Source organism: Phodopus roborovskii, unplaced genomic scaffold, assembly GCF_943737965.1.
Source record: "Phodopus roborovskii unplaced genomic scaffold, PHOROB, whole genome shotgun sequence".
Lineage (NCBI taxonomy): Eukaryota > Metazoa > Chordata > Mammalia > Rodentia > Cricetidae > Phodopus > Phodopus roborovskii.
In genome coordinates, this window is record NW_026126618.1 from 446,383 (window position 1) to 518,471 (window position 72,089).

A 72,089-nucleotide genomic window follows, 5' to 3' on the forward strand; every position below is an offset into this window, starting at 1 on the left:
GTTGATGCTGAGCTTCTAGAGTCCATCTAAATGACTATATGAAGTTGTGATTCAAAATAACCTGACCGCTCTAAGAAGTCCAGGTGCTGAGTCATTTACTGAAAAAGCCAGCAGGGTTAATTAAAAACAGCTGCTAGCAGCTTCGGCCACTGCTTTTGTTAAAGTGGACTTTTCTTTACAGAAGAGGGAAATGCTATTGAAGGCGTGCAGAACTAAGCAAAGACTGGGGATCTCCAGAATCAGTTAAACTAGTTAATCCTATACTTTTTGCCCTGCCTTGCTTTCATGAGAAGTTCAGTAAAGGCTCTGGTGCTGCCTTGTCTCCTGGACAAGATCTGGCATTCCACTTTGTCTGCTTTCCATGGAGCTCTTGCCTCCTTTCCTTGGTTATGAACTGACTCTTCCAGAGCAGGGTTTAAGTATTGTTACAAAGTAGTTACAGGCTGCTAGAACGTTGCTAATGATGTCTCTATTGTAATCACCCTTTTAATACCTATTTCTCCTTCAAATCAGCTAAGGTATTGGAGGCCAGGGAAGTTTGACTCCCTACCTGACAGCTGTTTGATCCTTTCCTAGTGTTTTGGCTGCCTTGAGCAGAGCATCCTCAGCTCAGCAGCTAGCTGGATTAGCCTTACGCCAGCAATGGCCACTTTGAAAAATACACAGATGCTTTGAGGAAGTTAGCCAGGGACCACAGCTGCTTGCTATTAAATCACAACTACACTCCTAAAGGCCCTGTCCCAGTCACAATTGCTTTAAACATCTTGTACGAAGCTTTCTGCCATCAAAAAAAAACCACTCTTGAGCAAGGTTTTCTTTTTCTGCCCCAAGCAGAGGAAGAATACTGCCCTTAATGGCCCAGCAGAAGGCCTCTGATTGAGGGGAGCCCAGTCCATCATCTCTGTGATTGAGGCAGGCACCCCCTTTCAAGCTGTGGAAGCACTGTTGGGCTGACTTTCTGAGTTGGCCAGAAGTCTGCCTTTTGTACTGCCCTGTGGTGTGTGACCTGAGGCCCTTAGAAGGCTTCTCTAGAGAAGTCTTTTCATGCCTGCTTTTGATTTTCACCCATAGCAGACTGGGATGACCTGGTGAACGGAAGAAAGGACCGAAGCAGGAGCAGCTCGGGGGGGGGGGGGGGGGGTCATGAGAATAGACAAGGCGAATGTGTGCTGCGGGATGAGTGTGGCAAAAGCAAAGAAATCGGGGACCCTGAGGAACCACAGAATGAATGGGTCAGGCTTTGATTGCTAGGAGAGTTCCAGGGGAGAGCCAAGCCTAAGGACCAGGAATCCTGACACCCTGGAGCGAGAGCTGTAACACTTGTCCTTAGACCTGGACATTCATGGCCTATATCAGAGCAGCACTAGAAGAAGTCACACACTTCTGCTTGCTGCTGCCAAAGACGACAATCTCCAGGGCTGCTGGTTGCTAATCACCAGAGGTATTCAGCCTGGCATGGTACAGCCAGAAGCCTCTTAATTTCCAAGGTTCAGAGCTGTAAGCCAGTGGGCATTGGGCACTCACCTAGATTTTCCAGCACCAGTAGAATGAAAGGGCCCTAGCCGACTGATCAATAACTCTGTCAATGCCATTAACTACTTTCTATCATCTAGTCACCTCCTTAAATAAAAGTCGTGTGTGTGTGTGTGTGTGTGTGTGTGTGTGTGTGTGTGTGTGTATTTCAGGATAGCACTGGGCTTCCTATTGTTTTACTGGGGATTTTCTGCCTAAACGTTTTTTTTAGGCCCGTTCTCTTGAAGTGATTGACTTTCTAAAGAAGAATCTAGTCTCTTACTAGCGGGATATAAATGTATAGTCCAGTGTTCTGGGCAGCCTTGGGAAAGCCAGATCACATAGTAGGAGTAGTCTAAAACAGGCACAGTGGAGTGATCAGAGTGGAATTCCTTCCCTTCACCAAGTCTCAACAGAGGGTTACGTCACTGTTAAGGAATGGGACCTAGAGGAGAGGGTAAGAATAAGGGTATTCCATTCCTCCTGTGAACCAATCCAGGGCACCTCTTGCTCTCCCATCTAAAAGCAGGAAATAGAGTAAACATGGGAGGCCTGTGCCCCATCCTTCCTCCCACCTAAGAACTTACCCCCGATAAAATTAAATTTTAGTCACCTACAAAAACAAAAGGAGCTGCTGAAAATCCTTAAGGTTTTTTTGTCCTGAGTGACAGACACAGTCTCTACTCCTAAAGTCAGTGTTCATTATGATCTGCCCAGTTTACTGCCCGAATTCACTACAGCAAATGAAATCTGGCAATATGCTTTATGTTTTGCCAATGGGAAAAAGTCTGCACAAAATCATATATGTCAGAAGATTCCTGGTAGTTTGCCAAAACTTGTAGTTATGGAATGTTTTTTATTAGTTCTAGAAATTCTGGTATTGAAATGACAGTGGCATTGCCATCGGGAATGTGGGTGATTGATGAGCAGCACTCATCAAAGGTCCAAGAAGGCAGATGGAAACAGCCCTTCTCTCCGCTGACCAATGAGGCATTCCTAAGTTGACAATCCTATTCTGTGCACACAAACACTTTACTTATAGGTAGGCAGTGTCTAGAGGTGGTTTTTGTCTCGCCCCTTCACCCAGGAATTTTCCCTCTTCTGACTGGGAGTCCCTCTTGTCTCTGGAGAGGCAACATAGGCTCACAAATGAAGATATGTCTCAGAAAGGCTGACCGAACACACAGAGCTGTGAGTTCGACCTAAGTCACGAGTTCATGGGAGATAAGGATATGAAGGCACAAACAGAGGTCATTACGTCTAATCGTCATAATCAACAAACGAGTATTAAGGATTTTTGCACAGCAAACATTCAGCTGGAACAAAAGTAAAGGTCAAGTCTCTCCTAAATTGGTACCCAACAGGAACCTCTGCAAACAGGCAAGTATAGTATTTGCTAATAGAAAATTAAGCAGAGCTGGCTGGAAGCATAGATTCAGACCAATGGCATCCTTGGGCAGATCAGAGAAACTAAGGATGGAATGTAAGACTTCTGTTCATGGTTGGAATATGGGAAACTGTAAGAAAGCCTCTCAAAAAATCCATGATAATGAGAAACAACCAAATAAAGTAAAAAACAGTTTTCCCATGAGAGTACCAAAAAGCAATGAAAATATGACTTTAATGGAACAAGTTCCGGAGAGATAGATCTAGAGATGCGCAGATGAACACAGAGCTATAGGAGGAGAATGGAAGGTGGAGAGAGAAGACTTGAGTGGAGAAATCAGGTGAGACCTCGCTAACAAGGTAAGGTGAGGACAGACTTGGGTCTTGAAGGCTTCCATTCCCAAAACCAAATCCCGTGCAAGAATACTGACAGAAACTGCTGTGGATGTTTTGGGCAAGTGTTCACCAGATCCGGCACAAAGACAATCATCCCCACACATGTGGTATGCAAACCGCTGAAAATCAAAGATGTGAAGTGAAAATGGACAGAAGTTAGTCAGACAGTGGTTCGGAGCAAAGATAAGTGTTCCAGGCAGAGGAGACAACGTGCTTAAAGAGCCACGGTTCCAGAAATGGAAAGAAGCCGGGCACACGGAGAACAGTGAAGGGTAACATTGAAGAAGTGAGCCGGCAGCTGAGTGTTGGACAGAGCTTGATATGTGGAATGGGCCACAGCTGTCAATGGGAGCTGGCAGGTACTTAGATAATCTACACAGTAGAGCCTCATGGACCCCTACAGTTAGGCAACCTTTCCAAGACACACTTGTTATTCTGTTCCAAATGGAATGATAACCCTAAAATAAGATTCTCGTCAAGTGACTCCCTACTTTTACTCTTTGTGGGCCCGCCACCCAGCCCCGAATGAATACATGGAGACTTATTCTTACTTCTCAATGCCTGGCCTTAGCTTGGCTTGTTTCTTGCCAGCTTTTCTTAAATTATCCCATCTACCTTTTGCCTCTGGGCTTTTATCTTCTATATTCCGTTCTCTCCTTCTTACTCCTTGGCTGGTTGTGTAGCTGAGTGGCTGCCCCTAGAGTCCTCCTCTTCCCCTATCCACATCCTCCCTTTCTCTCTTCTCCTATTGATTCTCCCTACATGCCAGCCCTGCCTGTTTCTCTGTCCTGCCTAGCTATGGGCTGCTCAGCTCTTTATTAGACCAATCAGGTGTTTTAGACAGGCAAAGTAACACAGCTTTACAGAGTTACACATGGAGCATAAAAGAATGGAACACATCTTTGCGTCATTAAACAAATATCCCACAGCAGAAACAAATGTAATGCAACTTAAAACAATATTCCACACACCCTGCTTAAGGCTCCTGAGCAGCTTCAATAGTGTTTTTGTTCCATACCCTTCCATGATTTCTCATTTCACTCAGAGAGCAACTGAAAGTCCCTGCCACGATGTGCCCTTCAAAGCACCTCATGTTTTTGTTTTTCAAGACAAGGTTTCTCTGTGTAACAGTCCTGGCTGTCCTGGAACTCACTCTGTAGACCAGGCTGGCCTTGAGCTCACAGAGATCTGCCTGTCTCTGCCTATGCCTCCCGAGTGCTGGGTTTAAAGGCATCACCACCACCGTCTGACACACCTCACATTTTAAAAGTCTTTGATTATTTCGCCTTCAGTGTTCCATTGTGACACCTGGAAGTAGATTTATGAAGAAAGCAGGGATAATCTGGCAAGGACACTCAGAGTGACCAGAGTGCTGGAGAAGGCGTGGGAGAGAGAGGAGGAAGAGAAACCTGCTTTTGTGAAACATTGAGGTCCCTAAATAAGACCCAACAAGTACAGCACCAACGCACATGTTAACACGGAAGAGGGAGACCCCCACCCCTAAACAAAGAACTAGAGCTACTAAGATAGGCCATGAGTAGAGAAACAGTCTCCTGGAGATGAGCCTCTAATTCATTATCCAGTACCAACTGGCCAGCCCTGAAATCATATAAATACAAGTAGCACTAAATGAGCAGACCAAATTGCATTTATATATTAGGGAGAGGCTACTAAGGGAAGAGAAGGGAGATGAGGGAGATATGATGTACTTATTTTGCAATTTCAAAAATAAAAAAAAAAACAACAATAAAAACCTGACCTCTTATAGCACAAAAAAGCTATTAAAGTTAGGGTAACAAGAGAGTAGGCTGGAAAGACTGAATATGTGGACAGACAGAAATGTTTCAGTAGAAATGTGGAGGGGGTGAAGATACTGACAAGTTCCAGGGATTGAAGACTGAGCATCAAGCTCTATGGCTGAAGAGTAAAGATTAAGGCATTTGGAGGGCAATTGAAGGAACTGAGAAACCAGGGTACCAACATCATCTCTAGACATTCAAAAGAGGGTGAGTGAGAGAAACCGAACTACAGGCATGTCAGACCTTAGGGCATGAACTCAGAACTATGCGGGCATGTATACAGAGAAGGGAAAGACGATGGCTAGAAGCAGCTAGTACTGCTCTTCAGGGCACGCTCTAGCCAAGCCTTTACTATCAGTCTCTCATTTATTTCTCTCCCAGTCTAGACTTTGAACAACTCTGCATCTCTGTTATCTGTTTATATTCATGAGCACTCAAGCTTTATCTCTTCTTTTGTTCATTTCCGTATGCCTGTTTGTAACATGTTGAGTTCATTTGAATAGATGGCTGAAGGGATGGATAAAAGGATGGCTGTTTAATGCTAAGAGCCATGACTGCATCATAATAAGCACTTAAAATTGTATATTTCATCTACTAATTATTTCTCACTGAAAAGCAGTCTGGCTGGTATTAATTGGGGACTCATAAGAAAAGAATAGCCTTTGCTCCAAGGAATTTACAGCCTAATGGAAAAATTCCAGGTCGTATGGACTTTATCAAGGGGAGAAAACAAAACATAAGTACAGTTGCCTAGAACTGTCACAGTGTTTATGTTATTTATACTTGTGCTGCAAGTACAGTTTAGGCATACCTCATTTTATTGTGCTTAGGTTTACTTTCCAGATACTTGCTTTTGTTCTCTGGACAAACTAAAGCTCTGTGGCAACTGCAAGGGGCAAGTCTATTTGCTGGTCCTCTTTCCAACAGTGTGTGATAACATCTTAGTAATTCTCGCAGAACTTGCAACTTTCTCATTATGTCTATTACAGAATTTGGGATCACTAACAATTGGTTACTACTGCATTTGAGTGCCACAAGCCATGCCCATATAAAGGGCATAACCCTTTAGCATTATCTGTGTCCTGACTAGTTCCACTACCTGTGTCTTCCTGGAACCCCTGAAACACATTATAAACCCTATAGCTCACACATGGAGATCTCTTAAGTTTGGGCATGAAAGAAGAGTCTCCTCTCTCTCACGTTAAACCAAATACTAGAAAGGATAAGGTCAAAAAGCTAAGCCCATTCTGCCAGTAAGTCAGGTTGTAAAGACAGAGGAAACATTTAAATAAATTAGTTTTTAAAAATTTTTGTTAAAACTTGCAAATAAACACACACACACACACACACACACACACACACACACACTTTTCCCTTCAGCAAGGAAAGGAACTTGCTAAAGGGAATTAACATGAATGATAACAAAAAGAAAAGAAAAAGAAAAGAAAAAAGAATATATATTTCTCATTATTCTCCATCTCTAAAACACTCTTCATTCCAGATTGTCATCTTTTGTTGTGGTGGTGGTAGTAGCTATTGTTTTATTTTTAGAGACAGAGTTTCTCTGTAGTTTTGGGTCTTGTCCTAAAACTTGCTCTGTAGACCAGGCTTGCTTCGAACTCACAGAGCATCCCAAGTGCTGGGACTAAAGGCATGCACCACCACTGCCCGGATCCAGACTGTCTTTTTTTTAGGGGGGGGCAGGGTCAAGAGAGGGTCTCTGTAGCTTTGGAAGCTGCCCTGGAACTCACTCAGTAGAGCAGGCTAGCTCCGAACTCAGATCCATCTGCCTCTGCCTCTGCCTCCCGAGTGCTGGGACCAAAGGCATATGCCATCACTGCATGGTCAAATTGTCCTCCTAACTCTTCTTAATGTTAAGTAGCTACTAAAGTTGGTTTCCTCTTTTTTTGCTTGGACAACTGAGGAGTGCCTGTTTTCTACAGCACCATAGCACTTTGAGTCCGTGTGGGTGCATGTACCCCTAGATACACAGTGATTTCTGTGCTAATTTACAATGCCACACCTTTCACAGGATTTTGTTTGCACATCCACCGAAATTTTGCACATCAAGATCCTGCATGTCTTCATTATTCTTTGGAGACGGTGGTTTTCAACTCCGTCTCTTCAGTATTTCTCTCTGTGCGTGTTTTCTCGGATGTTTTTCAGATTTAACAGCTGAAACAGCAACTGCTCATCATCATCAGCAGCGATCCCCAGGCCTACTTTACAATCGGTGTCTTGAACTACCAATCCCAGAATGCTGAGCGCGAGCGAGGGGGCGGGCTCGCCGAGGCCACCGATTGATTGGTGGGTTCGGGTTCTTCCTTCCGGAAAGGCCGCGGAGTCGGGGTGCTCTGCCGGGCTGGGAGGGGCTTGTGCCTGAGCCCCGGGGTCCCCATCCGCTGAGGAGATGGATGAGGATGGGCTTCCTCTCATGGGGTCAGGCATAGACCTGACTAAGGTTTGTAAAAGATGGCGTGAGCTCCAGGCGATCGGGGAAGCCGCTTGGCCACGGGGCCCCGGTTCCCGGGGAGAAGCCGCCTCTCCGGCCCCTGTGCGGGGGGAAGGGGCCCGCAGCCCCCTTTGGAGGGTTCCTCCTGGCTGATGAAAGCCTTGGTGCAGCCTCACTCCCCACACCACGTGTGTCCGCGCCCAGGGTGACAGCCTGGAGATCGTGGAGATGGTGCCGCTTCTGACACGGCCCTTTAACCCTCCCCGTCTCTCCCTCCCTCCCTTTTGCTCGTGTGTGTGTGTGTGTGTGTGTGTGTCTAGCACGTTCTCAAACTTGCGCAGCCCCTGTCACTTTGACACACACAAGGTTCGGGGAAACAACTCAGTGACTGTTCTCAGCTCTCCGTGAAATCCATGCCACAGGGCAAAATCCTGCTCGTTGTGAACCCCAGCTCTCCAGAGGGTTGCACAGTGTAGTACATCATCTCTCCTGTAAGAATCACATTTGCTTGTTTTCACACGACGCAGGTGCCGGCTATTCAACAGAAAAGAACCGTGGCCTTTCTAAACCAGTTTGTGGTGCACACGGTGCAGTTTCTCAACCGGTTCTCCACCGTTTGTGAGGAGGTAGGTCCTGTGCTGATGCTACCTGGTGTGTGGTAGCTGAGAAGCCACCTCCCACCTTTCGGGTTAACAGAGAGAAGCAAGAATTACAGCCTTCTCCAACTGTGTAAGACACCTCTTCCATTCGGCTACCATCAGTCCTGTACCCTGCCTCGGCTCTGAATTCATATTCTAGAAGTTTCTGTGAGATAGCTCAATCAAGTTTGTTGTGATTGTGAGACACACACACACACACAATTTCACAGTGAAATGTTTTTTATCCTAAAAATGAACTTTTCATTTTCCTACTCCAGAGATTTATATTTTAAGTATATACTTGCATTTATATCAAATTACTTTGCATTCTTTGAGCCATAGTGGTTCAGGGAGGAAGCCTAGAAATACATTAAAAAAAAAAAAAAAAAAAAACCCCTTCTGCAAATGGCCAGATAACACGCACAGTTAAGAATTAGGGGTCAGGTCCAGGAACCCCTCCTGATCTATGAGACTGATTTTTATTTGGTTGTTTGGTTTGGGTTTTTTTTTTAAAGACAGGGAGGAAAATGGGGAATGAATGTATGTTGGAACTGACTTGAAGAAAGGAAGTGAAGACACGGTTAGACAATTCCCAGCTGAATTAATGCAACGTTCTCTTATCTTAGGTTGTCTTACACATGGCAAACCCTTAACAAAGTTAGATGTGTGACTGTTAATCAGAACTGCCTGCAGACACGAAGCTTCTCATTTGTGTAAAATGCGAGCTGTTTATAAGTTGTGGATTGTGAGTAAGGTCTTGAACGGGGTAGGCATGCACTCTGCCTCTGAGCAACATCCCTACCCCAGCTGTTGCTTTTATTTCTTCATCAAAATGTCTTCAGCTTTTCCTCGAAATTTAATGACTAATGACACAGTAAGGAGCTTAGTTCTGTGTACATAACATATTAACAGCCCCCAAGACGAGATGCTTACTCCCAGGCATCTCTCTCTCTCTCTCTCTCATTTTGTTTTAGTCTTTTAAGAAATTTAAGATTTGTTTTTATTTTATGTGTGTGAGTGTTTTGCTCACATGTTTATCTGTCCGCTACATCTGTGTCTGATGCCTACAGAGGTCACAAGAGGACATGAGATCTCCTAGTACTGTAGCTATGGACAGTTAAGAGCCACTGTGTGGATGCTGACGGTCAGTTCTGGGTTCTTCGCAAGTACAGGTGCCCTCAGCTGGGAAGCCACCTCTTCAGCCTGTTCTCTATTACACCATTGCGTCTCCAGATAGAGTAAGGAATGCACTGAGGGATGGGTGCTAAGATTTTCACCTTCCAGGTTTTATAACACACTTCCTTTTTACTCTAGGTCAGACTATATAGCAGAAAGAAGCAAGTGTTGGTTCTCTCCGTTGTGCAGTTGCCCTTACTGAGTTCAACAAAACTAGCACACAGGGCTAGGAAAGCAATCTGATACACGCACTCTGGGGCAGGGTTAGCTCCAAGTCTCACTGTCTGGAGAATGTTGTTTTTTTTTTTTTAATTAGGAGTGAACTGCAGGCAGAAAGGCACACTCTCCCTGCACCCTCATCTAAATCAGCCATAACGGTACACTCCAGCCAGCTAAACTCAAGCTGGGATTAAATTTGAAACAAATTTAGCTCTTTCTTCATCTGCTACTTTGCTTTTTGTTTTGTTCTAGAGTTTTCTGCTAAAAAGAACAGTATAGAACACTTATGTTGTTATAAAGAACTCAACTCAATATATTAAAAAAAAAACAAAACTCTTTTTTATGTTGTTAAGAACTCAGCTTTGTGCATACTAGGCGACTTTGTAGATAATTCTAATTCTTTGCCTGCTGAGACCAGACACAAAGGAACCAGAGAAAGGAACGCAGTTGAATCAGACCCAAGTTACAGCGTTGCGTAGGGTCATCTCCTCTTCCTTCACAAATCCCCGGCAGACGTTCCTGCTCCCATCATCGGAACATCGTGCATCCACCACTCAGCTCTTCCTGCTGTGAAATCTGGGCAGACGCTGTCTTACAGTGAATCACTGGCTCCACAGTCCTGTGTCAACAGGATAGGTGGATGTTTTATCTTGACACAGATTTGGCACACAATACTGGATTTTAAGTCATTGCTAATCTTTTTCTTCTTTAAATACAAGCAAAGGTGTTGAGAATTCTCATCTAACAAATTTATAGTGTTTATCTCTCATATCCAAATTTTAGGCCCACGTTAAACTTAACCTTCAAACAAATGATGTCTTTCTTCAACCCTTTCTGAGGTTTTGCTACATCTTTATAGTGGGGAGGCTTAAGAGTTTATGCAGCTTAATGAAGACATTGATTAATTCCCTTGCTGGCCTCTAGGACACACAACACAGCAGACTACATTGGGATCAACTTAAAAAACTGTTTTAGAGATGTGGCTATAGATGCTCAGCATTTTATACTCCTAAACGTATGTCATCTCATTATTCACAGGGATATTAACTAACCTTCCCTAGAGCTGGCTTAAAGATCTCAAGTGTTGAGTGTTTTTGGATTTTCTGTTGTTCTGTAGAATTGTGAGAATCATTTCTTAATGCAGCACTCTTTGTGAGTTTTTAAATTAATAACTGGACTATTTGGAGGAGTTTTTAGAATGTCAATGTAGTATAAAACTGCTAAGGTTTTTTTCTTGAAATTGTTTTTACATTGGTAAAATATATGTAGCTTCAGCATAGGTGGTAGTAGCCATCGTAAGGAAAAGACTACTGTTCAGAATACTTGTCCCTGCAATTATCAAAGGTGTCTAGATAAATATTTATAAGCTACCACGTGTTGATAGCAATGCCTTTCATGCTTGAAAGATAAATCATTCATGATTTCTGAGGCTTTGATAGTGCCAGGAGAGAGTAGGTAAAATGAGTGTCAAATAAAATAGTCTGTATCATACCGAGAGGGAGAAAACTATTACTCTGAAGTGATCATTTTTTCCCAAGCATCTTCAGTCTGTTCAGGTATGTAGATTTCTAAGCAGACATTTTTACTCCCTTAATCACTAAGATCTGTCTTTCCTCTCTTGGTCAACCCTATGTAGATCCTCATTCAATACTCAGTGACAAGTTAGTGTTATATTCCAGTCATGAGAATATTTGATACTGCTTTAAAACTAATAAGAATTGAAGGCAAATGGCATCTGCCTTAGTAAATGTTCCAAATCAGGAAATCTTGGTTTCCAGTCTGTATGTCCAGAGCTTACTGAAAACTCGTCAGTTGATTACTAACTCTAGGTGATGAATCTACCATTGTGTTATAGCAGACTCCTGTCAGGTCTGAAGTGCTTTGGTTCAGGTTACTTCACTTTGTATGAAATCTCGCTTTTTTGTTGTTCTCTTAATGAGCAACGTCATTCCTACTTCATAGATATGCTGTGAGGGTTGGAATGATATGTTGCAGACACAGTTTTTCACACACAAATGCTCAGACATTTACAATATTAAATCTGTCTAAAAGTATATATTTATGTGGGTATATTTAAGCATAAAACCTAATTTGGGGAACTGGAGCAATAACCCAGTCAATAAAATGCTTCTCACGAAAGCATGAGGACTTTGATGTGTCAGAGCCCATATGAAAGTCATGCGTGAAGGAGCACATCATCTGACCTCAGTGCTGGGCGGGAGCAGAGGGAGGGTCCCTGGGACACGCTCACCAGGCCACCAACCGAATTGAGAGCTCCAGGTACAGGGAAATACCCTGTCTCGGAACTTAAAAGAGCTCAGTTAGGAAGAGGCCAGTTTTGACCTCTGGCCTCCACATACACTCACATGTATGTGCATTCTCACATACCCATTAACATGGACATGCACATACATACATAAAATAGTACATTTTGAACTTTTTTTTTAAATGTTCATTTTACTTAAACTGATATGCTCATTTTTCACATATGGCATTTATCATTTTACAAATTAATTTGTTAACGAGATTTCTTCTCTAGTGAATTAAAAGACTTATTAAATTTGCCACAATTGAATTTCCATGATTTTTCAGGAATGTGCCCCTAATTTGGATAGCATGACATGTTTTATAACTTGTATTTATGTTTACATAACAGCTTATTGTGAACAAATCTTAAAGTTAAACTTAGCATTGATGCCATTAAAACAAGTTTTCTCCCAGGGACACGGCGGTAAGCTGAGCATTGGGAAGACTGGGGCACTGACAATTGAAGCCAGCCAACCCTATCTGAAACATGAAACCAAAACCAGAAATTAACTTATGTGTGTTTCATTTCCAGACGATTGCTTTAAAAGTAAATGTTCTGAGGGTGGACAGATAGCCCAGTGGTTAAAAGCATGCTCCCCTCTTACTGAGGCCCCAGGTTTGCCTTCAGCACCCAAATTAGGTGATTCACAACTGCCTGTAACTCCAGCTCCAGGAGACCTGACGCCCTCCTCTGGCCTCCATGGGTACCTACACTCATGTGCACATGCTCACAGACACATACCCATAATTTAAAATGCACTTTATCTTTAATAAAAAAAGAAAAACATGTATTCTGTAGTTGTACACTTTGCATCAGCTATGAGAAAAGAATGTGATAGTATAATAAAATGTAACGTGAGCTAAATAATATTAAAGTACTGTCTCACTCATATACCAGTCTTGTGGATCTAAGTTATCAGAACAATTGCTATATCCAAAAGCAGTTTCTTCTGTTATGTCCTCTGATATTGTTGCTCCAGTGTCCACTCAGGCTTTTATTGTCATTCCCAAGATTGAAGATGGGGTATTATACATCTTCATCTCTGCTTGCAAAAGTGAAGGAGACAAAATACAACAATAGGTAAAATAAAAAGAAAGCAGCTTTTATTTAAATTTCAGATGAGAGATTCCGGTGCAGTAATATACCCTGCCATTCCAGCTATTTGAGTGGCTCAGGCAGGGAGCTGCTGTGAACCTGTTTGAGACCTCTCTAGGTAGTACTGATAGATCCTGCTTAAAACAACCAGGCGTCCTATGCAGCACTAAGAGCTCAGTGTTTTATTCCTAATTGTGGACAGAATGGGCTTGGGGCATCAAGGCTCTGTTTTTAATAAGGATTTTTATGTTACTCCAGGTAGCAAACAAAATGCTGCCTCTGCCATAGAGTCAACTGACTAACTCTCTGAAATGTATAACAAAATATGGTAATGTTTAGAATCAAGGCATTCAGTAATAGTTTTTTATGGATTGTACATCATTACGCTAACTTTTATTGTGAAAGTGTGTGTGTGTGTGTGTGTGTGTGCGCGCGCACGTGCGTGCGTAGATGGATGAATTTATATGTGGTAAATTGCATGCATTGTGTGCACGTGTACAGGTTTGCATGCACATGGCATCCAGAGCTAACATCAGATATTATTGGAGCAGGGTCTCTTAATGAACCCACTGCTCACTGATTTGGCTGGTCCTGCCATCCACTTTGCGTTGGAAATCCAGTCTCTACAGCCCATGTGTTGGGATTGCAGGTGGGCCACCATGCTTGCCTGGCTTCTGTGTGGATGCTGGGGATGCAAACTCCAGTCCACACACTGGAGTGGCACATGCTTTATCCTCTGAACCATCTGCCTAGGGCCAGATGGAAAACTTAATTATATATATTACTTAGGGCATGCTGTGCTTTGTTCTGGCTTATGTTACATTTTGATAGTAGATGTTTCGTTTTGCTTCTTTAGAACTCTTTCTCTTTTAATTCTTTCTAAAATGAATTGTTCATTCTGGTTTCTCTTCAGATCATATAAATCTTTTGCCTTTTACTAAAATGAATTGTTTGTCTTCCCATTTCACCCATCCCCTTTACTTTTCAAATTGAGAAGTTTGAATTTGGACTAAATTATGTTTGTTTATTTGCCTAAAAAGTTTCTACAGGCAGGCCCTATATGAGACTATCTTAGAATAGTTTTCTATGGAAAATTCATTTGCAAGTAGCTATTAAGCTACTCTTGCGTTTTGGGTCCTGTTCTGGGTCCCGGAAATACAGCAGTGAATGAAGGACTGGCCTGGGTTGAGTTTGTATTGCGGTTTATTGCTCTGGTGACAAATTTAAGAAAGCTGAAGGTGAAATTTCTACAAGTGCATATATATAGAAACTATGACACATTCTGGTAACATACTGTTCTAATTCTACTCTTGTGAAAATAGTGGGGAATGAGAAATGATTAAATCATGCATTTTATAACATGCTTTTTCGCCATGTTAATCACACACTCTATTCTGCGTCTCTAACATTTTCTAGAAACTGGCAGACCTTTCTCTTCGTATTCAACAAATTGAAACAACTCTCAATATTTTAGATGCAAAGGTATGTATTTCTAAATACAGCATAAACTTTGTTGTATGTACGCCATCTTCCTCAGTCATATTTAGAATATATTTGTAATCAACCTAACCCTATATCTGTGAAGTGATACAATGTTGTACATTTAAAAATATATTGAAATTGCAAGGCAATGAGTGCTGTTTATTATAGACATTAACTTAGTCATTTCAAATGAACTAACTCATGGTTTGAGAGTTCTATTATGCCAATTAAAAGTACAGTATAAATGTCATGTTAGCAAATTAAGCTGTTACATGGTTCATATTATTTAATGGAAACTCAAAATTATTTTAATGGTTATAATGCAGAAATAGTGCCACAATAATATAATATTTGGAGTAAAACAAGAGTCTCCTGAGCAAAATTTATAAATATTCTCTGATATTTTCAATTGTAAACATCTTGAAAGTTAATGAATCAGAAATTGCCAAGAAGTTGGGTACAGGAGTCCATATTGATAATCCCAGTTCTCAAGAGGCTGATGCAGGAGGAAAATGAATTTGATGCCAACACTTACCCGATCTATACAGAAAAGAGACTGTCTCTTTAAAAAAGGAAATGACAGCTGGGGAACCAGCATAAGACTGAACCAGGTGCCTTGAACATGGCTGTTAGTTGGGAGGCCTGGATGCTCTGTAGGGCCTCTGGCAGTGGGACCTGTGTGCTAATGGACACTGGGAGCCCATTCCCTATGGAGGGACACTTTCTCAGCCTAGATACACAGAGAGGGCCTCGTCCTGCCCCAAACAATGTGACAGACTTTGGTGATCCCCCGTGGAAGGCCTCCCCCTCCCCGGGGTAGGTGTGGGATGGGAGTTGGTAGGGTGAGTGGGAGGACAGGAGGGAGAGGAGACTAGCATTGGTATGTAAAATAATCTTTTTAATTTAAATAAAAATTAATTTAAAAAAAAGAGGCCCCAGGTACAGCAGTAGATGACCAACACACACACACATACACACACACAACACACACACACACACACACACACACACACACACACAAGAAAATGAGAGAAGGCAGCAAACAAAAGGCCCCATGTTACCTGGGAAGAATAATTTTTATTTGAAGCCTAGAGATTTTTATAAATGACACACTTAATTATAACTTGTTTTAATTTGTAATGATGAACATTTTTTTCCTGTTTATGAGGTAAAGGAGAAACACTGTGTTGCTTTTTTTTTTTTTTTAATTCAACTGTATTTGTGATTTTTTTTTTTTTTTATTCTCCCTTCCATGATACTCCATGAAAGTGTTCGGTGTCTGTGTCTATGTGTTTGTTCAAAAGTGAATTTAATTTTTTTAATTTATCAAAAATTTACTAAACATTTAAGTGGAAAAGTCTGTGTTCGCATTAGAATAAGGAAATAAAGATGCGGTTGTACTTTCTCTGCCCTTTATGAACTTGAGAAAATATGTTGCCTGAGAATGTTTCTCTGGCATAGAAACGTAGAATATGTGTCCTTGAATATGCTGTGGGTATTCTAGCAGTCACAACAACACTCTTGTGACTTTGGGGCCCCGGCCTCTTTGCAAAGCACTATTGCAGTCAACACTACGCAGTGACTTCTTGCTTGAGACCCAGTGGCTCCTCGTGCCCTTTCTTAGAACTGTGCCTTATTTTAATGGTTGGGGAATTTTAAGGAGCTGCCATGCAAGAACACAAGTTACATTTCCATGTGGACGAGTTAACCTTAGCATTTCCCCGGCTGCAGTGTAACCCACAGCCAGCAGACATCTCCTAGACACACCACATATTACCAGGGTAAAATCAGGAAGGACTTTTGTAAAACCCCAAATGCTTATCTGTTTGTTTTCAAATGCTACTGTTCTAGTCTGCAAGGTTGACAATATGCCCATTTATTGTGAATAAAAAAGCACATTTTAGTAACATTCAATGATAGATGTTTACCTAGCTCTGTCATGTAGTAAAACGTGAAGACATATCTCGTATAATGGAGACGTCCATGTGCTCAAGGGCTGGGTAGGAGAACACTCAGTGAAGTGGTTGCCATACAAGCTTGAGGACCTGAGTTCAGGCAGGAGAAAGAAGGATCCAGTTAATCCAGCCAAACGGAGGCGCTCCAGAGTCAGTGACAGACCCTTTCTCAGAAGATGGTAAAGGCATAGTGAGGAGGGAGACTCTGGCACATCACAAGCATGCACATGTACACACACACACGGTTGCTAACCTCCACTGTCACACATTCACACACACGCGCGTGTGCGCACACACACATACACACACGCGTGCGCACACACATATACACACACGTGCGCGCACACACATATACACACACTCACACATAAGTGCACACACTCACATACACACACTCACACATAACCCACGCACGCGTACACACTCACATATACACACATACACATACACACATACATACACACACACACTCACACATACACACACACTCACACACACATACGCTTACATCACACATGCACATACACTATGTGCTCCAGAATACTCTTCTTTAGCAAGTCATTTTTAATAAAAATGTTTCAAAAACGATTCCATAAGGAAAATGTCCTCATCCTTGTTACAGACAATAAAATTGGAGGGATAAGGAAGGTGGAGCAGAAGCAGTCAGACTCCAAACCAACACCCTCAGTTCTTGCTCTAAGATACTCTGCAGCTTTAACGATTATTTATAGGAAAAGAAGGCTTGTCAACTAAATTATATAAAAGTATCGTGAATGTTTTTCACTTTGTGTTTATGACATGGAGGTTAAAGATGAAAATTCTGAACCTACATAATTGTATAGGTTAAAGGGCGCTAAGTAAGAACCCACAGGCACAAAGGGTTTTCTGTTCACTGAAATGATCTTCATGTCCCAACACTAATTTACATTTCTCAGCTGTCATCTATCCCAGGCCTAGATGACGTCACAGTTGAAGTGTCTCCTCTAAGTGTCACTACTGTCCCAAATGGATCACATTCTGGAAGCACTTCAGAGCAGCCACAGGTAGGAGCCTATTTACAGGGGACATCTTGGTTGGGCTGGATAGCCCTCGCTTAGACTATGGAAGATGCTGAGGATGAGGCTCTTAGTAGTCTAATTATAAAACCTGAAACTGCAGAACACATTCAGAGAAAAAGGAGCTAGCTATTTTGTTTTCTAATTTTATTAAAACTTTATTGTATTATATGTGTGTGTCATATATATATGTATGTATATGTATATATATATATATATACACATATATCTGTGTATATTATATATATTTGGCTTTTATGCCATAATGTTCCTCTATGCTCCTATACATTTAAAGCTTTTTACTATTTATTTAAAAATCTCCATTATATACATGTTTCAGTGAGGTATTAAAATATGAAATAAAACAATCACCAAAATACTAGTGACCCACTAAAGTAATATTAACAAAGTAAACATCATTTGTAAGTAAGTATTGCGGTTGTACCTAGAAGTATTCTCACACAGTATTTTTAGGTCATGGTGATGTTGCTAATTAAGTTAGTAGCTGACAAAGAAAGCTTGCTGTGTGTCAGTACAGGCATAATTCTAAGTGTTTTTATAACTGAATGCATTTAATCTTCAGAAAAGCCCTATCACGAAAACAGAGTTAGTTGTCTTCAATGCCTGATTCTGCATCTCAGGATTTACCTAGACATACATTAAGAGTATTCAGAAAAAGAATTTGTATGTAGGCAGGGCAGTGGTGGCACATGCCTTTAATCCCAGCACTCAAGAGGCAGAGACAGGTGGATATCTGTGAGTTCTGAGGCCAGTCTGGTCTATAGAGAGACGTCCAGGCCAGGCGCCAAAGCTACAGAGAAACCCTGTCTCGAAAAACCAAATAATAATAATAACAACAACAACAATTTGCATATTTTTTGTCATTATTCCTTAAACAACATGACTGTTTACTATAAGTAATCTAGAGATGGCCTAAAGCACACTATGGGGTAAGAGTAAGTTAAATTCAGATACTAAGTGCCACAGTATATAGGAGACTCCTAGCAGCTGCAGATTTCAATATTCTTGGGGTCCTAAAACCAGGTCCCTGCAGATCCCCAAATACCTATTGCTGTTAATCATACCTGAATTTCTTGATTTGCTTTGCAGATTCAGGAACACCTTTATATGTCTGACCATTTTTGAGTTGTAAATTCATTCATTTAGAGTATTTGGAAGTTCTGTAGCCTTCCTGCATTTACAAAATTGTGGTGGGTTTTGGTTGATCAACCTGATAAAATTACTCTTGAGCTTGTTAACATTGAGATCAACTTCTCACTTTTTCTTCATTGACATTAGCTAGTGTGCTTTTATATAAAACACTTTGAAAGGGACTGAAATATTGCTTTCTGCAGATTTTCATGGATATTATCATCAACTCAGCTATTACATGGGAGGTGGAGGCGGAAGGATCAGGAGGTCAGCGTCATCCTTGGCTATGTAGTGAACTGGAGGCCGGTCTAGGCTATACAAGACCCTGCCTCAGCACAAAATCTCAACAAAGTCATCCCTTTATTACTGTCTCTAAACCATGAGTCCAAGTCCTGAGGTTTCTCTACTGACATTTGTGCAACTTTAACTTAAGGGCCAGGTCTTATCATTGTTCACAGTAGAGTAGCCAGTTACTCAGATTAAGATCAATTTGCAAATGAAATGACAGGCAGTTGAAAGAAGGATTATGAGACTTACTGGGCCATTCGTGTAGTAGAGGTATGATAGTGCATAATTAAACCCGTGAGACCTTGAAGGGCGGGCACAAGGTCGCAGCTGGAAGTTGAAACTTAGACTGGGTTACAGTTCTTCTCATTTGCTCCGCTGGGCTTTGAGTGAATCTTCTTTCTTTTTATGCTTAGCAGTGTTTTCGACTTCCGTGTATAAGTGTTTTGCAGATGAATACGTATATTGTCAATCACTTTTTAAACATTTAATAATATCACATACTGGAAGAAACCACTTTGTATTTCTTTTATTGCTTCAGAGTTCCATTTTTAAAGATGTACCTTACATATAGATTATATTAGAAAAACTTTACAATGTAAACATGATTTATGTTCATTTTCTAAAGACTAGAGATTTTTGTTTTGTTTCTTTTTTTTTAAGACAGGGTTTCCCCGGGTAGCCCTGTTTGTCCTGGAACTCGCTGTATAGACCAGGCTGGCCTCGAACTCAGAGATTCACCTGCCTCTGCCTCCTGAGTGCTGGGATTAAAGATATCTGCCACCACCTGGCTAAGTCTGAAGATTCTAACAATAGTAATTTTTCCACATTTTAGCCTAGATACATTGACATAAGACTAATGACATCTGCAGAAGAAATTCCTTGTAGCAGTTACACCAATGCTGACTGAAAGTCACAAAAATACGTTTATTCTAAGTGTTCAGATTGGTAGGGAAGTCCAGTCCTGTGTGCCAGTGAGTCTCTGCAGGGCTTCCGCGTGCCCGAGCTGTAAAACAGCGATGTGCAGCATCACACGGGTGCTGTTGTTTAAAAACCCCATTCCCCGGTACTTGTCACCGAAGCTAGTTTTTAGTATTTTTGCCACTCTGTTAACTCTGGGACCATTAGTAACGGCTCTTCAACACGTGAAATGTACACAGCCAGAGAATCCGGTTATCTCCGAGAAGTCTCTGAGCATTGCTTTCTAAAAACGTGAATCACCATGCCCATTTAGAATATGCTTTTTAATAAGTGAGGAGACATTAGGGTAGATGGTGGGTGCCTAGAAAAGTAACTCACTGCCCATTGGTTGAGAAAAGTAACTAGAAAAGTAACTCACTGCCCATTGGTTGAGAAAAGTAACTAGAAAAGTAACTCACTGCCCATTGGTTGAGAAAAGTAACTAGAAAAGTAACTCACTGCCCATTGGTTGAGAAAAGTAACTAGAAAAGTAACTCACTGCCCATTGGTTGAGAAAAGTAACTAGAAAAGTAACTCACTGCCCATTGGTTGAGCATTTGAGAAATGAAAGCGTTTTACTAGTGTCCTGATATAGACACCCATCGTGTTTCATGGGATAAAGAAAGGAAAACTAAAAAATGCATTGCACTTTAAGGAACAACATATATTGATGATATAAATTTAGCTTATAAATATTTATAGGTACTTAGAAACATATTAGCCATAATTAAATTATTGACGTTTAAATATAAGAATGCAATTTTAACAATATTTATTGCCTTATAATTATAAAAATAAACATCCTGTTTAAGTCACATGATAGACACTTTCTTGAATGTTCAAAGATTTTCATAGACTCTCTACAGCAGGACAATACACAAGACTCTGGACCACAGGAAAGTGAAGTTTCATCAGAAAATATCTTAACCGTCGCCAGGGATCCAAGATATGCCAGATATCTCAAGATGGTTCAAGTGGTAAGCTGATTTGGTCTGTCTGCTCTGTCTAACCCTGGGGAGGTCCCTGTTGTTTTCTATCTGAGAAAGCTGCTAACCTGCAAGTTTTCTAGTCTCTTGCTTCTCTCCTGCTTAATAATGTATTATAAGAAGAAACCATAAGTCCAATCTTTCCCACTAAAATCAATTACACAGGGGAGATGGTTCAGTGGTTAAGAGCATTGACTGCTCTTCCAGAGGACCCAGATTCCATTCCCAGCACTCACCTGGCAGCTCTCAACTGACTGTAGCTCCAGTTCCAGACATACATGCTGGCAAAGCACTGATGCCTGTTGTTCCAGACAGCGTCAGGGTGGGCTCACTCTTGTGGCCTGGGTCTCAGGCTGGACCCGCCATTGGCTGGCCACTCCCTTAATCTCGACACCACCCTTACTCCAGCACATCCCATAGGCAGGACAGACTGTGGGATGAAGGATATGTGGCTAGGTGGAAGTCTTGCCTGGTCGCAGGAGATGGCCAGTTCAAGCTACATATCTGCTATTGCTAGGAGTCTTAGCTGGGATCATCCTTATAGGTTCCTAGGAATTTCCCTTGTGCCAGGTTTCTCCGTGGCCCCGAAATAGCCCCCTGTACTATACTCATGGATTGGTACCCAACCCAATTATCATCAGAGAGTTTGAATCAGCAACTGGTGGGGACAGATGCAGAGACCCCTAGCCAAATTTTGAGCAGAGCTAGGAAATCTTGCAAAAGAAAGGGAGGATTATAGCCTGGAGTGTCAAGAACAGCACATAGAAACTGCTAACCTGGGCTCATAGGAGCTCACAGAGTGAACCAACAACCAAGGAACCTGCATAGGACTGACTGACTGACTTAGGCACTCTGCATATATGGGACAGTTGTATAGTTTGACCTTCCTATGTGACTCCTAATAATCAGGTCAGGAGCTGTCTCTACTCTTTTGCTGGCCTTGAGGACCTTACTCCTCATACTGGATTGCCTTGCTAAGCCTTAATATGTGGGGAGATACTTAGTTTTATTGTACCATGTTATGCCATTTTTATTGATATAAAAGGCCTGCCCTTTCCTGAACAGAAACAGAGGAGATTGGGGGTCAAAGGGGAGGTTATGGAGGGGGGACAACTGGCAAAAGGCAGAGGGAAAACTGAGGTAGGGATATAAAATAAGTTAATTTAAAAACCACTGTAGCAATTATGACAAATAACAGATATGAGAACACTTTGTAGTATTAACTTTTCTGAATTAAAAAAAAAAAGACTGTATAATGTTTTAATAAGAATAAGGAAGGGTTCATCTCGAATATGAATAATAATGAACCCAGGAAAGATTATACTTGAAAGATAAATCTTAAAAACTGTGTGACTCTTCAGATAAGAAAGAAAAGCCTTCAGAATGACACATAAGAGCTTCTATGGCAGTGTCTTAAGGCATGAGAAAATGGACTTGGGTTTTCTGAGCCCTTCCATTTAGGGTTAGATAGCAGTCCTGTGTCCATGGTGCCACTTCCCACAATTGCAGTTCATCGGTCATCTGCTATCTGGAAACACTAAATGGGCGTTTCGTAACGGAACAGTTCATGCACTTTAAATTATTTGCTGTTCTGATGCTTTCTCCCTAGAGAATGAGTCTTCCCCTGTCCATTGCATCCAGACTATGTGCACGAGCCACATACCCTGTTAGTCATCGCAGTTCCCAGACAGACTGCGGCACTACCGCAGACATGTAGGCAGGGCCAATGCTCTCAGCACCTGCGTGGCAAGTGCCAGAGCTCCTGTAGCGAGGTGGGACACTGCTCACTTATGTCACAGATGCTTACGAAACACTTCAGAAATACATTAGTCAGCTAACATTCCCAAACGCTGCTTACAGTTTTGATTTTTGATATTAATTACTTAAAATAAGTTCTTTTGGGGTGTGTGTGTGTGTGTGTGTGTGTGTGTGTGCGTGTGGTGTCTGCCCTAGCTCATCTGGCCCTGGGATGTTTCTTGGCTAAGTGTGTGCTGAGTCTCCCGCTTGGGGCCTTTCATATCCATCACTCTCTGCCTGGATGCTTCAACCCAGTAGCCGCATGGCTTGCTCACTATTTCCTTCAAATCTCCACTTAAACAGCACCTTCTAAGTGCAGGCTTTGTTGGTCACCCTCTATAAACGACAGTCTCCTCTGACCTCGTTTTCACAATGAGGAATCTGTGAAGTACAGGTTCATGGCTCAGCCCAGAGAATTGGAATCTCTGGATGTAGAATTCAGAGACAGACCATATGTTTTAAAAATGGTCACTAATAAAAAAAAAATCTTTTTTTAATGCCATTAGAAAGTTTTATTTAAAATATTTTTAAAAGCAAATGTTTTGTTAAGGAAGAAAGAATAGGCATAACTCTCTAGAAGTGTTTGACTTTGACTCTAGACCATCTTTTTTGCTTCTATGCCTGAACATAGCAGTGTCCTGGTTTGATCTATCTCGGACTTTCTCTGATGAGAACAGGTTTCCCTGCGTTGAGCTCCTGCCTTCCCTCAGTCTTTGGTACAGGTATTTCTGTGTTCTAAGCATCCCAGGCTCCTTCCTGGTGTCCCCTTCTTGGGACACATGTCCCCATCTGTCACGCTAGCTCATCAATCATCCTTCCCTCTGCTTTTAATTTCCAAGCATTGTGGTTCTTACATGCCTCTTAGTCACTGAAGTTAGAGGTTGTTTTCTAATTGTTTGGGGGTGGTTTTCAAGAAGAAAGGGAGAAACAATATCTGTACCCTGCCATCCCAAAACTGGAAGTTCATCCAAGTTAAATTTAATTTTATTGTTTTCAGCTCATTGTGCCAACCTGTATCCCAGACTCTTATTACCCAACTTTTATTTCCTACTGTTCCTTGTCCTGAATTCCATTCTTCATTCAAAGCAAACCACAAGTCCTTCCTCACATAAGTGCAGTGTGCTTTTCCAGTCTGAGCCTAGACTCTGCTCCTCCTAATTACTACTTTTTCAAATTCTGCTCATCTCACATCCCAGATTCTGAATGTACCAGTTCATAACGCTAAAACAATATTTCCCTTTGTTACCTGTGCAGCAAGTTTTTCTATACTCATTATGGAATTTGTTATTTTATACCATTTTCTGTGAATGTGAGTGTGTGTGTGTGTGAGTGTGTGTGTGTGTGGTTGTGTGTGTGTGAGTGTGGTTGTGTGTGTGTGTGTGTGTGTGTGTGTGTGTGGTTGTGTGTGTGTGTATGTGTGTGTGTGTGTGAGTGTGTGTGTGTGTGTGTGTGTGTGATCACCAATCAAAAGAGGAACTGTGTGAGTGGGGGGGGGGGGGGGGGGGGGGGGGGGGGGCCAATCAAAAGAGGAACTGTAGCCTTGAGTGATCTTTGTGTTCATTTTACCACTTGTACTTGTGCTGGCTGATTTTCTTGTCAACATGACACAAACTAGAGTCATTTAGGAAAAGGACTCTCAGTAGAGAACATCCATCCATCAGATTGGTCCACAGGCAAGTCTGGCAGCCATTTTCTTGATTAGTGAGTGATGTGGAGGGGCCCAGTCCACTGTGGGTGGGGCCCCCCTGGGCAAGCGGGCCTAAGTTCTATAAGAAGGCAGGCTGACGAGCCATGGGGAGCAAGCTGGTAAGTAGCCTTTGCCCGTGGCTTCTGTCTCAGCCCCTGCCCTGGCTTCCCTAAGTGATGGAGTGTGAGCTGAGAGTTGTTAGCTAAAATAGACCTTTCCTCTGCAGTGGGTCATGCTGTCATGGTGATAGTCCCAGCTGTGAAAGCATCGTAAGGGTGTTGGGCCAGTCTTTCCAGGCACAGTGTGAAGGGACTGTCCTTCTTTGCTCCAACTTGAGTCATGTGGAAATGCGTGATTAATTCCTATTTCTTCAAGTTGTGGGTTTTAGATGTTTTCTAGGACAAGGCAAGATGTGTCTCTCAATGTTAACACTAATCTTTGGAATCCAATTATTAATCTGTATGTAGACACTTTCTGGTGTGTCTTAAACATGCTGTGAGTGGCTGTCAAAACTGGGATTGGTGGAACATGATGACATTACACCTGCTGTAGGAAATGCCAGGCAGTAGAGTCATTTGTTTATTAGTGACAGGAGAAGAGTATTTAGATTAGTAGATTAGTAACCCAGGGTAGTACAGTGCCTTCCTGTTCTCTCTTAGCCTTCTGTCAACTGTATACACTTCTAAGTTGCTTCAATCCCTTGAGTGTGAAAATTAGCAGAGTACAGAGGGATATAGATAAGATGGTAAACATAGTTCACTGCCATCCCCCAAAAGCAGCCTACTTTAGCTGATTCTAGTACATTCCTTCATTGTAAATTTCTTCATCAGTGGTGAAAAGTATTTACTTTGCCCAAAAGTTCAGAGATTTTATTAAAATGTCCTGTTTTTCTCAGCTTCAGACAGTCACTAATGTTTCCCTTGCTTTCCTAAGACTGTTAATGCAGAGAAACTGATCCAAAGGATTTTACTTGTGTATAGACACAGTCTTGAGTATGCATTACTGTAAGCCAGGAAGCTGTGTGTAGACATGATCTTCAATAATGTGCCATCCACTTTGCATTACTATAAGCCATGAAGCTGTGTCATGGAAGCCCACATTCTAGCTATTAGGGAGGTATTTGTATTTGTATTTGTATTGACAAAAACAAAGCCTGGCCTAAAACAAACAAAGCAAATGTGCCTCTGACAAAAGAAAACCCAGTGTGTATATCAAGAGCATAAATCATGCTCTCAAAAGGGAGCCCGTGGCGTCACAAAGACTCACCTCCTCTGCACAGTACTGGCATTCCTTTCTTCTTCAGGGACATTAAGCTGTTACTCCTAGGTAAACTCCACTGTGCCGAGCTCATCTTTATCCACAGTGTGATAGTGTCACTCGGTGGCATCCCTTTCCTGGACATGCCCTTGGGGATCGTGTTGCCTTTCCTTCTGCTTCCTTCCTGCATTGTTTAGAACCATTTCACCCTCTCAATTAGACAGTCCTTTTCAAGATGCCTCTGTGTTTTCTCTAGTCTAAAAAGCTCAACTTCACAGACTCCCCATGCAGTGACCATTCACTTCACTCTGTTGTCTTTATTTCCCAGCTCCCTCTGGGATACACTGTAATCCTTTGGCTTCCTCCATAAGTCCCAGCTGTCTTCAGGAGTGTCACTTTTAGAGTTGCCCTGTCTCACTTGTCAGATTCCTTAAAATCCACTTTACAGCCTAATAATGTAAATTAATTAATTAAATGTCTTTGAACAGAAACTAGCATGGCCTTTTGTTTGTTTGGTTGTTTTTTTTTTGTTTGTTTTGTTTTTTTGTTTGTTTGTTTCACAAGTCCCTGTCGCAGACCTTTCATTTTGGCTTCTACAGCCTTTTGGTTACACAGGATGCTTTCCCTTGCAGAGAGCAGTGGTTTTGAGGGGCAGTACGGGTGCCTGGAAGCATGTGTAACCCTGAAATGCAAAGCTCCCTAGCTCTGTCTTAGGCTGTGCGTGACCACATTCAAGCTTTGTCACCTCAAGGCCTTTTTCCTCTTGTAAACTGAGAACTGAACTTCCTTCTAGATTTATGATCTATTCATTAATCCTCAGACTTGGAGCATGCCATTAATAAAGGTTCCTGGAACACCTGCAGGCATTTTCTGGTTTTTTTTTCCTTTTAAAGTAAGTTTTATACAAGATTTTTCAGTGAGTAATACTATTTTGTTCCAAATGTGGCAGATAATTGATTCTGATTTAGTGCTTGTTACCATAATAGTGTGGCACCAGCCTTTGCTAAGTTACATATTGCTTTTATAACTTAACTGGAATCATGTACATAGATCACTTTTCCAACAAATCTCCCCCTTTTACTGGCAGAGCTTCCTAAATCTTGTGCCAGTAATAAATTGTGCATTGGGAAAGCCCTACCTCCACATTAAGGAAGCTAATGACTTGTACTTTTTGAAACCATATTTGCCAAAACAGTCTCTTCAGACACTTAGACTGTTCAAAGCTCTATTTTCTTTGGCTTGCTGAAAATGTGAATTGAATAATTTCTGGTTCTGGTGGTTCTGATGTATCCATTGCCAGCAGTGAAATGGGACTTGCATTACCTAAGGGCAGAGTCTGCAAATGAGTATTAAAGATGTTTTTCAAGAGGCGCTTCACCTTGGACCAGGGAAGCAATCAAGCATGATGCAGAGTTTTCTTCAGATATCAAGCAAGGTGGCATCATCTTAAGAGTGGTTGACACCAGACCCTTTTTATATGAGTACAACATGGCTTCCCATGGTCTAGAAGGCTCCAGGATAGGTTGCTTATCACTGGTCAACAGGGTGGCCAAAAGACAGTTATGGTTCGTGGTGATGCCAGCTGTCAAACACTGGTCCTGGATTTAGTTCAACAAGTTATATGCTACTTCTAAGCGTGCATATGTGCTTCTTTTTTGTAATGCCTGAGGTTTTGCAATACACACATATATATTAGAATATAAATATGTGTAAATATATGTAATAGTAAATGCCAAGGCTGTTTTTTCTAGCACAGGAAGATTTGTAGGATGAAGGGGCAGTCTCATTCTGCTTATTGAAGGGAAGCCAAGCATCCGGTGATTTGGCAAGCTTCCTATTTTCTGCCAACTATGTGATCACTGTGTTAATTTGATGGTAAACAAGATACAGGTCTCTGTGGAGCAGTAGAGCCCTGAGGAGGAACTATGAGCTGGGGTCAATAGGACTTGGGTGACCTCTGATAGCGCCTCTCTTCTACATCCAACCTTATAGAAGTTCAAGAACTTTCCCTTAAACAGAGAACTTAACAGTCAAAATGTTGCCTATAACTTGATATCAGAGAACCTAGAAAGATAATTTTCTGTCATATTTTTGATAAATATAAACATTACTAATTTTCTCCTAATGTCAGTGAACTGAACTCTAAGATATACTGTTTGTGATATATTTTCACGCTAATTGTGAAATCTGTAAATACTGAGTTTTCAATCATCTTGCTTTCCTTTTAAACCTCTACATGTTGCCTTGGAAGTTGGGGAGCTCAGAGCAAGTCGTAGTGTACATAAAATTAAGATGCATTCCTTCCTGACATGGTGGCACATGCTGTACTCTCTGGACTTGAGAGGCTGGGGCAGGCAGACCACAGATTAAAGGACAGCCTGGGGTACATATGAGATTCAGGGCAGCCTGTGTTATATAGTGAGTCCCTGTCTCCAAAAAAAAAGGGGGGGGGGGGAGAAAGGAAGGAAGGAAGGAAGGAAGGAAGGAAGGAAGGAAGGAAGGAAGGAAGGAAAGAAAGAAGGAAGGAAGAGAAATGTGCCTTTAAATTCTGTGTGCCTTTATGAGTTGGGGGTTTTCTCATTGGCTGCTTTTTCTGTGGTGCTGGAGACCAAACACAGGACCTCCCACAAGCTGTGCAAGAGTTCTACCAGTACGATATATCTATATGCTTCTTTTTTACTTTGGATTTGGTTTGGTTTTTCAAAACAGGTGTCACTGTGTAGCCCTGGGAACTTGCTCTGTAGACCAGGCCACCTGCCTCTGCCTCCCGAGTGCCACCGCCTTCTGGCTCTTGTTTTGATTTTTTTTTTATGACAAGATCTCACTGAGTTTCCAGAGTGGCCTTGAACTCACTCAGTGGTCCAGACAGTTCTTGAGCATGTTGGCTTGCCTCAGCCTCTAGAATTGCAGGCCTGTGACACCTGGCCCAGCTTTGTTCATTCTTTATAAAAAGTTTTCATATGGGTGTTAGCAGTAAAAGTAACTCTAACTCCGATTTTAACATTCATGTTTTCCCTGAGGCGTGGTAAAGATAGCAGGAAATAGTTGCCATGCAGCAGACTGGTCCCACTGAGTCACAAGGCTGTCAGTGTCTGTTTGGTACTGCTACTTATGTCTCCCTACATTCAAGTGTTCTGCGTCCCTAATATCACGGTTGCCATACCCTGTAGTTCAGTGCATCTTCATGCTAATGTCCTGTGGTTTTCATTGCAGCACCCTAATCCAAGTGTCCATTTGTCTGCCATGCTGCTTTTACGTGTGGTGCTTAATGTGCTTGGAAAGTACGTTTTGGATTGTGAACCTCTGAAAGGGCAGAACTTCTCGGGCACATGTGAAGAACAGCCACATGTCTACAAACTGATTACTTACATGGAGGCTGGGCCCCCACACTTGCTGATGGACACTTGGCTACTGTACTCTTTTCAAGACAGGGTTTCTCTGTGTGGCTTTGGAGCCTGTCCTGGAACTCGATCTGTAGACCAGGCCGGCCTCGAACTCACAGAGATCTGCCTGCCTCTGCCTCCCCAGTGCTGGGATTAAATGCGTGCGCCACCAACACCCAGCCCACTTGGCTACTGAGTTCTTTGTTTTTAATGATGTATAACTACTTTAATTAAAATTGGTTTTAATTAAAAACAAGCTTTAGGGGTAGAGGCACAGGTCAACAGTTAAGAAAGTCTTAAGATTCCCAGCACCCAAAGTAGAGGACTCACACTTGCCTGTTCCTCTAGCTTCAGAGGGTCGGACACTGTCGTTTACTACTGCAGGCATCAGCAAGTGCATACCACACACCACACACACATATACACACACAAACACACACATACCACACACACACATACACACACACACCACATACACATACACACTACACACACACATATACACCACACACACACCACACATACACACACGCATACACCACACACCACACATACCACACACACATACACCACACACACACCACACACACACAAACACACATACACACACACATACACCATACACACACATATATACCACACACACCACACACACCACATACACACACACAAACACACATACATCTCACACACACACACCACATACACACACCACACACACACACCACACACACACACACATACACCATACACACACATATATACCACACACACCACACACATACCACATACACAGACACATACACACATACATCTCACACACACACCACACACACACACATACACCACATACACACACCACACACACACACACACATACACCACACACACACACACAAATAAAATTAAATTTTTAAGTAATTTAAAAGGAGTAAGTGGAAAATAAAATAAAAAATGTAAAATAATATTCAAAATGTAGTTGAGAACCAACAGGATAGTTCAGCAGGTTAAGACACTTACCTCCAAACCTAACTACTTGAGTTCAATCCCTATGACCCACATAAAAGTAAGTATGGTAAGAATGTATTTATTCATGAAGCCATCAGATATTTGTATTAATGGCATTATAATTTAAATAATTAGATACTACATAAGATGCATTACGTGAAATACCTCTGCAAGTCAGACATCCGTTTCATCCATTGCTTAGTGCCATTAAAGTTGGCTTCAGTGTAGTAAACTGCTCCTGCCCACACCGGCCTCTCCCATCATGGAAAGACGGAGAAGCAAGCACCGTTGGCATCATGGCATTCCCGGGGTTGTAGGGAAGGCGCAGCATCTTCCCTGGCGCTCCTGCGGTGGCTCAGACGTAGGCACTAACTGGGAGGACGGTTGTGTTTGCTGTAAGCAGGGTCCTCCCTTCACTCCAACCCACCTGTATGTTTAGTCCCCGGCTGTCACTCATCCATGCCATTCTCTCTTCCTTACTTCCCACCTCTGCCAGAAATAAGGGACTGGAGTATATGCAGTTACTGCCTTGTGTTTATTCCTTTCTGAAAATACATCGTTAGCGCCTTTCCTGTTAGTTTGTTTACCTAGCATTTTGGCTAATTTGTGAGACAAACAATAAAGGCCAGATGACCATGTGAGCTGTGATAGGAAGCAGGGACCCTCAGGATGGGAGGGTGCCTGTCACCAGGTCCAGACCTAACACCATTCCTAAAAAGTCTCCAGGGTCTTCCATTTCCTGGCCTAGGTTCACAGAGGACTTTTAATTAGTGGCTTAGATTAAGGCTGATGTCCTGTCCTTACCAAATTCAAGGTTCTTTACTGTAGCCTAAGTGGGTGCCTAACCCTGACCACCTTCTTTGTGTGTGTATGGATTGCTAAGGCCAAAAATTGAGAGAATCATAATGTGGCTGCCGAAATGCCTTACCCTTACTGGAATATCAGCTCAGAAGTAAATGTTCTGTGTATTAAATCACGAGAATCTTCTCTTTTATTGCTGTGTTTAGAGAATTGGCTTTACATTTAATTGAATAATATGTGCATGTTTTTAACATCTGAATTCATAGACTTGTAATTTGATTAGCAAATTCTAATGATTCTATAATAAAGACACAGTGATTTCCTTACCAGCTTTCTGGGCCCTGAGAACGGCTGGTGTGCATTTACCTGCTTTCTCCTGTGAGCTGTCCTGCATCTTTAAAGATGGCTGATAAATAGTCAGTGAGAAGGCACTTCTGACCAAGACACTCAGCTTGTAGAATAACCCTTCTCCTTTTCAAAGAAATGACAGTTTGGTATTGGGCAAGATTTGTGACCTGTAAACACATTTAGGTTCAAGACAGAAACAACAGGAACAGTCTCCATGTTAATATGAAAAGATAGCATTTTCTAGATCTGTGCAAGTCCTTGTAACTTGTCTTATAAAGTCTTATAAAGCTTCCTTCCTTAGATTTATGTTAAAGTCTTAAAGATATTTATTTAAATTAATTTCATATTCCATTACTAGAAGCTTCCAGGAGAAAAAATAAATCATTGAGCACGTGTTTTGTTTTATGATTTGGTCAGCAAACAAATTTGTATATGTATTTTTCTCTGAATATATATATTTTTTCTCTGAATATGTATATATATACATATATATATATATACATATATAATATTTTATCTAAAAACTTTATCCTTATCATAAGACCATAGCACTTTATAAAATACAGTGTGTTTTTTAAATGGCATTCTTGGGCTGGGGAGATGGCTCAGTGATTAAGAGCACCAACTGCTCTTCCAGAGGACCCAGGTTCAATTCCCAGCACCTATATGGCAGCTCACAACTGTCTGTAACTCTAGTTCCAGGGGACCCAACACCTATGGCAAATACCAATGCATATAAAATAAAAATAAATAACTTTTTAAAAGTGACATTCTTGACCATGGAGATGCATGTCTGTAATACCATAATTTTGGAGGCAAAGGCAGAAGAATCAGGAATTCAAGACTAGCCCCAAGCTACATAATGTATTTGAAGGCAAGCCTAGGCTACATGAAATATTGTCTCAAAATAAACAACTGTACAAACACAAATGCATGAATAAAATAGCACTTTTGAAACCTCAGAAGGCAAAGATATGGTTGAGTCCATCTCCAAGCGTCACAGAAACTTATCAAAGTGTAGTGGCTCCTTTTCCAGCCCATAGCATCCTACAGTTTCTACACACCTGTCCCTTTGCAAATGAAGAACGGTTTTGAGATGGGCTCTTGCTGTGTAACTCAGACTAGCCCCGGTCTTGGGACTTTCTGCCTGAGACTGGAGTACTCCAGCTCCAGATGTTACCAGCAAAACAAATTCTGCTTCCTGTCAGCTCAGTGGACTTGCCTTATGTTTGCTCTATGTAAGGAAGGAACTTCGTATTTTCTACTTCTTACATCTAAATTATTGGATTCAAATTTATAGAATGATAGGGGAAAACCTAAAATATACGGATTTGGTTTTGTTACTTTTTTCAAGAAGCAGAGTACTTTTCTCTTTTCCCCTTCAAATCTAAAACTTTAGGAGAATTTCAGCATGGTTTGTAGAGAGATTTAATAGCGCGGTTCTCGTTAACACAACAGATTATTGTGTAAATATTGGCAGGCCTGGAGAACTCCAAGCAGTTTTTGTGATATAAGAAACTAGCATTTAGCCATCAGTACTGCCATCCTAATTTCATTAGCGTGGCTTCTTTACACACTTTCTCCAGTGACGCAAATGCAGACCCATGGCTGCCTCCTCTCCTCATTACTTCTGTTGGACAGGCTGCCCTTACCACTTGCCAAAGAAAACCCCACAGTTCCATAGACTTCATTTCGAGGTCTCCTGCGTCCTCCTTGGACCACCAGTAGCTTTGTCTCTTCATGATTAGAAATTGGACACTTCTTTTTGATGGTTAACAAACCAGACTCTTGTTACTTGACGTCCTACCAACGATGTAGCAAACAGCAGATTGCCGAGCAACGTCACTGCACACACAACGGCAGGTCCTTTCGATGGCATGCTGCACACTGGGAACACGGGCCCAGTTTGTGGTTTCATTTTTTTTAATCAAGCTTTATGAGATTTACATCAAGGTGTGGCTAGAAGCCTCTGCGGGGTAAATGGCTGAAAAATAGGTGTATTTTCCTTTATCTATATCCATATACGGAAGTGACAAAAGGCACTGAACTTTGGGTATTTCTGTGTTCTCCTATAACTGGTTCCAGAAAAGTCAGGTTAAGATACAGAGAGCTTCGGGCTCCGATGTCTATTATTCTTTCGGTCTAATCAGTTCCGTGAATCTGTTAAAATGAGGACTTTGTCTGAGTCCACCAGCATCCCTGGTCCTCACTTGTGCATCCCGCCCTTTGCCCCATATACACGTTTTGTGCTATATTTTAGGAGATGCTGGTGGTTTTTGCTTTTTGTCCTGTTTTGTTTGGCTTTTTTTTTTTTTTTTTTTAAACCCTCATTTTTCTTCCCTTCTGTTCTCTGGGTTTTGTAATTTATTTTTGTAACCTTTCCAGTGATGTCCTGTGGCTTATGCTAACATATGATAAATAAATCACGGTTGTGCTTGCAGAAAGACCTTCTGACATCAGATCATACTTAAGAGGAGCTAAGTACTGTTTGGATCTTTCTGTTGTTGCCTTTAGGAGCAATGGCGTGAGCTCTGCCCCTTCCTTCTTATCCCTCGAGCATCAGTGCTTTTGGAAAATGAGATGTTCTAGATTTCTTCATTGTTACTAGGAATAGTTAAATAGATCCGTCACCACCCCCACACTCCCAGCTCCCACTCATGGCCTTTGTGGTGTTTTTTTTTAAACACAGGATGCCATTAGTGCTACCAGTAAGGTGCATGGGTGTAGGGCCAGCCGTTGGAGCATGGTGGAGCATGGCATTCTACTAGGGCCACTTCCCTGAAGGAAACTGACTCTCCCTCGAAGCCAACAACTGTCAAGAGCTGTCCTGTTAGCTGTGGTGCTTGCTGTGTTTCAGATAGCATGCCTAATGCCATGTAGCTTAATGGTATACACAGGGCATCCATGCTGTATGTCAGGAGCCAAGGCCACATGCAGCAGCACGGGAGAGCACTGACAGAGCCCCTCAGATTCCTCATGCGTTTTAGTTTAAACTAATTTACTACTTTGAGAACCCCTTTACTGCTAAGTTTTGAGACATCCACATTCAGTGACATGAAGTTATGGAGTTTGTTTACTCATTAAATGAGTTCTTTTTTTCAGATACGTTTCTATTCACTTCTGATGTATCCTTTTCTTACTACTTTAATATTCTTAACCCGAATGCAGATGTTCATATATCCTCGTGTTTCTCGATTTACCACCTCTATTGTCTTAGCGTCGTGTTTGTAGTGGTGTTGAGAAGATAAATCTTATGTTGCTTGAATTCCACATTCCTAAGATGTCTAAGTGAAATCAGGATGTTTGCTTATTGCATGAACATTTACATTGGTATATGGTATGTTTTGAGAAGCTCTCGAACCTTTGTTTTTATTTGAAAAGCATAGTTAACAATTCATTCTTTCAGTTTAGCCATCTGAGCTGTCGATGCTTTCTTTCCGTGGCTGAGAATACAATCTCCCCACCCTGCACAGCAGAAGTGGCAATAAGCAAATGACTTGGTTTGGGCTTATGTGGATTAGATGGTGCTGATTCCATCAGGTTGGTGTGGACTATGCCCTGAGGTCATTCAGATGCTTTGCACATACACAGTAGAAGCAAGGGGAGACCTACTTTAGGAAATGAGTTACCCCAGTGTATTCTTTTAGGTTACTCAAGTAAATAATGAAGGAAGAAGGCTTCCTTATAACCGAATTATTGTCTCTTGACTTTTGCTTAGGGTGTTCCAGTGATGGCGATCAGAAACAAAATGATATCAGAAGGGCTGGATCCAGACCTCCTTGAGTAAGTAATATTTCTAATAAAATCATAGTGACAGGGTACTAAGTCTTTCAATTGTAACAACAACAACAAAAAAAAGTTCAGGCTCTCTCTACTGTTTCCTAAACAGTGTTTTATAGTTGAGAATGCCATTATCATAAATTGTGCCTCTGCTATCTTAAAAAGAAGAAGAAGAAGAAAGGAAAGGAAAGGTCCTAGGCTACTAATAACCAGCCCCTGCACACTTCAGCAGATGAAATTAAGTAATGGAACTCATCAGAATTTGGTGGATGGGCATCTAGGGTTTGGGGTTTTTCCCCATGCTGACTTTTTCTTTAGGGGTGGTGTGACAACATTTTATACACCTCTTTTTTACTTAAGGTCATAATACATAAAAAATGTATTTCACGATGACATAGATTAAGCAAGGTTGAGAAATAACTTGAAATAAATAGTACCCTAGGTGCACATTAATGGTTATTATGAAACAGATGCCAGTTTGAATGTATATTATAAAATTTTTTTAGAATGCTAAAAACTCATAGCTCAAACCTTTGATAAGAATTCATTCCATCCAAGCCAGCCTGACCATGTGGTTTATCTTAACAAATTATATATATTAATGGGTTCCTCACAAGCCTTCTGCTTTACAAGTCTCCAGATACTTGTAAAGAGCCTGTCTAGTTAGAGCTTTTGTTCACCCCTGTGTTACCCAGGCTTTCAAACTGTGCTAGCGGTATGCTTTGGAATTTTTCTTGGCTCCAGCACTTCAGGAAAAGGTGTGCATTTTGGAAATGAAATACTGTAAAAGTCATCTTCTCATATTTTATCTTCAAAACTGTGTAATTCAAGAATGCCTTAAAAGCTGCCAGCAATGGATTTTTCCAACATGTATGTTCGTTTGGTATGTTTCCAAGTGGCAAAAGGATTGGCTACAATAGCACGGCTTGGTGAATTGAACAAAGCATATCTGGAATGTTCAATATGTGTTCTGGAAATTGTTTCTGACATTTTAAAAGTAGATGGATTGTGTCATGTATTTTAATAAGAATTGAACATTTGGATCTCATCTTTTTTAGTACTTGATTTGTATTATCATAAGTAACATTTTCCATCAATTGGTATTCTTTCTGCTTCTAGAAATATACAATAGGCCATAAATAATAACAAAGATCAAAAATGACCTTTAAAATGATGATATTTCACTCTGGAAAGAGAGAGGAAAGCCAGTGTCCTGTAAGCATCCCACAAGTTGTATATCTAGCCTTCGGACACTGATATTTCATTCATCTCTTTCCTAAATGAAGCTTAATTTGTGGTTTCTTTCATTCACACTATTCACACTAGCAACCTGAAGACCATTCACACTATTCACACTAGCAACCTGAAGACCATTCACACTATTCACACGCAACCGAAACCACACATCCCACACACTAGCACCTAAGCACACCCCCATTCACACTATTCACACTAGCAACCAGAAGACCATTCACACTATCACACTAGCAACCTGAAGACCACACACTATCACACTAGCAACCTGAAGACCATTCACACTATTCACACTAGCAACCTGAAGACCATTCACACTATTCACACTAGCAACCAGAAGACCATTCACACTATTCACACTAGCAACCAGAAGACCATTCACACTATTCACACTAGCAACCTGAAGACCATTCACACTATTCACACTAGCAACCTGAAGGTCATCTTGGCCTCTTCCCTCTTCCCTCCTTCACTATGCCAGTCGCCATGACTTTTCTCATTTTTAACATCACTTACATTTTACCACGTGCCTACATACCTATTGCTGTTCATCTGGCTCTCTTCATCTCTCACCTGAATTGTTACAGTAGCGCCTGATTTGTTTCTGTGTTCTTCCAGTCATCCCAATAAAGTTTGTTCATAACTTCACTCTTGCCTTCAACATACAGTGTCTAACCATTGCATGTACACTGCATGCTTTCATTTTTCAGGCTCTTGCTGGTTCATTTTGTGTGGCCATTGCAAACGACCTGCATTTCTCTGGATAGATCATCTTTCTATTCCCTTTTGGCATATTTATATGCTGTCTTAACTCTCTTAGAATCCCTCCCCCCATCTTATTGGCCTAGCTAACTCCTTATTCTATAGGGGTATTAGGTATTATCACCTTAAGCGATCTGTAAGTAGTGGGGAAGACACACACACACACACACACACACGGTGTGCTCTTATATCACCCTTAGCAAATGTGTGTGTATGTCATTGTCTGTAAATGTTGAGAAACGTTCAGTTGTGAGGTAGATGCCAAGTTGTAGGTTAGAATTCCAGTAGCACCATGGCCTTACAGAAAAGCTGCTCCTTGACCACAGCCTACAGGCTGACTTCTGACCCATTCCCTCATAAGTTTATGCCACTAGCCACCAGGGGCACTGCTTAGAGTAGATTGGCAAACTTAAGCAATCACCACTCCAACCATTTAGCTCACGGTAAGTGTATCGGCCACCTTGTTCACAGGGGATTCTTGTGCTGTGGAATTGGGGTTACACAAGTCAGAGACCTTCACTTGGGGAGAGAAGTTTGACATGACGTTCACGAAGGAAATGTACCATCCAAGGGAATTTAGTTTTATTAAGAATCTTAGGTACAAAATAAACCTCGTCCAAGGACTTTGAGTAAAGAGTGTTCTGAGTCTCTTTTCTTTAAAAGTATAAACAGACACTTTCTGTTTTTATTAGCTCCAGGTAGTAAGACAAACTCATATAACTGTTGGAAGAGCTAGTCTAGATCTGTCTGGTCTGGACAGAGAACAGAACTGAAGTCAAGGGAAAAATAAACACCGGTCACTAAGCATGTTGTCAGACTGGCTGTTGAAATCAAAAGCTGAACATCAAAAGCACACTGTTTTAAAAGTAAAAGTTTACATGATAAAGCCTGGCAGTTTTACTGGAAAACTATGCCAGTTCTTGAATTTGTGGTGTCTATAAAACTGATGAAAATGTATGATAATTACTGAATAAGTAATCACACTTGTTTGAAACTTCTAATTGTTTTAATTATTTTTTTTTTAATCACCAGCTTCTCAAAATTAGTTTTAGTGCTATTACCATAAAAAGACATGGGGATGTCACTGTTTTACTTAGTTTATGGAGCAATTTGAACCTTTGTTCATTAACCTTTGTTTAGAGATTAATCTGCTCTAATGTTGTATCCAAAAGTACAGAATGAGTAGATCATGCTTTTAAGATTCCCTCAATCGATACCTAGATTTTTTTTTTTTTTAACCAGGAAAAAGACGTTTCACCCCACCATGTCTCAAGTAATATCACTATTACCTAGTAATGACTACATATGTACCTCTAGGATAACAGATAGTCCTGTGGTCCAGGGCATCTCAGGAGCAAGTTCCTGGTGATTAAGGGAGGCTCAGGCAACATTACACTAGAGACTGGAAGTCTGTCCTGCCACGTTCTATCCCTGGAACCATGGATAATCTATAAATGGAAAATAGAATTGTTCAGCTCCTCAGTAATAATATAGGTGCTCAGTAGAGCTCTGGACAAGCAATGAGTGTTTGATGACTGTTCACTACGATTTGTGAATATTCTGAACCATGGATTTACCAAGCTTTGGGGTCACAGCTTATTTATAATCCTGAGTTGCATGTATACCATCATGACATATTTCATACTCATAGAATATGACCTTTTAAAATTATACAATTTTTTTCAAACTTCAAATCTCTATTTTCAGTTTTGTAGCAAAGAACAGACGTTACTTTTACCCTGTGTTGGGAATTGTATCTGGAGCTGAATAAACTAATTGGGAGGCTGGTCTCCTAATCCTCTCTGCCCTGGCTGGTTTGATGCCAACTTTACACAATTGAGAAAATACCTCCGCTCCGTAAGACCTGGTGATAGGGCATTTTCTCAATTAGTGATCAATAGGAGAGGGCCCCACCCATTGTGGGTGGGGCCCATTCCTGAGCTGATGGTCCTGGTTCTATAAGAAAGCAGGCTGAGCAAGCCATGGGGAGCTTTTAGTTTTTGCCAGAGAATTAAAAAAAAAAAAAAAAAAAAAAAAAAAAGCTTCTTCTGCTCTGTAACCCAAAGCTGATTTCTAAAATAACATTCTGACCATTCTGACTGCACATGCTTGAGTCCCCAGGAAAACACCTTGCTATAATTGACCAGGCTGTATCATGTGACTGACGTACAAAGTGGACATGATTGGGAAAATTACTGTTTTGAAAATGGTTATGGTTGACCCTACCACTGCAATCTGCAGGTTCAATGTGATTCTCCCAGTCAAAGTTCCAATATCATTCCTCAAAGAAGTAGAAACCGTCTTGAAATTCATTTGGAATACAAAAGATCCTGGGTAGGGAAAACAGCCTGCAGTGAAGAGTGAAGCTGGAGGCATCACCATACCTGATGCAGTTTGTACTGAGAGCCGTGATAGTGACGGGGACCAATGGAACCCACCTAGCGACAGCCGCCTGCTTTGTAACAAAGATGACAAAATATACATTAGAGAAAAAAAGCATCCTCTTTAGTACATGCTGATGGGAAAGTGGCCTCCACGTGTGGAAGAACAAAAGTAGATCTGTCTGTCTGTCTGTCTGTCTATTATCTATCTGTCTCCCTCCCTCTGAAGTAGATACCTGGTGAACTGAACGGTACAAGATTCACAGGACTGGCTCAGCGCCACAGGTGCGGCTGGGTGGGTCATCTCACTACAACTCCCCTTGTAGTCTAAAGAAAAGATCTAGGCTTGATACAAAACTATACACAAAGACAGCAAATGTCAAGTGGTCTCTAGGAAAAGGAAACGTAAGAACACACACTTAACGCCTTTTGCCAGTGAGGTAACAAGAGCAACATGGGGAGAGCTCCTGTCCAGTCCTAGGGTAAAGGCACGGCAGAGATCACTATCGAGCTGTCCTAAGCTGGAAGGGTTAAGTCTTGTACCTAATATTTCTATCTAGGAAGAGAGAACAATACTTGTGACAGTCTGATCGTCAACCTCATCAAAGGCCTGAGAAGATAACAATACCAGGGCAGGCAGGAGGTGCAGGCGGGCAGCTTCCTAAAGGTGCAGCGAGGACAGAAACAGCAGGCTACCTGGGCAGTCACCAAAAAGACCCGAGCCAGAAATAAATCTGATCATTTTAATTAAGAACACACAGTATCGCATTATTCTTCCTTTTCTCTCTTGGTTTCTCCAGCCATCTACTTTCCTTGTTGAATTTGCTTTCTGGTAAAAGTGAGTAGACGCTAAGAAATAGCCTATCAGCCTTGAGTAGGATTTCCTAGCACAAATGCTACTGAAGCCCATTGAGAACAACTCTCTGTCTTGGGGGAATATGGGTGTGTGGGGTGGTGCTTCTGGGTGTGGCTCACCTATGGGTGTGTGGGGTGGTGCCTCTGGGTGTGGCTCACCTATGGGTGTAGGTGCACACCCGCACCTGTGTGCTCATCCACTGGAGGTCAGAGGGCAGCCCAGCCCGTGTGTCCTTTTGTTTGAGAGTAACTCAACTTCACCAACTACGTTAGACTAACTGGCCAGAAAGCTGCAAGAATTCCCTCGTCCCCGCCCCCTTCACCGCCTCTGCCATCACAAGCATGTGTCACCACTTCTGGCTTTCTGCATGGTTTTGGGGGGATCCAAACTCAGGTCCTCACGCTTGTAAGACACGAGCCATCTGTCCAACCCCTGAAAATGACTTTTTATAACCTATCAGTTTTCATTTTTGTTTAGTATAGCACACTCATACAAAGATGGGGTTTAAACAATCGGTATTTCCTGTTGTGCTGTCTTTGAGATGGTATGTTTTTAGACCGTCTCATACTTTGCATTTTCATTCTCCGGATGGAGGGGGAAAGCCTGTGAGTGAAAACATCGCATAGACACTAAGAATCCTCTTCAGAGACCATGCTCTCCTCCCCAGAGTTCCCACATCGCCGTGCTCCTTAGCCATTCGTGAACCGCTTTGTGCTTCTGAGTTTCCACAGCTTTCATTTTTCTTTCCATTGCTACCTTCCCCATCCGCGCCCCGGTGTGCACTGCAGGCAGCAGGGACTCAGCCCCGGCCATGCTAACCTGTGCACATCACACCTCCGTCTGTGGCAGTCTCCATGGTACTGAGATGCAGAGAACGCTGAGGCCCCAGGGAGGACGTAGTACTGCATCCCCAGTCAGGGGCATCCCCAGTCAGGGGCAGAGTGAGAGGCAGCACACTGGGTTGCAGCGCTGCAGGGTCCTGCAAGGGACACAAACCTAGCAGACGCGTTAGCCACGGTCCTCCAAGATGATCCTGGTTTACAGTTTGTAAATGCTTGTCTTCAGCTGGAACAGCCTTTAAATTCTCCACCTCCCCCCGCCCCCTTTTTTTTTTTTTTCAGGAACCCAGATGCTCCAGTGCCTAATGGTGCAGCTGAAAAAGCCATAGGACACAGCTCAGACAGTGAGTCTTCCTTCAGTGACTGAACTGGATTGGGATGAACACTGCATAGATGTGTGGATTTTACATTCTGTGGCAGAGCGAGACTCTGGCTCGTAGGGACAAAATCATGAGCTGGATGGCCACACACCTGCCCCAACCATCCTGTTCAAAAAATAAAATGAAATAAAGCTTTTATAACCCCCCCAATATGCTTTGTTAACAAAATAAAATGCTGTGAAATTAAAGATAGGACGACCTACATTGCTGTGAGTGCTACAGACACTAAGATGGATTCAGTGAACATTGAGTTTACTGATCAAAGGTAGACTTTATGAAAAAATAAGAGAAGGTGGCTAGCCATTCAGTTCAGGGAATATGTTAGTTTGAAGACTAGTGTACGCATTTGTTTCATAAGCTTTCTGAAGAAAGTTCTGGCAGACAGTGACACTAGACTAAGATTCTCTGTCATTGTTTAAAAGTTACACATGCCTGTTATGGAGTTCATTGATGGTATTTAATAGCACATGTATCTTTTTATATGTGGCTATGTAGCCCATATAGCTATGGGTTTTATAAGATCACAGTGTTGTTGTATTTATTATGGAATGGAGGTATTGGAGGCCATTACTGTGGTTCAGGGTGAGCACTCACCATTGTCACTGACTCCTTTACTGCCTTGACAAAACATTACGTCTCTAAAGTCAGAATGTTCTCGCATCACCTTGCAAGTAAGTCTTCATAGGTAACTACTTAACCACAGCCTAGAAAAGCTTCTAAAAGTGGAAAGATACACACAAAAACATTTGATTAAAAATGTTCTTAGTTTAGGTCCCCTGAAAGTAGAGTCTGAGGAAATGTCTATGTAGGCCATTTGTGAAATTATCCAAGGAGGTATAGTTGGGAGATGAGGAAGGGCGCCGAGAGGGAGAAAACCAGTGTGAAGAAGTATCGTGCAGGCTGCCGGCTTAGGTTTGAATGCCCTAAGAGCTGCAGGCTGCTGATAGAGCCCCTCCCACAGCCATCCACTGGGTAGAACTGAGGTCTTTAGGCAGTTTCTGTAACCCACCAGAAGAGAATAGCTTGCAGGGACAGTAGCTGCACCTAGGCTTCTGGGATGTGCTTTGGTATGAGAAAACAAGCTTCCCAGGTCTTGAAGATGATCCTGAAACTGTAACTGGAATAAAATGCCTGGATGAGTGTTGCCGTGGGTAAACATAAGCTCAGAACTATTTATTCCAGATGTGAGTGGAGCCAGGAGTAGAAATGAGCAATGCAATGGACAGGACAGAAAAGACATGTCAGACACTGTGTGCCCTATGGGAAATCTACTCTTGTGTCCAAGACTTGGAAGAGGATTCAAGACTACCCAAGAAGGTCAGTGAGACAAGCCATAGTCCCTGTTACTGCAGCTGAACCTAAGGCCCAAACTGACAGTCATCATCTCCTTCCTCTACCAGCCATTGTAGAATGAATAGGCAACTACAGGGGATTCTGAAGAAGCTAGAGCTACAATGTAAGAAACCGTAATGCTGAAGCTATTGCATATTTGTCAAAATCCAGGGAACTGGCCAGCAGGGTGGATCTCAGTGTAATCTGTAGATTAGCTAAAGATGATACATTAATATTTGTTTATTAATTTAACAAATGTATCACTAAAGCAAGATCTTAACAATAGGGGAAGTGGGGATGTGGGGTGGGATGAATTTATAGGTCTGTGTATACTATCTACTTAAAAGTCTATAAATTTTAAATTATACTAAAATAAAATCTATTGGTTAATAATACATTGAAGTAGCATTTATCCCACAATTACAAGGACAGATTACACTTGAAAATCAGCCAATACTTTATCATTTTAATGAAATGAGCTGGGAGTTTTGTTCTCTGTCAGAGGGCTTTCCTAGCATCCTAGTACTGTGCACAAAAGAGCCAAACAATGAAATGCAAGTCTCAGTAGGCCCAGAAATTCATTTATCCAGCTTTGTATTGCAGATTCTGGCTACCACAGTACAGCAGGAGAAGAAATAAAAGATGTGCAGATTGGAGATTTAAGACTGCCTTTCCATATAGATGGCATTATTATTCTTTGAGGAAGTCAGTTGTAATCAAACAAAGAAAGAACCCTAATGAAACCGACAGACAAGTTTAGCAGATTATAGAATACAAAGATCAATACAGTGAGTCAGCTGGGAGCATCCAGCACCTCTCCTGAATCTTTGGAAAGCATGGATAGTTTAAGGCACTTGTGTGCATGCATGAGTGCATGCGTGTGTGCATGTGTGTGTGCGTGTGTGTGTGTGTGTGTGTGTGTGTGTGCATAGTGAGATAAAAGAATATTCAATATTTGAGAAGGCAAGGGAGCTATTAATATTAGACACAAGCCAGATAGGAGTAAAAAAAAGACAACCAACTTGAATAGGTTTTCAAGGAAAATTGGAAGATCAATAAAAACAAGTTGAAACACTATAAATACATGTCCTTGATTATCTCATCCAAGTCATGGTTTAACCTGCTATGAGATGATTCTTCTAAATCTCTATCTCAAGTCTAGAACCCCTCCCCCAAGCTCCAGATAAGGGGATCTCCTTTGATTCTGAATAACTTTACCTGGATATCCAAAGTAAAATTCTCAGTTGCAATTATTTCTCCTAAACTTGCACTCTTTTGCTCTATTGAATTCAGTAATTTGTGCCTAATTAGCACAGCCTCAAATTCTTTTTCCTTCCATACCACAACCCCTCTCCCTCCCCCACAAATTCAGGAGAAACCCTGTTAGCAAGTATTATTATCAGTTAATTTTTCTGTTGCTGTGATACAATACCATGACCAAAAGTAACTTATAAATGAAAGCATTTATTTTTTTTTTCTTTGAGACAGGGTTTCTCTATATAGCTTTGGGTTCTGTCCTAGAACTTTCTCTGTAGACCAGGCTGGTCTCAAACTCATAGAGATCCCCCAGCCTCTGCCTCCTGAGTGCTGGGATTAAAGGCATTGGCCTCTGCCCAGAGAAAGCAATTATTGCAGGTTACATTCCTCACAATAGGCAGGCACAGAAGCAGAAACAGGAAACTGAGATCTCAACTGCAAGAGCAGACAGGGGAAATGAACTACAAGTGGGAGGAGACACTTAAAGCCAGCTACCAATGATGTGCGTCCTCCAGCATAACCTCCCCAAACAGTGCTACCAACCAGGGACCAGGGGTTCAAATACAGGAGCCCTAGGGGACAGTTTTTATTGAAGCTACACAGCAAAGATGTGGCAAAAGATGAATCCCACTCTGTTCATAGGAGTGAACCTGTGCAGACACTATGGAAATCATTATGGGGGTTCCACAAAAAAAGCAAGCAACGGGAGAATAATATGATTCAGCGGTACCACTCCTAAGTGTGTGCCTGGGTTCCCTAGTCTGAATCTCTATTGCTTTGATGCAACACTGACCAAACCAATTTGGGGAGGAAGAGGTTTAATTTAGCTTATACTTTGAAGTACCAGTCCATGGATGAGGGAAGCCAGGACAGAAACTCAAGCAGGAACCCTGAGACAGGAACTGAAGCATCAGCACAGAACTCAGTTTTCTGGCTTCCTTCCCCTTCCTTGATCAGCTATATTTCTTACATAGCCCAGGCTCACCCACCCAGGGCCAGCATTCTCCCCACAGTAGGCTGGGACCTCTCATGTCAATTAGCAATTAAGAAAACTCCCCACAAACACAGCATTAGGTTTGGGGACGTTGCATATGTTCATAGATTTTTTTTTTTTTTAATTTGCTTGGTCTTTGTACTGGAATGACTGTTGAGTTACTTGGACCTAATTATTTGGTTTTGAAACTTGCTCAAAGTTTTGTGGTTGAAACCATCTTTTAGGTTAGCAACTATTTGGCATGACTAGTTCCCTCTCTTGAGGGCCCTGTTCATGTGTGATGGAAGTTTTTTTCTTCTCTGGCCCAGGGGAACCCTGGGATGCTCCAATGGCGCCTTTCATGGCTTTGTTTCTAGCCTTGATAGTTTGCACACAACCGCATGCTAACTGCAATTTAGCTGAAGACCAAAGGGTACTGTGTGTTGGTCTCTGGTTGCAGTTTGCCTCGCTGGTGTTCTGTGCCCTGACTTCCACCACTTTGCTGTCTTTATACTCTGAACTCTGCTCAATTCAGGGAGACTGCCAAGCTGTCCCGACTTCCTCTCCCCTGTGCTGTGCCCTGGAAACCTCGCCACTCCTCGGCGTTTTTGTCAGGGGATCTCTGCCTTGTGCTACCTGCTTGACATTGTCAAATCTCGCTGTCTGAGAGGATTTTTAGCTTTTAAAGAAAAGAGGAATTTTGTTCCGGTTGTCCCATCGTGGCGGTAAGCATTTGATCCCATGGAACTGGCGTTACAGACAGTTGTGAGTTGTCACATTGTTGCTGGGGATGGAAAGGAAAGCCTGTCCTCTGGAAGAGCAGCAAGCACACTTAACCACTGAGCAACCCCTCCAGCTCTAAATGCTTCCGTTTTAATTAGACATTTAATTTAATTGCAACCTTGGCTTTTTCAATTAAGCTAACGCTTAGAATAGAGCTTTGTATGTTGTACATCTCCAACAGTTACTGAATTAATGAGGCCCCATTTCCTCCCACTCACCAGTGAACATTTCATACACCATGAATATTATCTATTCTCATTCTCTCTTCCAAAACATGAACACTATGCCATGGTCAATATTACTTCCATATCATTTCTAATATGTTTAGGGAAACCACCAAGAATGAACCCACATGAGCATACTGGCGCCTTCTTGAGTAGCCTCTCCAGGCAATCATATGCCCATATCTAAAACAATGGTCTGAACTGCCCTTAAAGGACATGCTTCTTATGATCCAATCTGCCAAAATCGTCACACCTGGCCCTGATCTAGTTCTGTAATTAATGTCCCAAAGACTAGAAAGTTCTAGGGATAGCTAGCAATGGCACATTGGCTCTGTGTTTTCCAGGCCATATTCTAAAACTGCCCTAAGAACCAGTCTCTTTATTCTGACCTTGTTGGAGGGTGACTGAGTTTAGTCTAAAGTTGATGCCTGTGCTGGATAGGACACATGGCATTGGGCTTTCTCCATCACACAGCAGGTCTTCATCCCTTATTAGCCCATTTGCTCCTCAGGAAGACAGAGTCAAATGACCAGAGTAGAGTGACATTTAATCCCAGCACTAAGAGAAAAAGAAAAACCAAAGCAAAGAATTCACTGCTTGTTGTGGTGTTAAATGGGGGAAATTTTTAAAGTGAAAATAGTTGTACTTAGCTATACTCTGTTAATATTAGTCCCAAATTAAAGCACAATATAAGAAGTCATATAACAAGCCACAGCACAAATGGCCTATGGTTTTGTTTGGTGTTGGTTCTTTGCTTTGATTTTGTCCATTTGTTTTTATTTTTATTCATTTTATTTTCTTAGTGACCTAGACCACTTTTGATTTAGAAAACTGTAGAAAGTTAATTACTGCCACAAGTAGACGTTAGGTGGTGGTGGCACATTTTCCGCAGGGTCCTGCTTTGCAGGGTGTCTGACTGCAATGCACTGCTTGGGGCATCTTCTCAAACTTGCTGGAAACACTCATGGTAGATTCTAGTCCACGAGTAGCTTTTCCCCATATTTGTAAACTCTTCAGCATTCTTACAGAGTTTTTTAAGGTCATTAGCATATTCTTCAGCTAGGTCAGCCAGGAGCGTGTCCTCAGGCAGGGTGGAAAAGGACAACTTGGTCAGTCTTGGTGGCTAGCTTCTAGTTTTCAGTACTAATTCTGATAGACAGACTTGCCCCTTCTCATTAATGCTAGGGTGTAGATCTTTGTTCCAATGGGATCTTGAGGGCTTTGAATGAACACTTTGCTGGGAAGTTGATTCATCATATGAAGGGTTGTTCTTCAGAAACTGGCTGCCATCTTGGATCTGGTACCAGGACATTTTTTGATTTAAGTGAGAGATTTCTGTTTTTCATGTGATGAACATTGTATATATCAAATCCAGAGCTCCTACAACTAGGCATGAGAAACAACTATACATGCAGAGAACCCCTTGTTCATAATTCAGCAGGTGTCCTTATGATAGGATGAAGCATCCTTTGGGTACATGCCTAAGAATGGTATAACTGGGACTTGAGGCAGATTCATTCTCACCTTCCTGAGGAATAGCCACACTGATTTCCATAGAGACTATACAAGTATGCAGTCCCACCAGCAATGGAGGAGCATTCCCCTTGTGCCATCCTCACCATCACAGCTGTCGTTTGCTTTCTTGATTTAGCTATTCTGACAGGTGTAAGATGGAATCTCAAAGTAGTTTTGATTTGCATTTATCTGATGATTAAGGATGAACATTTCTTTAAGTATTCCTCAGAATTTTGAGATTCCTTTTTTAAGAACTCTCTTTTTAGATCTCTACCCCATTTTTAATTGGATTATTTGTTCTCTTAATATCTAGCTTTTTTTTTTAGTTCTTTATGTATTTTAGATATTAAATGAGATATGTAGTTGGTAAAATCTTTTCCCATTCTGTAGGCTGCCACTTCGTCCAAATCATGGTGTCTTTTACATTACAGCTTTTCACTTGCATGTGGTAACATTTATTAGTTGTTGATCTTAATGCCTATGTTAACAGTGTTCTCTTCAGAAAGTCCTCTCTTGTGCCAATGCATTCAAGGCTACTCTGCACTTTCTCTTCAATCAGTGTATCTAGTTTTATGTTGAAGTCCTTGACCCACTTGAACTTGAGTTTTGTGCAGGGTGATAGATAAGGATTTATTTGCATTCTTCTACATGCCAGCATTCAGTTAGACCAGCACCATTTGTTGAAGATGCTGTCTTTTTTCCCGGATGTATTATGGGTTCTTTCACAAAAATCATTGTGCCTGTAGGTGGTAGATTTACATCTGGGTCATCATTTAGATTCCATAGATCAACACATCTACTTTTATGCCATGCTGTTTTTAGTACTATAATTCTGAAGTATAATTTAAGGCGATACCTCCAGCAAATCTTTTATTGTTAGGATTGTTTTAGATATCCTGTTTTGTGTGTGTGTTCCTATAAGAAGCTGAAAATTGTCCTTGCAAGATAGGTGAAGAATTGTGTTGGAATTTTCATGGGGATTGCATTGAATCTGTAGCTTGCTTTTGGTAGGATTGCTATTTTTTTTACTATATCCATTCTATCAATCCATGAGCATGGGAAATCTTTCCATCTTCTGGTATCTCCTTCAATATCTTAAAGTTTTTTTTCACACAGGTCTTTCATTTGCTTTTAGAGTTACTCCAAGATATTTTGTATTATTTGAGGCTATTGTGAAAAGTGTTTTTTCCCTGATTTCTTTCTCAGTCCATTTGTCATATGTATATAGGAAGGCTATTGATTTTTGTGTGCTAATTTTATATCCAGCTACTTTGCTGACGGTATGTATCAGCTGTATGAGTGTCCCAGTGGAATTTTTAGGTCACTTATATATACTATCATATCATCTGCAAATAAAGATACTTCAATTTCTTTCTTCCAATTTCTATTCCCTTGATCTCCTTCAGTTGTATGATTAGCTCATACTCTAGCTAATAATACCAGTACTGTATTGAATTTGGTATGGAGAAAGTGGACAACCTTGTCTTGTTTCTGATCTTAGGAGAATTGCTTTGAAGTTTTTCTTTAAGTAGATGTTGACTATGAGCTTGCTGCAAACTGCATTTTGTCAGCTGTATCCTTAATCTCTCCAGAAGCTTTAAAATAGTTATTTATGTATTTTATGAATATATATGTTTTATCTTCATGTATAACTGCACACCAGAAGTGGGTTTCAGATCCCATGGTACTAGAGTTATAGATGGTTGTGAACAGTCACATGGGTGCTGGGAATTACACTCAAGACCTCTGAAAGAACAGCCAGTGCCCTTAACTGCTAAGCCACCACTCCAGCCCCATGTCCAGAACTTTTATCATTAAAGGGTGTTGTCTCAAGGCCTTTTCTTCATCTAATGAGATAATTATGATGTTTTTTGTCTTTCAGTCTGTTTATGTGGTGGATTACATTTTTTGAGATTAACATATGTTTAAACATCCCTTCATCTTTGGGATGAAGCTTGCTTGATCATGGTGGATAATCTTTTTGATGTGTTCTTGGAATCACTTTGCAAGTAATTTATTAAGAATTTTTTGGCTCTTAGGTTTATAAGGAAAATTGGTCTGTAATTCTCTTCCTTTGTTGAGTCTTCATGTGGTTTTGGTATCAGAGTAACTGTGACCTCATAAAACAAATTGGGCAATGTTTCTTCTGTTTCTATTTTGTGGAATAATTTGAGGAGAATTGGCATTAACTATTCTTTGAAAGTCTGGTAGAACTCTGTGCTAAAACCATTTAGTCCTAAGCTTTTTTTCAGTTAGAAGACTTTTAATGGCTGCTTCTATTTCACTAGGGATTACAGGTCTGTTTATATTATTTATCTGATCTTGAATTAACTCGGTAAGTTGTATTTATTAAAAGAAAATTACCTATTTATTTTAGATTTTCCAATTTGGTGGAGTACAATTTTTAAAATATGTTCTATAAATCTCTGGATTTTCTTGTTTTCTACTTTTATATCCCCTTTTCATCTCTAATTTTGATATTCTTTCTCTTCCTTTTAGCTAATTGGGTAAATGTTTGTCAATCTTATTGATTTTCCTGAAGAACCAACTCTTTGTTTCATTCATTCTTTGTATTATTTTGTGTCTGTTTGTTTTTACTTTATTGACTTCACCCTGAATTCGATTATTTCTTTCTCCTTTTGGGTGTAATTTATCCTTTTTTGTTCTAGAGCTTTCCAGTGTGTTGTCAAGTTAATAGTATGAGAGCTCTCCAATTTATATATGCACAAACATACATATATATATATAGGCATGTAGAGCTATGAGCTTGCCTCTTAGAACTGCCTTCATTGTGTCCCCTAAGTTTGAGTATGTAGTGTATTCATTTTCATTGAATTCTACAAAGTCTTTGCTTTCTTTCTTGGTCCATTTTTTATTCAGTAGAGAGTTGTTCCTTTTCCATGAGTTTGTAAGCTTTCTATTGTTTCTGTTGATGACGATATCCATCTTTAATTTGTGGAGCTCATATAAAGTACAAAATGTTATTTCAATTTTCTTGTGTCTATTGAGACTTGCTTTGTGTTCAAGTATCTGATTAGTTTTGGAGAAAGTTCCATAAGGCGCTGAGAAGGCACATTCTACTGCATTTGGGTGCAATGTTCTGTGAATGTGTTAGGTCCATTTGTTTTGTAACATTAGTTAACGCCAGTGTTTCTCTGTTTAGTTTTTGTCTGAATGACCTGTTGCTTGGCAAGAATTGAGTATTAAGTCTCCCACTATCAGTGTGTAAGGGTCCATAGTAGTGTTTTATTTTGTTTTGTTTTTTATGAACTTGAATGCCCTTATGTTTGGTGCATAGATGTTAATAATTGCAATATCCTTTTGATGGATTTTCTTTTATTTTAATGAATATGTGGTGTTCCTCCTAATCTCTTATGATTAGTTTTGGGTTGGAGTCTATTTGTCAGATATTAAAATGGCTATACCAGCTTGTTTCTTAGCTACATTTACTTGGAATATTGTTTTCCATTCTTTTACCTAGCAGAAATGTCTGTACTTGATGTTAAGGCATGTGCTTGTGTTTTCTGAATGTAGCAGGAGAAGGAATTCTATTTCTGCATCTATTTTATTAGTTTGTGTCTGTTCATTAGAGAATTGAGACCATTGATGTTGAGAGTTATCAGTGAGCAGTTTGCTGATTCCTGTTACTTGGTGGTGGTGTGTGTGTCTGTGTGTCTTTGTGTCTCTGTGTCTCTGTGTATGTCTGTGTTTCCTCTCTTGATTTTCTTGTCTTGGATTCTTTGTGTTTTCTTGGGTGTGGTTAACCTCTGTAGGTTGAAGTTTTCCTTCGAGTGACCTGTGTAGGGCTAGATTTGTAGTTATTACTTAAAGATAGTTTTGTCATCTTATTTTCTCCATCTATTATGATTGAAAGTTGCTGGGTACAGTAATCCAGGCTGGCATCTGTATTCTCTTAGAGTGTATAAAACATCTGCCCAGGCCCCTCTGGCTTTTAGAGTCTCCAATAAGAAGTCAGATGTTATTCGTATAGGTCTGCCTTCATATGTTACTTGTCTTTTTCCCTTATGGATTTTAATATCATTTCTCTGTTCTATACATTTCGTGTTTTGATTATGTGCCAGGGGACCTTCTTATCTGGTCCAGTCTATTTGGTGTCCTGTATGTTTCTTGTACCTTTATAGGCATCTCCTTTAAGTTAGAGAAATTTTCTTCTATGATTTTGTTGAAAATCTGTTCTTGCCTTTGACCTGGGACTCTTCTCCTCCCTCTCGTCCTATTCTTAGATCTGGTGTTTTCATAATGTCCCAGACTTCACACATGTTTTGTGTCAGGAGTTTATTCTAGGGTTTGGTTTTTTTTTTTTTTTTTTGTTGTTGTTTTTGTTTGTTTGTTTGTTTTGTTTTGTTTTAGATTTAATGTTTTCTTTGACTGAGGTTTCCATTTCTTCTATTGGGTCTTCAATGCCTGAGATTCTGTCTTCCAGGCCTTATAGTCCCATAGGTGAAGCTTGCTTCTGAAGTTCCTATTCAAATTCCTAAGTTTTTTTTTTTTTTGTTTCCAGATTCCCTTCAGTTTTGGTTGTCTTTGTTGATTATACTCTCACTTTCAGGTCGTGAGCATTTCATTCATCTCCTTCCCCTGTTTGTGTTTTCCTAGGTTCCCTTAAGGGGCTTGTTCATCTTCTCTTTAAGGGCCTCTATCACATTCCTTATCAAAGGCCGTTCCTGTTCTCAGGGCGCTCTTCACTAGGATAGCTGCACTCTAGTGGAGACGTATTGCCCTGGCTGCTACTGTGATTTTCCTCTGGTGTCTGAGCATCTGGGTGTGGCGTGACTGTAGGTCTAACTGTGATTTTCCTCTGGTGTCTGAGCATCATTTGGGTGTGGCGTGACTGTAGGTCTAACTGTGATTTTCCTCTGGTGTCTGAGCATCTGGGTGTGGCGTGACTGTAGGTCTAAGTGTGATTTTCCTCTGGTGTCTGAGCATCTGGGTGTGGCGTGACTGTAGGTCTAAGTACTGATTTGTGGATATGACTTTGTCAGGTGGTGATTTGTTCCTTGGTCTCAGTTGCCCCCTCTAGTTCTTAGGAGGGTGTGGTGGCTGTGTTGCCTGGGAGGGAATGCTTCTGGGATCCTGCCAGGTATGTTCACTGGGGGTTTCTATGCACTAGGAGCTGACACAGAAATGACCATGGAATGGGGGGGGGTGAGGGAGGAAAGCAGGGTGTTCCCCAGGTTCTGCTTAGTTTCCTGGGGACATAGAGAGGAACGGCCATGCAGGTAGTCTGCTGCAGATCTGGGGACGAGACAGGGAGTTAGAGTTAGAGGACAGGAGGGAGCCTGAAGATCTAATGCTCTCCTACTGGCTTATCTGGCAGACTCGGCTGACGGGTTCCCAAAGAGTGCCTGGTGGAGTCAGGGGCTGGGATAAAGGGATGAGTGTGAGAAGGGAGAATTGAGGGAAGATCTGTGTCAACTACTGAAAATGGGGACAGGAAGGAAGAGGAGGTCACAGCAGGCGCTCTGCTACAGAGCTGAGGGTGAGACTGGGGATTGAACTGAGAGAGACGGCTACTTATTAGATTATGTTACCATTTATTTACAATATATTTATTACATTATGTTACCATTTATGTATAATATATTTATTAGATTGTGTTATTATTTATTTATAATATATTTACTAGATGATATTATTTATTTATAATATATTCATTAGATTGTGTTACTATTTATTTATAATATATTTATTAGATTGTGTTATTATTTATTTGTAACATATTTATTAGATGATATTATTTATTTATAATATATTTATTAGATTATATTATTTTTAGAGAGATAATTTAGAGAGAAGATTCACATTTATGCTGCCTGCGTCCCTGGCTGGAGTGTTGCTTTTCTTCATACATGGTCTCGCTCTGTATTGCTGACTGGGTTGATACTACACAGCCCCAGTCAGCCTCGAACTCATAGTAGACCTCTTATCTCAGTGTCCTGAGTGCTGGGATTACAAGTATATAGCAGCAGATGAGGGGTTGCTGCTGCGTTTAAAATGGTGGTCAGTCCCTAAAGTACTGCGTTTGCTCTACACTGACTTTGAATCTTTGAAATAGTGACTCTCGATCCTTAGGACCCACAGCATGTTGGCATCGTTTAAGCCTCTTGGAGTTTATCATTAGCGAAGATGGACTAAGCCTGAAGGCTTGGGGATGCTTCTTTTTGGTTTTGGCTCACCATCAAGGCAAAGCTAAAACACATGGTCTGTTTTCTCCTTCTTCTGAGACATTTATTAATATATAAACATATTCTTCTAGAAGGCTATTCAAGTCCTATATAGAAGAGCTATATATTTATAAGTGTTTACTTCCCTTCAGTTTTTCTTAGATAGTTGAAACTTTATAGGAAGTAAATAGATTTCATAGGATCTCTTTTCTCTACACAAGAGAACTATTATTCTTAACATTCATAACTATTTCTCACCTTGTTGGAATACACAGCCCAATCAAATCGGTAAAACAAGACAGATGCAATATCAAATTCTGTAGAATTAATTTAGTAAAGGGAAATTCAGTTTGAGGGCTCGGAAGACGATTCAGTCAGAGAAGGATTTTCTGTGCAAGTAGAAAGATCTACGTTTAATCTCTAGAACTCATCAGAGCCCAGCATGGTGATGTAGGCTTGCCACTCCCAGTACTGAGGAGGTCAGCACAGAGAATTCTGATGCTCCCTGTCTGGCTAACCTAGGCTGCTTTACCAGTCCGGGGCCAGAAGAGACTGAGAAACCATGTCACAAAAAAGTAAAAAGCAAACAACAACAAATAATGTAGACAGAACTGAAAGTCACCTCTGGCCTCTGCACGGACACTTGTATCCACACAAGCATACACATACATGCACACACATATGCACAGACAAACATATACATACACACACCCAAAAAAAAAAGTTCAGATGAAAATGTACAGAAACGTCTGGAGCAGAGAACTTCCAGAGCACAGGTGGATGCCATCTGTAACATTGGCCTGGAAAGGCTGAGTTCAGGGTATTTCTCTCTCCTCCCTGTTTTCATTTGTACTAATAATTGTAGTTGGAGAGCAGAGCTTTTCAATGTTGACTGTAATTATTAGGCCAAAGAGATTGCAGTTGACACAGCTACAACATTCGGTGTGAAATTAAAGAGAGAGAGTCAAGATAAGTTTCTCCCCCTGAAGGGACAGCATGAGATGGAACATCTTGTTTGCTAATTACACAATGAAGTCATCGCCTCTGTGCGAAGTATGAAATGCTTACCATGAGACTCCGTGGTTTCATCTTGCTCTGCACTATAACGCTGGTGACAGGTATTTAGGAACTGTGTGTTCTTCCAGAAGGTTTACTGTCTGCTAGTACTCTGAGACCATCCACATGCGTAAACCGCTCCCAACTGTTTGAATGAGGCACTGCAGGCCCTTTGTGTGGCAGGCACACCTCAGGCTGGAACTCACCCTTTTGGATTTCATGGTCATAATTTAACTCCTGGGTTTTTTCTTTTTTCTTTCTTACATTTTTTCCTGGCTTGCTAACCCATCAAAGATGGTGAACCAGGTTTTGCTTTTTTAAACAAAGCCCATTTGTACTTAAAAGCAGACTCACCTCCTACATATAAGGAGTCTTGTAGAACATAGTAAAATATTTTACATGGTATCTCAGGGTTCTCACTAAGTTTGTTTTCATTGTGTAATCAATTCCATTTGGTGGCAAATCCTTAAGGCAGTTTCACATTCTGTTAAATGCTGGCATGCACCAAATTCATGGAATCGTGGGAGTTGGTTGGTGAGAAGCAGGAACGTTCATAAAATTAGGGCAAATTAGGCTAACAGTCAATGTGATGATCAAACATTACATTTCTGTTAGCCCATAAGCTAAAAACTTGAGAGCCCTGCAGTTGAATTCAGGAATCCCTTTCTGACTGTTCCTTGCTCTTCACCAACGTAAAAGCAAAATGATCCTTCAAGTACTGACTCTTGGGAATTTGCCATTGCTCCTGCTGTTCTAACAGATGCAGGCTCCAAGCTCTTTGCAGGAGAGCAGTATTTAGCAATAACTTCCTTAGAAAGGGCGAGTCCATCTGACTATGTCAGACAACAACTTGCCTGATGTGAAAGTTATTAATATGAGAACCCCCCCTTTGTCTTTCTTTTTTTTAATGACCAAAAGCAATGAGCCATTTCAAGAGTTTTGTTTCACTAATTTTTATAATATGCAAACCGTACAGAACATCGTGACCATTAAAACAAGCTTGTGATTACACTAATATCCATGGAAACATTGAAAGGCAGATAAACAATCCCAGGCAATAGATAAGAATGTATTAACCTGTTTATTAGGCTTTGAATGTCTTCCTAGTATTCATGTTAGCAAATTCCCTATTAGGGAAAAAAGTAAAAGAATCAGGGAGGTGATGCTGTTTTTTTATTGTAAAAGAAAATAACGTGGCCTTGCTGTAGTTCTGCCCAATAAAATGGAAATATAAGCCACACACACACACACACACACACACATATATATATATTATGTATTTTTTTTAAATTTAGTTGTATCCACATACCAAAGCAGAAGGAAATATTTAAAATTTCCTTCAACATTTTTATTTAACCCAATTGGCTAAACTAGCCTTTCAACTTACAACCAATGCAATGTGTTAATGAGTATCTGACATTTTTTCTCATGCTGTCTTTGAAATTAGCTGTGTTTTCCTGTGTCCCAAGCTGGTCTGCAACTTCCTACATAGCTGGGGTTGCCCTTGGACATCCTTTAGCCTCCCCTTCCCTAGTCCTGGGGTTATATGTGCATGCCATTAATCCTAATTTCATAAGGTACTAGGGCTACAACCTAGGGCTCCATGAACATTAAGCAAGCGTTCTACCAACAGAGCCACATTGGAGCCCCTAGATTACCACATGTCAAGTGTACAATGGCCACAAGCAGCCTAGTGGCCATTGTGTTGGATACAAATACTGTATTTTTTAAAGTGGTAGAGTCCCTTCGGTGGAGAACCCTTGCAAATTCCCTTTGAGCTGGTTAATAAGTTATACACACCCTGCCCTGGGCCCTGCGGCCTGATGTTCCTGCCCCAAGAGATGGTGCCTTAGGTACTTTTTCATGTTACCAGGAAGCAGTCTCACCAGAACACGCTGGTGTATCTTGGTTGCCAGCTACAATGTCAATCTTCTAGAGTCTTTCTCGGTTGAACTCCTGTGCTCTAGTAGCATACCACCGAAGCTGATTTGAACCCAAAAAGAAACCCTTGCGATTCGGATGGACCGTAACCCATACAATTTATCAACCACACAGAACTAAGTGCCAATTATATGTTGAGCACTGGCTTTAGTTCATGTCTGTTGTCCCACCATCATTGGCTTCCAACAGCATTCATTATTGCCCCACCATGATTGGCTTCAGCAGCATTCATTATTGCCCACCATCACTAGTTTCCAATAGAATTCATTATTGCCCCGCCATCATTGGCTTCAGCAGCATTTAGTACTAGCCATGCAGCTGCATCATCACAGGACAACCCTCCACTGCTCTTCTATATGCTCTCTGGCTATGTGGGAGTTACTCCTTGCCATCTTCTGACCATGTATATAACTTTTTATCATGCCAGGTTTATATACAGATTCCTTTGCACATGCCTTTTATGTTGCCAGACACACTGTGTTCCTGCTTCCTCTGGGATTGTGTCAAAACCCTACTCATCCGTTCTGTGGAATCTGGTACGGAGCCCAGCCCCAGTCCTTATTCGGCAGGGAGTTCCATGATAATCTGAAAACAACTTTATTTGTAACCCAGGAGCTGGTATGACTTCCATGAATAAATGCTCTGACTTCAGGAATAATATTGTAGTCATACAAAGGGCAAACTCACAGGAAAAGCCAAGTATGACCTTATCTTTAAAGATGCACTTAAAAGCTCTTTGAAAAATTAGATTAATAATTTTTAACTATAGCTGCATCAAAAAGGGACCAAAACTAAGATATGAACCTTTGAGCCTTCCTCTGAGAACCACATCCACACACACACTCATCTGGAGGGCCCTGTACCCTCTTAGCTCAGTGCTCTCTCCCAAGAGATAGGGGAGTTGTTTTTGAGACAGGGTTTCTCTGTAGGGCTTTGGAGCCTGTCTAACTATCTAGACCAGGCTGGCCTCGAACTCACAGAGATCCACCTGCCTCTGCCTCTCAAGTGCTGGGATTAAAGGCATGCGCCACCACTGCCCGGCCCCAATCTTGGATTTAACCATCAGTGCATTTTCTCACCCTTCAGAGCGCCCTAACTTAAACTACCTTCGTCCCCCTAAAGCTTGTTCTTTCAAACACTTTAAGCTCTGGAATGGACATCACTTCAAATCATAGTGTGTTCTTCTACATAGTTCTAGCATCAACCAAGGAGTCCTATGCTGAGCTCTAGACGTGCCATCTCCGACTAACACAGCTGCTCAACTTTTCCAGGTCACCTAATAACAGAGCCCAAATCCTTCTACCTGATGTCCCAGGCCCACCCATGCCGTGACCCTAATAACATCATAACATGGCCATCCATTCCAGCTTAGCTCCTTAAATTGTTGCAGGTTGATATGTGACTCCAATCCATCAAGTTTCAAGTACCTCTTTCATGAAACCTTCTTGGATTTTCCAGCAAAAATAATCCTTTGGTTCTTGAATCTACTTTATTTGTATAGTCTATGTGGACCCTTTTTGCCAGTTGTTTGTGTACCTTGTAGTATCATCTTTTAAATGATGAGAATATAAAGTTACCCATTCAATTAATTTTTATCTAGGGTGTGCAATACAGGAAAACCAATAGAATATTTATGTTGCATTCCCTTCTGCTGTATGTAGCATGTTTGTGTTGCTCTGAAAGTTCTCAGTGAATACTTGGGGAATACATGACTAAGTTCCTCATTTGAAAACTGTACATCTAGCTGGCTTTATTTTCAGAGCAGAATAGCAGGAAAACGCTGAGAGCAGGAGTTCAAACATAGATGCACTTGACTCTGACCCCACTTAACCACAGAGACCTTGGCAAGCCCTCACATACACAGAGCCCTTTGCTCTCAGTCTGTATGCATTTCTAACAGTAATAATTATGACAACAACCACAGTGGGCTTGGGCATCTGATAACAAACTTATTTCAGCTGAGAAACAGCCAAGTTCGGACAGGGAATAGAAATGGCTGTTCATTTACAGAGACATCAGTAAGACCAGCAGAGCAAGGAAAGGTCTAGTGTGCACACACACACACACACACACACACACACACACACACACACACACACAAAACACACACACAAACACACATACACAAACACACACACAACACACACATACGCACAAAACACACACACAAACACACATACACAAACACACACACCACCCAGTAATAACAATAAAAACAGCAACCTGTGGCCATTTAGAATAGGGACAAGTAGTTCTACATATCTCCAAAGGGCCAAGGGGCGTCTTGGGGTTCTAGCCCACTGCTACTTTTAATGGCAACAAGTGTTCTAGCTGGATTGTGTTGACAATGCATTGTTTCAGAAGAACATCTTGGAAATGTTTCCATCCAAGACAATTACAAGTAAAACGTTCAGTGTTTAAAAGAATAAATCCTCAGCCATCTATTAAACTCATTTATGCAGAACACGTCTCCTCCCACTCCACCCTCACCCACAGCCTCTGAAGCCAGGGTTTTATTGTACATCCTTGTACTGCAGGATTCACTTGCCTCAGAACATTTGTTGGCATCAAGCATTTAGTTCAATTTTCATTCAGTAAATTTATTCCACTGTTATTTGCAAAACATTCCAAGTGGGCCAATAGAGGGCACAGAAGATGTGGCCCTCAGGCTTGTCCTGGAGGTGCTCAAGGAAAGTCCACTTGAGTAGGTAAGGGCTGTAATCCCTGAGTAATCCTAATGGGTGAGAAGCAAATGAGTAGATGGCCAGACACTTAGTAACACATCATGTGGGAAAAGGACCATGGGTAATTAAAAAGGGTTCTTAGAGCTCTGCCTCCCAACTAGAAGTAGGAGATCTGAGGAGGTCATGTGGGGTAAAGAGGAAGTAGGAGGAAGCTAGAGGCTGGAAAGAGTAAATGCTGCTTAAAAGATGGTAATGAGCCAGGCTGGCAGAGCCACGGGCTCACTTGGAGATAACAAGGGGTAGCTTTGGAGCACTCTCATGGTTTTGCACAGACCCCTGTGACTGTCTAAGGTCGTGTCTCAGTCGACTTAGACTGCCATGGAGAAAAGAGCCATGCACTGAGCATCACTGAACACAAGATGTTTTTCCTCTCCATTTTGGGGTTGGCAAGTTCAAAGTCAAAGTGCAGACTTACTTGCTTCTAGTAAGTTCTGTCTTCTTGGTTTTCAGATCATAGACTTCTCTCTGTGTCTCCGATCTCTGGGGAGACAGTAAGATGTCTGGTGGCCAACCCATCATGATGGCATCGCTCTGATGACCCCATCTAAATCTTACTCTCCCAAAGCTCCATCTTCGAATATCACCAGACTGCAGTTAAAGCTGCAACCCAAAGATTTGGAGGAAAGCAATATTTCCTCTATAACATAATATGAATATAAATCATACTTTAACACAAAATCCCAAAGTCAAGATTCAGATGCTTTCTGTCCTTAATCAGTTATTTTGCTGGAGGGTTAACATGACAGCCAGTTGCAAGCTGTAAGGCTGACTTGATTTGCATTCTCTGTGTTTATTCTACAGACAAAACCATAAGAAATGTAAATATTTCTGTTGGTTAAGAGTTCTGGAGAACCCTACTTCCAGGAGTCACCAGCTAGTATTGTGGATACACATTGGGCAATGATTAACAGATTCACTGGCAATTGAGTATGAACGAAAATACATCCTAAACTGTAAGGATTGGGGACTTAATGGCTTGTTAAAATTAGTTTCTAATAGCGGTTCTGTTACCTTGATCACTAGACAATAAGGATGGAGTAAGTGTTGCCCCTAGTATTTAGCCCTACCAGTAAGATGGAATTTAGTGAACAACTTAATAAATGTTTGACTACAAAATGGATTCACATTTTAGTACTAGACTAAAGGAAAATTATATGTTTCTCAAAATAAATTTGTTCTGAATTGGCTAGAATCTCTGTAACTGTTAGATTATGCTTGTTTAACAAATTAAAAGCAAATCATGAAATAGGGGATTTTAAAGGCATTAGTTCATGGACATGTTCATTGTAAATCCAAAACACATAGCCTGCTGAATTGGCTGCTTTGTGTAATTGGGAGCCAATTTGAATGTTCACATGACAAGGAAAATTGCAAGCTTAAATTTATTAATATGTTATCTTGGCAGAACACCAGACCTCTTAGAAGCAAAATATGGAGAGAAAAGATATTAGTCTCCAAAGACTTGAGTTTGATTTTGAAAATAAACTGTTCTTTAAAACAAAAAAATCATTCATTAGGAGCCATAGATGTGGGACTATAAAGTCATCTAAGTGAAAATTATTAAAGGGACATAATCAAACAAAATCTTAATGTGGTGTTTATTTGGAATCCCTGTTGAATATTCAATGTTTTAGGGTTTACCTAAGCAATTTAAATCCTGAACAGCTACTCACTCACTGTCCAATCACTGTTAGGTTAACCTCATAGGTAACGGATACAGTTGTCAACTATATATTATATAGGGCATAAGCTAGGTCATGACTGTCATGCCAGATGTTTGTCAAAGACTATCCTTATAAAACCTATTTAAGCAGATGAAGTGAAGCTTGGACATGGTCAAGGAAGACTACCCCAATCAACAATCCTGTGATTGACAATGATTCTGAACCCAAGACAGTTACTCCCAAGACTTTGCTTTTGGCCACTGCTTTCTTTCTCATTGGTGCTCAAAGGGTGGCTCTGGATCAGACAATATCAGCATCATCTGCGAACTTGTTGAAAATCAGTCTCAAATCCTACACAAACCTGCTTGATTAAGAATCTCTGGGTGTAGCCTTGGTGGCACATGCCTTTAATCACAGGGGCATCTCTGTGAGTTCGAGGCCAGTCTGATCTACAGAACAGCCAGAGCTACATAGTAAAACCTTGTTGACAGAGAGAGAGAGAAATCTCTGGTTTATGGAGGCTGAAGAAATAGCTCAGCAATCACAGTAAATGCCCTGATTTAGTTCTCAGCATCCACATGGGACACCTCACAACTGCCTGTCCAGGGCCAGGAGATCTGATAAGTTCTGGCCACGTAGGCAACCACACTAATGTGTATATACCCCAACCAAATACACACACACACACACACACACACACACACACACACACACACACACACAGAGGACCTAGGACTCAACTTTCAAGTAGATTTCTAATGTGTACAAAAGTTAGGAAAGGAACATCTGATAGGAACATCTGTCTCTTTCTAATTTACAAAATATCTATGTCTCTTACCGGTTCTTCCAAGGTCCAGAATATTAATGTTATATTCATCTTTCATCTGAATCGTGTGCATAAATATTAGTCTTTACACCAGTAGCAACAATTCTCACATTTAGAATATGTAAAATAAGTGCCAATAAAAATGACAGAGTGTCCTTACCCGATCAAGAAATGAATAAAGGCTAGAGAAAGATGGCAGGCCTGCCAAGACCTGACTGAGATTAAAACAGTCATCGTTTTGTTCATTCTAAACCTTAATAGATAAGACAGTTTTTTAATATAGGCTTAGAAATAAGCGCCCTGACATGGGGGCAAGAAAAGGCAAGCACGAGCATCCAGGACACAGTGACAAAGTGTGATATAATACACAAAGATGGCGATCGGACTCTACTGCTATCCAGCGTTGTTTTGCCAAATAATGAAATGCATTAACATTAATCCTGAGCTGTCATTGGAATGTCATAGAGACGCTGAATTTTTTTTTTTTTTTAAAGCAAAGTTCCTGGAAGTCATTCAAGACATTCATGCTGTCACAACAGATCAAGTAGAGATATTTTTATTCCAAACTCCTTGATGAGAAAACATTTGGAATGAAGGTCAGTGCACTTATATACAGGCTTATATGGATGAAAATTGATTTTTATTTCCCTGGGAAGTTAGCAGTCAGTTTTAATAGTTGAGAGCTGGTGTACATGGGCAAGAGGCAGCTTACTGTGAAGCCAATACTTTTCTTAGCTTTCTGTCTTACACTGAGAGCCTGGCAATTCTGGGGCATGCTGCTTGCCTCTTCAAAATGTTTCTAAAGTGTTGCTCAGTGTTTTTATTTCCTCTCAAAGTTGATGTCTTTGTAAATAGACCCCAGAGAGGCTCATATGGGATAAGAGAATGGAGACATTGGACTGTTCCACTGCTTCATCCTTTTTAATAGAGAATTCACTTGAAATCGCTAAAGTCTGTTCTTTACTCTCGGAGTGTGTGCGGCTGCTTTGCAATAGGCTGCCTTAAGCAGATGGGGAGATTGAACCCCACAACTACAGAAAGTGTCCTCCTCTGAATAAGCATGTAAATGTTTGTGTTGATCCTTGTTATTTATGTATTTAAATCATTTTTATCGAAACAAAAATTTGACATTCCGAGTTTAGTCTCAACTCCTCTAGGCCCTCTCTAGCCATACTTATTTATTCCTCTTGCTGGCCGTTTTCCTACTCTATAGGGATCTAGTAAGGGTGAGCATCATGCTGCATGTGTTACCTCAAGGAAAACTTAACAGGATCCTAAGTTCTCACTGGAAGAATCTAAACATGGAACTCATCTTTGAGTGAAAATAAAGAGACTAGGACTGTACTGCTCTGCCATGTAGTATTTTAAATCATGAGGGACCTTAGTTCCCATCTCTGCTCTCCTTAATACCTCTGTGATCTGAAACTTGAGTAATACTGAAAAGTACTGAATAACATATGGTTGTGGTGGTGCACACCTTTAAGCCCAGTACTCAGGAGGCAGAGGCAGGCAAATCTGTGGTCTACAAAGCAAGTTCCAGGACTGTTACACAGAGAGACCTTGTCTTAGAAGAAAAGAAAATGGTTTCATGTTAATACTGGATAAATCTGGTTGATGGATATGAAGAGTGTAAGTGCTTCAGTACACCTGGAATCCCTGCCTCCTCCACCTACTAAATGTTCTTTAGTTCCTCTGCTCCTATGTCTTCTTTTGTGGTCATCGGCTTTTTGTTCCCTATCCTTGCTTTGACTTGCTTTGCTTTTGATCTTTGCCAATACAATCTAGCCTTGAGCTCCAACCACTCCACTAAGAGAGGGGACTTTCCTGCCCCTGCCATCCACCTATACAGCAGGACATTTGTTGCAGAGTAATTCATGGTTTCCTGAAACACAAAAGCAGTTATCATTTTAAGTTTAAAAACAGAGTGCATATATATATATATATATCCTTAAAACAAGTGATTTCAGATTTTCATTAACTCATCCATACAGAATTATGGGCCAGCTGACATTCCAATCAACTCCAAAGTTTCTGTTGGAATAGTTCCATGATCTAAGTATCAGACCATGATAGCCTAAAAAGACATTGCCACCAACTCAAAGCAGATAATTAATGCAAAGATTGGTGTGTTTCATTTTTCCTTCCTCTTTTACTGGAAATACAACTATTGTTAAATGGGATATTTTCCTTGTGCAAAAAAAGTGCTGAAACATTGATGTGGCTTTAAGTAGGTAAAAGTTCAAGTTGCCTTGTCCAATAAAATCCTGCAGCTGTTAAACAAAACAAAACAAAATAAAACAGAAACAACTTGAATGTGAGTGCTTACAACTCTGGTGGCATGCACAGATGGGCAATGCAAGGTCAACATCATTTTCAGTCTCTGGACCTAGTTTTCATTATCTGTGGAATTAAGGCAATAAACAGTTCAGCTGCAAGTTCCATAAGGTGAAGAATCTGATGTCTTTTCCCTAATTGTTTGCTAATCCATAGATGTCTGGCAGACAGTAGATACTGATAAGATTTAAATTGGTGGACAGATGAATTCTCTGTGGGAAGCATTTAGCCTGGGTCCCAGAGTACAGCAAGGGTTTTTTAAAAGTGAAGTCTAATGTATTTTTAACTTTTTCATGGAATTTCTTAACATAGCATCTGTTCAAACCTGACCCGTGTCCATAGCATTGTTTGGTAGGGAAGTCTTCACATTCTGGAACTAAACCTCAAAGAGGCCCTTCCCAGTGGCATCCTGAAATAGTAACACCTTGGCAAGAAAAGAGTTTAGTGGGAAAAGCGTTGCACCAGAAACCCAGGAGATCAAGATTAAGTCTGAGTTTGGTCATTCCCTTAGATGGGTGATTCTCTACCTTAAAACACGTCGTTCCACTGCCTCGGGTCTGCTGCCTTCATCGTAACAAAAATAATTTGGATCGCAAGATGCCCTCTGGATCCTCTGCCATTTGGAAAGTATAACAAGTCTTTGTCTCTGAGCATTTAACAGCTTTTGGGATTTATCCTCCATGTATGTAGGCAAGCTTGTTTTATACACACGTACAACCTCCAACGTGTGTGTGTGTGTGTGAGTCAATGCCTGCTCTGGGTTTTTACCTAATATAGCAGTATTCTTCTGGAATGATGAATTCTTCTCCCTTTACCCTTTTTTGGTGAAGATTACATGTTTGTTGAACATCTGGATCTGGAATCCTTATTAGGGTGAAAATAAGGAATGTTTTAAAAGAAAGGCATAATTAAGAAAAATTAATGACCTATCTTTTCCATTCCAGCCCAGTGTGACTTCCCACTTTCTTACTTACCAGTTTTTTCTTTTTTATGCTAATTATTTGCCATTTTTAATATAGCAAACTGGTTTGATGTGTATATGTGTGTACCCTGTCTCTTTATACTAGAGGAGTGGACACTAACTGTGCACACTTTTTGGACATCATGCTAGAGAATCTCTTCTGTACAATTCTGAAAAGTTAGAGGATTTAAGGCACCCAGGGTGTTAAGGCTTACTCCTCTTCTGCCTTTCCCAACACTCAGCAGATATAAACAGCAGCTTCTATAGATAGCACCCTGTGGAGGGCTTGAACCCTGCATCTGCCACTGGCAGAGACTCCCAAATCTCTTTTGTAGACTAAAGGAAGCTATTTTCTCTAGACTTATTAAAGTATTTTTAGGAGAAATTGATATTTTTGGTATTACTAGCTTTAATGCTAATATTTTCTTGTAGTTTGAAGACTACCAATATTAAGAAACCAAATAAGGCTTTTCTTCTTCCATTCTTTCTTACTGTGTGTGTGTGTGTGCATGTGTGTATGTGTTTATATGTGGTGTGTGTATGTGTGTACATGTATGTGTACACTTGTGTGTGTGTATGTACAAGTACATGTTTTATTGGAGATTGAACCTAGTGCCTGAGCATGTTAGACAAGTGGTCTGCTGTTGAACTGCAACCCCAGACAAGTCTGCCATTTCTGATCATAAAAATGAAAGAGCATATACTCAAATAAAGCAACAAAGACTGTCTTGGTAGTTTCTTACTGGGAAGTCATCAGACAAGTAGAACATTAAAATGATTGTACAGAGGTGCTGTTGAGCTTAGCATTTGGATTCAAGCTAAGCTAACTGCCGTTAATAAGCAGTTGCAAACTTTCAGAGCTTTCACACAATTGAAGTTTATTTCTGATTCATAGCATTGTGCAATGCAGGCAGTCTTGGTCAGCCACTGATGCCTTAAGTTGCAACTTGGGGATCTAGGTTACCTCCATCTTATAGTGCCATCTCCTTTAACCTTCAGGGTCCTCTTTATTAAGGCTGCCAGATGACAACAGAGAATGTGGAGTGTTAAATAGCAGGTTTTTATCGGCCAGAGTTGGACAGCTATCACATTCTGCCCACATAGCCATAATGTAACTGCAGTGCATGCTGAGAAATGCAGTCTAGCTAATTGCCAAGTAAAAAGGGAACGGGGTGTCAGGTGTGTTTGGTGTGCACCGGTAATGCCAGCACGGGGAACTGAGGCTGAAGCCTCGTGACTTTGAGGCAAATCTGGGTTACACAGCAATACCCTGTCTCACAAAGCATAACACAAATACACGTGACGAAATGGGGTAGGCGAATGCACAAAAGCCACTGTCGTGGCCAAAATGTATCATTTCAATTCAGCCTTACGTGTTATCAGAGATCCAGGCAAACAGACAAGAGATGACTCAGCAGAGATGACTCTGCTCCTCTGGGAGGAGACCAGAAGAGTTTGGTTCCCAGGCGCTCGTGTTGGGGATGTAAGGACTCAGGCATTATGGTAGCCTGCCCCTGTCACAGGCAGAATACACTCAGGCAGCGCCCCGGTCATCCCAGGTTCCATGATTACATAGTCTGCACACAGGCACAAAGGACCCCTTTAAAGACACCCCCCCCACGTCCTCCTTCCACTCATCTCTTTCCCGCTGTTCTGGGGCAGACAGGACTTCCCCGTTCACTCTTCTCTCTGTCTCTGTATCTCTTTAACTCTCTTCTCTTTCCTCCCCCACCCTTTTTAATAAAACTTCTCACTTAAGCTCTGTCTGCCTGGCTTGTTTGTCCCCCCCCCCCCAGGTCACACACAGACTTTATCATAACAAGGGAGCTCACGGCGTCGGTAACTACAGCTGTGTGCCATCTGATGCCCCCTTCCGATTTCCTCAGGCACTGGCACACATACGCTATCACACATGCAGACACACGAAAGATAAAAAGCAAGCCTTAAAAGAAGTGGCTACCCTTGTTATCTAGGCACATCATCGAGCCTGTCTAATAACCACTAAGGCTATAGCGGGTGCAAAGCCTGGTGTTAATTGTGGGCCGTGGTAAGTAAGACATGGCCTCCACCCAGCGCTAGGGCTGGGCATGGTGGCTCGAGCCCTTTATTCTAGCACTTGGTAGGCAGAGGCAAAGGGATTTTTGTGAGTTTGAGGCCAGCGTGGTCTACATGGTGAGCTCCAGGATGGCCAAGGGACATAGAGAGGCCCTGACTCAAAATGTACTAAAATAAAGTGCTAAAGCAACTCCAATACAAAGAGGAATATGGACAAAATAGAGAATTTCCCACATTGTATCTGATTATGTGTCTACTTGCCCCAACTTTGAGCTTTCCAAGGTCAGGGCCTGATCCCACCGTCATCTGGCACCTGTGGTCTTCAGTCAGTGCCTGGCTGTTTTGGGTTACCCTGCTCAGACGCCCCTTGGGGCAGGGGGTGAGAAGCACCAAGGACTCAGGCATTGGTAGTCAGTGAGTAGCAGAATGCTCTGCAGATTTGTTTATTAAGGAAGTTAGGCCTCCCCTAACTTCCCAAGTTCCCATTGGCCCAGGCGCATTGTGCTCTCTGCATTGGTGTCTCTGGTCAGATGTCTCTTCTCTGGGCATAGAGGCAGGCTTGGCTCAGGGAGGAGGTGCCTGCTTTGAATGTCATGTGGGCTGACTTGGGTGCCTGGGCAGAGGACTGCCGCTTGGGTAGGCTGACTGCAGTCTCTCCTATAGCTAGCATGTAGTAGGAGTTACAGAAGCGGCTGTTTTAGGGGACAAAATGAAGAATTGTATTAGAGGTGTGTGTGGCTATGGTTTAGGTTGTGCACTATACAAACCCAGAAGGAGCAGCTGTGTTATGGTTAGGACAGATCATATTGGAGGTAGGCAGAACACACCTGTCACAGTTGAATGTGGCAGCTAGAGAACAGAGCTGAAAGAAAACCCATCAAAGACACATGCACATTGAGCTGGGCTTTGAGGGTTCCATGCATGTGGAGAGAGAGGGTGGTCAGTGCAGACAGAAGCCGTCGGGGAGCTCCAGGGTAAAAGAAAGTGTTCCCAGAGCAACTAGAAAGGACTTGTGTGAGAAAGGGAGAGAAATGGAGGCATCATCGGTCACTGCCACACCAAGAAACTGGTCGGCCAAACGTTCAGGAGTTACCCGTCCATCTGAAGGACAGAGATAGATAGATAGATAGATAGATAGATAGATAGATAGATAGGTAGGTAGGTAGGTAGGTAGGTAGATGAAGTGAGAGGCTTCCTGAAAACTGGAGAACTGGGAACCTGATCGTATTGCTCGGTGCATGTTCAGAGGCTGCATCTCATGTGGGCCTGTCCATAATAAGGATAGTCAAGTGAGTGAAAAAGGGAGAGGATAGAGGCCGAACCTGCCCTTTCATCACGAGGCTGCCTCTAAATTCCAACATCATGGCAATTTAAATTTCAACGTGACTTTTGGAAAGAATAGTCAAGCCATTGCGTTTTGTATTTTCTTTGACATTTTATTTGGGGTGTCAATTCAGCATCATATTATCAGCTAGCTCTGTTTTAATAACTATGTGTTAATTGGACAAAGTATTGGATTTCACTGTGACCTTTTCGTCCATGCATATCAGCTAGTTCTTCTGCAACAAATCATTCCAAACTCAACGGCTTTAAAGTTATGGGTCAGAAGGCTGGTGCCTATTTGGTAGATGCAAATTTATTTGGACACATTTGTGTCTATTCCTTACATGTTCTCTATGACTATTTTGGAAACCATAGAACAGAAAAAGTGTTGAGAAGTGACCCATTTAAGATGTGATGAAGCTATAAGGGACACTTCATGAGGTCTTTGCCCTTTAGAGACTACTCTGACCCTTCTAGCATGGAAGGACACTCCATCCATTTCTTCTAGAGGAAGTAGTTAATTCAAAGTATCATATCAGAAAGGGAGAGATGAGCCTCAGTATGTCTCAGCCTCTAGAAATTTGTGATGTAAGTTTATAATCTTTAAAAATTACTCAGCCAGTTACTTTAATATAGCCATAGGAATAGACTCAGATGCCCAGTCTACATTCAGTGCTGACAGAATTCAACAGAAAGCAGAAACGTAGTGTCCCTAGGCTCTAAAGGGATTTCATATCTTAAAATGTACTTGTCATTACTATGGTGGTGGTGTGTGAGAGGGGGGATGTAGGGAGAGAGAGAGGTGGAGAGAGGGAGGGAGGGAGAGAGGGAAGAGGAAAGAGAGAGAGAGAGAGAGAGCGAACATGTGGAAGTTAGAAGACAATTGTAAAGAATTGGTTCTCGCCACGTTGGACTCCAGGGACTAAGCTCATGTCTTCCTGCTTGTACACCAAGAACCTCTACACAGTGGAGAACCTCACTGGCTCCATTCCCATCGCTAAAGGCCAGGCAGATCATAAGACTTGCCCAGATTTAAGAGGCAGACAACAGTTTAGCCTGAGATGAGAGTTCATACAAAGCCAATTTGCAAAGGAGATGGATTTAGGGAGACACAAAAAAGTATGTCGTCTTCCCAATTAACCTGACTCGAGAGGACCAGGGACAGATTTTATTTTTTGTTTGGTTGGTTTTTTGTTTTCTGGGACAGGGTTTCTCTGTGTCGCTTTGGAGCTTGTCCTAGAACTCACTCTGTGGACCAGGCTGGCCTTGGAACTCAAAGAGATCTGCCTGCCTCTGCCTCCAAACTGCTAGGATTAAAGATGTGTGCCACCAATGCCCCGGCCGAGAACAGATTTTTACCTGGCTTCAAACTCACTGTATGACCTTTGACTTCTGGGCCAGTCTCCTTAGCACTAACTACATCCTGAGTTTTGTTTTGTTTCTTTATTTTAAAAAAAAGAAAAGAAGAAAAAAGCCACCCTTTTGTTTGCATTCCACAAATGTTAATTTTCTTGAAATGCTTTTAGTGAGACTTGAAAATACTCTGTTTTCTAACGTGAAATGTTGGGGGCCAGCATAACAGAAAACATCTGCTTCCATGTCATTCGCTTGACAGGGATTCTAAATATTTGTAAGTTACATGAAAAAAATTACAATAGTCACATATTTTTTTTTTAATGTGAAGAGAAAAGATTTTTTCAAATTAGAACAATAGAGGCCTCCTTTGTAAGAAAAGAGGTTGGTGTGTTCCTACTGATTAAAAAAAAAAAAAAAACAAAGTCCCCTAGTCCTTCACCAGAAGCACAGGTGAAGAGTGACAATAAGACACTGGGTTAACGACCCCCTAGGAAGCTGTGCATGGACCAGCGTGAGAGAGCCTGGGCGAGGATCTCTTAGCAACTACTGTCAGCAAGGCTGGTGTTGAAACAGAGTTCGTAACACTGAGGCTGGGCTTTGCGAACACCTTCATTCTTTATTACCATAGTTCTCAGTGCTACTTCAGAACACAATCAGGACCCAATGTTACCCCAGTCATTAACCCTGTCATTACCAAACCACCGCGGCGTGGTCAGTCCCTTCCTCCCTCCCCAGCTTCAGTCTGGTGCTTACATTCTTACTCCCTCTTCTTTTTCCTTCCCGTTCTCTTACTAAAATTCTTACCAAACTTCAGAGCAGGATAAATTCTATTTCTAGAAGCTGCCCACCGCCGATACCATGTCTCCCTGCCCTCTTTCATACAGACGTAAGTCACTTACTTGGCGGATAGCACATGGGATTATTGGCTGCCCTGGAACTCCCTCTGTAGACCGGGCTGGTCTCAGACTCACAGAGAACCTCCTGCTTCTGCCTCCTGAGTGCTGGCACTAAAGGTGAGCGCTACTAGGCCCCACCCAAATGAAACTTAAAACTGCTGTACAGTTAGTGCTTAGGGCTGATATGTCAGTCATTTATGTCACACTATGTCAGTCATCATTATTATTACTATTAATCATGTAAATAAATACTCAGCCACTGATTAATATTTTCCTCAGATAATTATGGGTGCAGGTGTGGGAACAAAGAAGAAAATGGCAGCACTAACAGTTACTGGACATCTACCACACGCCTGTCTCCAGCTAGGTTTTCATGCACAATTCTCTACATTCTCTCACTGTCTCTCACAGAAACCTTGTACATTTTTAAACTGAGTTGAGACTGAGAAGGACTACTTAGCTTACCAAAGTCTTCCAGTCAGAGGCACCGCAAGGCTTTGAACCCTGGCTATCTAGCTGCAAATCCTTCCCTCTCCCTTCCTTTCTTTCCCCCTTGTACCTCCCAACACCCTGTGGACAGCCCGCCCCACTAAGAGCTTTCAGTATGTAGTTATTATTTTCCATGGTCGACAGCATAGTCAATCAGATTCAGCTCAACTCAACCAAGATTCTGCCTTTGACAGGGACGTGGAGGAAAGGCAAGGAGCAGTACCCACAATGCTTCACTTTCCCTGACAACATCTTTGCAAGAGCAGCATTACACGTTCGAGATAAATCTTTCCTAGAACTGGTTATTTTTACCCCGCGTCACTTCTCTTGTGAAGTTGTATTTATTTCCTCGAGCTTCCTCTAAAATCTCATTTTTCACTCTCCGGGATGGACTGACCTTCGTGCATATAGTATACACATGAAAATGGAGAGCTAACTTAGCTTTTCCCAAAGAGCTAGTGTGCTGGGGAAGGCCAGTGCAAATCTGACCAGGAAACCTACACGCGGCCCCTCAAACTCGGCCTCTGAGAGCCAGGCTGAAAACAGGCCACGGATCTGTGTCCAATAATAAAATCCTCCTCAAATCTGGGAGCACTCAGCCCGTCTCCGACATCTCAATCTTTTAAGTGCCTCCTTCCCATGCTCTTTATTCCTTTCCCTAGTCTCTTGCAAAATCTTGTTCCAAAATGTCAGTCAACCATCAGCTAATGGGATGAGAAGTTGCCTCACAATCACCAAAACCTCCTGGTCCTGGCCCAGGGCCCCCATTATTCCCGTGTCCTGAGA

The 72,089-nt window shown here is 41.4% G+C and overlaps 1 protein-coding gene across 2 annotated transcripts; it reads left to right on the top strand.

Moving 5' to 3' along the window:
- Positions 1 to 7,430: 7,430 nt before the first annotated feature.
- On the top strand, positions 7,431 to 41,569 carry Washc3 (WASH complex subunit 3). Of its 2 annotated transcripts, none has more exons than XM_051206357.1 (7): positions 7,431 to 7,554; positions 8,073 to 8,171; positions 14,398 to 14,463; positions 17,354 to 17,461; positions 20,737 to 20,847; positions 34,856 to 34,920; positions 41,292 to 41,561. In XM_051206357.1, exons 1-7 carry the CDS (start codon positions 7,504 to 7,506, stop codon positions 41,374 to 41,376), a joined length of 585 nt encoding a protein of 194 aa, XP_051062314.1. In that variant the 5' UTR covers positions 7,431 to 7,503; the 3' UTR covers positions 41,377 to 41,561. The 2 variants fall into 2 exon arrangements, with proteins under 2 accessions (XP_051062314.1, XP_051062315.1); XM_051206358.1 differs by having other exon boundaries at positions 7,437 to 7,554; positions 20,740 to 20,847; positions 41,292 to 41,569.
- Positions 41,570 to 72,089: the final 30,520 nt, after the last annotated feature.

Bases quoted from the DNA above. Each gene is read 5' to 3' on its own strand.
- Washc3 (XM_051206357.1), top strand. From the start codon at position 7,504: ATGGATGAGGATGGGCTTCCTCTCATGGGGTCAGGCATAGACCTGACT. The intron at 14,464-17,353 runs GTATGTATTTCT...TACATTTCTCAG, and splicing joins TCAATATTTTAGATGCAAAG to CTGTCATCTATCCCAGGCCT. The intron at 20,848-34,855 runs GTAAGCTGATTT...ACTTTTGCTTAG, and splicing joins ATCTCAAGATGGTTCAAGTG to GGTGTTCCAGTGATGGCGAT.